The sequence below is a fragment of the Schistocerca americana genome, chromosome 2 (assembly GCF_021461395.2).
Source record: "Schistocerca americana isolate TAMUIC-IGC-003095 chromosome 2, iqSchAmer2.1, whole genome shotgun sequence".
Taxonomy (NCBI): domain Eukaryota; kingdom Metazoa; phylum Arthropoda; class Insecta; order Orthoptera; family Acrididae; genus Schistocerca; species Schistocerca americana.
Window position 1 is genome coordinate 395,469,312 of NC_060120.1, and position 72,089 is coordinate 395,541,400.

The 72,089-nt window shown below is 40.3% G+C and overlaps 1 protein-coding gene across 2 annotated transcripts; it reads right to left on the reverse strand.

Moving 5' to 3' along the window:
- Positions 1-363: 363 nt before the first annotated feature.
- LOC124596209 (ankyrin repeat domain-containing protein 40-like) lies at positions 364-30,295 on the reverse strand. Of its 2 annotated transcripts, none has more exons than XM_047135263.1 (3): positions 30,013-30,295; positions 29,588-29,928; positions 364-1,055 (listed from the first exon to the last, which is right to left on the reverse strand). In XM_047135263.1, exons 1-3 carry the CDS (start codon positions 30,189-30,191, stop codon positions 700-702), a joined length of 876 nt encoding a protein of 291 aa, XP_046991219.1. In that variant the 5' UTR covers positions 30,192-30,295; the 3' UTR covers positions 364-699. The 2 variants fall into 2 exon arrangements, with proteins under 2 accessions (XP_046991219.1, XP_046991220.1); XM_047135264.1 differs by having other exon boundaries at positions 29,588-29,923; positions 30,013-30,194.
- Between the last annotated feature and the right edge of the window lie 41,794 nt (positions 30,296-72,089).

Below are 72,089 nucleotides of genomic sequence, written 5' to 3' on the forward strand. Positions count from 1 at the left end.
AACCATAAAGCAAACAGCAGTTAACTTGAAGCTATGTACTGCAGAAGGGGAAGGTCTGGGACTGTAAGATGATAAGAGCCATTTAACATAAAGTTGTTTCCTTTTTAATTATGACTAATTGTATAACAGAGAATCTGTGTTTGTTGTACATTTGCTGATATCTCCAAAATGAGTTATTCCATAATTGCCCATTTCCATCTGCACCTCCACAGATACTGAAATCACGAACACTAACATTTGTCAATCATCGGAGTTTGCTCAGGAAACAAACACTACTTACCATCATTTTATGACTGCTGATTCTCCAGTCAGTTTAAATCTGCGTGAAGATTGGTGCACTGAGGCAGAATTTGGATAGAGATGTTTATGTAAGAATAAATGTAATTCAAGCTTTCTACATCTATTTCTTACAACATTTAAAACCACTGATATTTAGTAAATATTACAAATCACAATATATTCGTGTTACTGTCACTATTATTTTTCTCCTCATCTTCTTATTCACCTTACTTTACAGACACAAAATGAACTGTTGGAGACTACATGATGAAAACACATACACAATAAAACCAGAAGTGCTACATGTTAGGCCCACAAATATATTTGGCAAGCAGATTAAGGAAATATTTCAATCAAATGAATTTCTAGCCCTTACAATCTGTTAAGAAACCCAGTACAGAATAAAATATTAAATAAGGTTCAATAGAGAATGGTCTGATTCTTATGAAGAGAAATGGATTGGTAACCATTTATGTTTGTGCCGAGTGCTGCTGGCACATTAATAAAACCATTGCTACCTGGAACTAGCTTTCTTCCTGGTGGTGGTGCAACTACAACTTCTATTTCTTGAAAGTCTTTCAATCTCCGTATGTCTTTATCCTTACGGAGAACTGTGTCTGGAAGCTTACGTAACCTCAACACTTGGGTAGCATTCACACCCAATTCATCACAGCACACACGTAAAAGTTTGTTGTATGTTAGCTCACTGTGTGGCAGCTCAATTTCTATGAAATCCAGTTCACCACTATTTGCAACACGGGCTTTGAGCACCAATTCTGGAAAAATAAATATGTAAATGCTTGTAATCATTAATTAAACAAGATTTTCATGTTTGAGGCACCACTTTATGTAAGCATACTGCATCCAATCACCTTCAAAATGCACCTGTAACTTATTTTTGCAACTTTCATCAATTTTCACTTTTTAATCTGTATATCTAGCAAAATCAGATCTTCTGTAAAAAAATAAAAATTTCTAAAATTACCTACAGATTTTACATTTATTGAAAGTTATAGAGACTGTACCTCCGGCACTGTTTTACAGGGGAGTTTAAATAAGATTGTCAATATGTTTACAGCTGCAACTGAATGAAAAAATAGTAAAATGCAAATCATGGTCACAGCTTTCTTACAACTTTTGCATTTTAACTTATGGCCTCAATATTTAGAATACAAAACATCTTTTCTGGAAGTGTTTTTTCTCTCTCTCTCTCTCTCTCTCTCTCTCTCTCTCTCTCTCTCTCTCTCTCTCTCTCTCTCTCTCTCTCTCTTGGTGGCTTACCACTACCTTTCAACACTGAATGGACCCATAGTACGAGGACTGCTTCTAAATTTTGTGTCCTTGTGGGAGCAGGAGTAGGAGCACATCGATTAGCCAATTTCAACATGTGGTCATTTTTTAGGACTTCTTTATGTAACACACTTGCATGTGTATGGGAAATTCAACATATCTTCTTTATTTCTTAATATTTCTACACCAAATTTTGATCACCTTCAAAGTATTCTCCATTGACCACAACACACTCCTTCAAATGATCCTTCTCTTTTTCAAAACAGTTTTTAAATTTACTTATCGGGATGTTCTTCATGCCTTCCAGAGATTTTTGTTTTACCTCCTCCACAGTGGCAAAACACTTTCCTTTCATGTCCCTTTTGAGTCAGGGTAACACAAAGAAATCACATGGGGCTAGATCTGATAAGTAGGAGGTGGGAGGGAGGGCTGTGGTGGGGGTGGACGATCAGTGTCATACTGTTTTTGCTCAAAAACTGCTTCACGCAGAGGGCAGTTTGGGCCAGCGCGCTGTCATGATGGAAGAACCAATCGCCTATGCGCCAAAGATCTGCCCTTTTCTTCTGGATACTATCCCTCAATCTTTTCAAAGCCTCCACGTAGAACTCCTGGTTGACAGTTTGACCTGGGGAAACAAACTCCATGTGCACAACACCTCTGCAAACAAAGAAACAAATGAGCATTGACTTGATGTTGACTTCACTTGGTGAGCTTTTTTGGTACGAGGAGAGCCACTTGTCTTCCACTGGCTTGCTTGCTGCTTTGTTTTGGGGCCGTACCCATAGCACCATGATTCATCACCAGTAATCACCTTGGAAAAAAAATTCATGGTCCTCTTTGAGCCGATTTTGAAGCTCAAAACATGCCTGAAGTTGACACTCCCTTTACTCATCTGTGAGAAGGTGAGGGACAAATCTGGCTGCAACCCTTCTCATGTGAACATCTTCAAATAAAATCTTCTGAATTGAACTCCATGATATTTCAGACATCTCACAGAGTTCATCAATGGTTAGGCATCGGTCTTCTCGAACGAGGGCATTGATTTTGGCAACGTTTTCATCACTTCTTGATGTTGAGTGGAGTCCTGAATGGGGTTGGTCTTCAACTGACATTTCTGCCTTTTTAAAATGTGAAAACCACTCAAAGACTCTGGTCTTACTTAGGGCAGCATCTCCATAAGCAGTCTTAAGCATTATTACGACAGTTTCCGCAGCAGATTTCCCCAACAGGAAACCAAGTTTCACAGCCACACGTTGCTCTTGACAATCTGCCATCATGTTTTTGCCGAAATGGAAAAAGTTGTTTTACTAAAAAAACTCTTATGGGTGAACCAACACACTCACAGCCACCCACCTTCGCACACTGACTCGGGTGGTGTAACCATAATGTATACATGGTTGAACAATAGGTTCCCCCACCCCCTCCCCCTCCCCACGCAGCCCAGTTCCCGTTACTTTTGCATCCCCCTTGTACATATTTTCTCCAATCTTCTATGTAACATCCTTACATGTTTACACATTTTCTCTACTTTTTCACAATGACGTACACTCTGTCATATGCCAAGATAGTAAAAAGTTTTCCATTCTAGCAACCAACATGCTATCACTGGAGAAATAATATCCTTGTGTGGTTCTCTTCACTTCCAAAAAGAAGAAGAAAGTCCTGGGTGCTAGATTTGGTGAATAAGAAGGCATATGTGGTACAATTTCTTAGCCTAAGTGTGAAAGTACCTTGAGTGGAGTGAATGGATGCTTTGTAAGGCAGACCAAATGCAATCATTACTGATTTCTTCTGCTTCATTTCAGGATCCATGAAACTTCCTGACAGATTAAAACTGTGTGCCGGACCGAGACTCGAACTCGGGACCTTTGCCTTTCACGGGCAAGTGCTCTACCATTCTCATTCGGGTTCAATGATCGGTCAGAATATTTTGCTGACACCAGAGTACAAGTCAATGAGTTATGAAACTTGCACTGTTTTTCTGCAAGGTCACTACTGTACCACTGCCAAGCAGCTGGTGTGTATGAAGACACTGAAAAACAATTGTGTATTGAAGAAACTGAGGGGAAAAAAAGACAAAAGTTGGGAACGAGAACCAATTCCCAGTTGATATCATGGTATCCTGCTGTTAATGCCAGTCACTTTTTGAGTCCTAGTATTGCTGCAGCTGTCAAAAGGCTGCCCTTTTTTTCCCGTATGTGTTTAGTTTCATAGTGTTTCATGACTATTTATAATAGACTGTGATAACTGTCCCTTTCTTACATATTTAATAAGGATGACACCTTGAATCCCAAATGACAGACAGCATAACCTTCCCATAAAAGATGGGTGGGGGGTGTTTGTATTTTCATAGTTTGTTCCAACACTTTCCCCACTGTGATAAGATGTCTGGAAAACTCTTCTTCCTTGTTCTTACACATTTTCAACATTTTTTTGCTGATGTCATGTTGCTCCCTTTGAATAGACATGGTAAATTAGGGACCCACTGGAGCAACATGTTTCTCATCTTTAGTTCAACATGCAGGACCCTACACTAATATGAACTACTCCGTCAACTATCTGGATGGTAATATACCTGTCAGAAAACAGCAAAGTTTCCATGTTTTGTGATGGTTCTTCGTTCCTCAATCATAGATGATCTGCTACTTTTCAGTGTGTTTTCCAAACATGTGAAAAGTTTTCCTCTTCATCACAGTCTCATAAGCTGGAACATTATCCACACACATTATCACTATTTCATTATGAATTTACGCCACCAGTTTCCCTTCAACCTTCCAAATGCAAATGATGAGTCTTTTCACATGCCTTGCTTCTTTGTTCCAGCAATGTCGCAAAGAAGTGCAACTCAGATAGAGTTGCGCAAACAAAAGAAAAACACACTGTGCTTCCCATGCATATTCAGATACTCACACCTATTCCCCAACATAGGTATGAATTTTGTTAACACCTCTTGTATATATGGCTTTGAAATCAAAGATTTAAATATAGATTTGACACTAAGTGTGGTTTCCAATATTATGAATTATTCACATTTTACTGTGATCTCAACTAATTCAATCACAGTATTACTAAGCCAATGTTTACAGTGTATGTGAAAATTTGTTATCTGCAGAAATTTGTTCCATCTCGCATATTTAAACATTCAAGGGTGATTTAAAAAGTTCTCTGAATCACCATGAGACGTCAGCACTAGCGCAACGACTTGTTCACGTGATATTTGTTGGACTGTTGCCTGTAAACACGTGCCACATCAGTGCTCTTTGAAGAGAGCTGTGGCGGTGACGTGGCTCTGTTGTTCCTGCTTGGTGATTTGCAAAGACACGAAAAAAAAAAAATTAGTATTAGGGCAGTGATTAAGTACTTCATAAAGAAAGGTACGAAAACAAAGGACATTCATGCCGATTTCCAGAATATACTGGGGGACTCTGCTCCTTCATATTCAACTGTTCCCAAGTGGACAAATTAATTTAAATTTCGTTGGGAGAGCTAAGATGATGATCCGCACAGCGGTCAGCTGAGATCTGTCACTACTCCAGAAATCATTGCAAAAGTGCACAAAATGGTCATGGAGTATCACTGATTGAAAATGCATGAAACTGCTCACGCTTATCAGATGTCATCTGAAAGGTATTTCACATTTTAACTGAAGAATTAGAAATGCAAAAATTATTTGCAAGATGGGTGCCGCGGCTGGATCAAAAACGCATGAGAATGGACATATGGGAACAATGTTTGGCTTGCTTTTGGAGAAATGAACACAATTTTTTGTGCTGGTTTGTGACCACAGATGAAACTTGGGTTCACTACTATACCCTATAGACAAAACAACAGTCAAAGCAATGGAAACATGCTGATAGAATCTAAGTTGTTAAAAAAAGGGCATTCGGTCAGGAAACGGCAAACTGTAAAAGGTTGATGATAATGAGAACAAAGTGGTGGGGCAACACCACTTAACAAATGGCCGGCAGTGCCCAATACGCAACCTAGCTAAAATGATTTTCTTGTGGCGAGAAGGCCGAGAGGAGGTCGGCCAAGCTGCTGGGAGAGGTTTAATTCCCTGAAGCTTGTTTCCATGAAAGGCTTGTTTCCAGTGGTAATGCCAAAGTGACACCACCTGCTGACGGATGGCAACATAGGGGTCATTGTAAGGAATGGAAAGACTAGCATCCTTGGAAGTAGCCTTGTTTCCTGTCACACTGACATAACCAGTGACCACATAAACATCCCAGCAGCTCCATCAAGAGTGACTGAGTGAAAGCTTTCCTGGACCTGTTGCACTAGGGATGGATGGTGCACAGTGCACACAGGCTCTGAGAGGCACTGACAGAGTCAGAGCAAATGACATAACTGAAAATCCTGTGCCACCAGAGTTACTGTGTGGCCTGATACAGAGCGAAGAGTTCCGCTGTAAATATTGAGCAGTGTTCCGGAAGCCGATACTGAAATCATCAGGGCCAATAACAAAGGCACACCCGACACCACAGTCTGTCAGAGCCATCAATGTACACAAAAGTATTATCACAAAGTTACGTGTGAAGGTTGAAAACTTGCGGCAATAGAGCAATTGATTGATTGATTAATTGAGAGGGTTTATGGGGCAAATGGCGAGGTTCTCAGTCCTGCAATTCCGAAGTTCCTCACAGAAGAAAGAGGGTCCGCTAATAACGGACGGATCCAGTCAGGGGAGTCAAACTATAAAATAATGAAGTTAAAACACACACATTAAATGTATAAAAGGTGAGGCCAAATCTAAAAACTGGAAAAACAGAGTGGCCTTTACATGGGAGAATGGTCATGGGGCCCCAGACTGAGAAGACATTAAGAGAGGTCCCAACCACAACCACCCTGTACCTGCTCCAGGAGGAAAGCAAAACTTTATATCTGGAAATAAAAACCACTTTCATGGAGGAAACTGAGGACTAGTTCAACCATCCGTGAATTGTCTGCTAATATTAAAATGAAGGAATCTGGGAGACTATTCTTGGCACAACGGGTCAAAAGAAGCGGACATTTTTTTTTTTTTTTTTTTTTTTTTTTTTTTGTGGTTTTAGGGCGCACAACTTCAATGGTCATTAGCGCCCTGACTACTCTAAGAATGCACCGCGAGGCACAAGTTGACCACAACAACTAAAGGGAAAACACGATAAAAGACAGACGGACAGGCATAGGATTAAAAAACAGCATCATCAAATGTCCTTAGCGAGGTGTGTCAAATTGATAAAACGAAGAACACGAGCAGCTGCTCGTGGGTCATCCGCTAAAATGGCATCGAAAGTATCTGGCAGGTTAAGATCGAGGCGCAGTGTGTTAAGATCTGGACAGGACATTAAAATGTGTCTAACCGTCAGCAAGTGCCCACATGGGCAGAACGGCGCCGGCGCAGCCGTCAGCAGATGGCGATGGCTGAACCGGCAGTGTCCAATTCTTAACCGGGCTAAAACGACCTCCTCCCGCCGAGAAGGGCGTGAGGAGGACGTCCAAGCCACGGGAAGAGGTTTTAAGGCCCGAAGCTTGTTGTCGGTAAGTGCAGCCCAATCGGCATGCCACAGAGATAAGATGCGCCGACAAATCACCCTGCTAAAATCGGACGAAGGGACGCAACAAGAAGCTGTTCGAGGCTGGAGGACCGCAGCCTTGGCCGCGGCATCTGCAGCTTCGTTCCCAGGGATACCGACATGGCCCGGAACCCACATAAAGCTAACTGGAGAACCGACGTCCACCAGCTGCTGAAGAGAGCGTTGGATCCGGTGTACGAAAGGGTGAACCGGGTACGGATCACTGAGGCTCTGGATGGCGCTCAGGGAATCTGAGCAGATGACATAAGCAGAATGTCGGTGGCGGCAGATGTAAAGAACAGCCTGGTAGAGGGCAAAGAGCTCAGCTGTGAAGACCGAACAATGGCCGTGGAGCCGGTATTTGAAACTTTGTGCCTCGACAATAAAGGAACACCCGACCCCGTCATTGGTCTTAGAGCCATCTGTATAAATGAAAGTCATGTCGATGAACTTCGAACTTAGTTCCAAAAAACGGGAGTGGTAGACCGAACTGGGAGTGACCTCTTTTGGGAGCGAGCTGAGGTCAAGGTGAACGCGGACCTGAGCCTGGAGCCAAGGTGGCGTGCGGCTCTCGCCCACTCGAAAGGTTGCAGGGAGGGAAAAAGTAAGGTGTTGAAGGAGGCGACGAAAGCGAACGCCAGGGGGTAGCAGGGCAGAGACATACAACCCGTATTGACGGTCAAGAGAGTCGTCAAAAAAGGAACGATAAGACGGATGGTCGGGCATTGACAGTAGCCGACAGGCATACCGACAAAGCAGTATATCGCGCCGGTAGGTGAGTGGCAATTCGCCAGCGTCAGCATGAAGACTCTCTACGGGACTGGTATAAAATGCTCCGATCGCAAGTCGTAAACCCCGATGTTGTATGGAGTTGAGGCGGCGTAAGATGGATGGCCGTGCAGAGGAGTATACGAAGCTCCCATAATCCAGCTTGGAGCGGACGATCGACCGATATAGACGAAGTAGGACGGTTCGATCCGCTCCCCACGACAGACCACTGAGAACACGGAGGACATTTAAAGAACGGGTACAACGGGCGGCCAAATATGACACATGTGGAGACCAGCTAAGTTTCCTGTCAAATGTAAGGCCTAAAAATTTGGTTGTCTCCACGATTGGGAGAGCAACGGGACCGAGTCTTAAGGACGGTGGGAGAAACTCTTTGTATCGCCAGAAGTTAATACAGACCGTCTTCTCGGCAGAAAAACGGAAGCCATTGGCGACACTCCAGGAGTAAAGACGGTCAAGAGAACGCTGAAGACAGCGCTCCAGGACACGTGTACACTGCGCGCTGCAATAGATGGTAAAATCGTCCACGAAAAGGGAGCCTGATACATCAGCTGGGAGGCAATCCATTATTGGATTGATCGCGATGGCGAAGAGAGCGACGCTCAAAACTGAGCCCTGTGGCACCCCATTCTCCTGGCGAAAGGTGTCGGACAGGACAGAACCCACACGTACCCTGAACTGTCGATCCATTAAAAAGGAACGAATAAAAAGAGGGAGGCGACCGCGAAGGCCCCATGTATGCATGGTGCGGAGGATGCCCGCCTTCCAACAGGTGTCGTAAGCCTTCTCCAAATCAAAGAACACAGCCGCGGTCGGGCGCTTCCGCAAGAAGTTATTCATAATGAAGGTCGACAAGGTAACCAGATGGTCAACAGCAGAGCGGCGCCTACGAAATCCACATTGTACATTGGTAAGTAGGCGTCGAGACTCGAGCAGCCAAACCAATCGAGAGTTAACCATTCGCTCCATCACTTTACAGACACAGCTGGTAAGCGAGATAGGTCGATAACTGGAAGGCAAGTGCTTGTCCTTCCCCGGCTTAGGAATCGGGACAACAATAGACTCGCGCCAGCATGCGGGAACATGTCCCTCAATCCAGATGCGATTGTATGTACGAAGAAGAAAACCTTTACCCGCAGGAGAAAGGTTCTTCAGCATCTGAATATGAATAGAATCTGGCCCTGGAGCAGAGGACCGTGATCGGCCAAGTGCGTTTTCGAGTTCCCGCATGGTGAATGGGGCATTATAACTTTCACAATTCGAGGAGCGGAAGTTAAGTGGCCTAGCCTCCTCTGCCTGTTTGCGGGGGAGGAAGGCAGGGTGGTAATGAGCGGAGCTCGAAACCTCTGCGAAAAAGCGGCCGAAGGCATTGGAGACAGCCTCAGGGGCCACAAGGACGTCATTCGCGACCTTCAAGCCAGAAACTGGTGAGTGGACCTTAGTGCCAGATAGCCGGCGCAGGCTACCCCAGACAACAGAAGAAGGAGTAAAACTGTTGAAGGTGCTTGTGAAAGCAGCCCAGCTGGCTTTCTTGCTTTCTTTGATAATACGACGACACTGAGCACGTAATCGTTTATAATTGATACAATTCGCCACTGTAGGGTGGCGTTTAAAAGTGCGTAAAGCACGTCGACGAGCACGTAAAGCGTCTCTACATGCTGCGGTCCACCAGGGGACCGGTACGCGACGTGGAGAAGAAGGAGGGTGAGGGATGGAATATTCAGCAGCAGCGAGAATGACTTCCGTGAGGTGTGCGACCTGACGATCGCAGCTTGTAAAGGTTTGATCCTGAAAGGTCGCCCTGGAAGAGAAGAGCCCCCAGTCTGCCTTGGAGATGGTCCAATTAGAGAAGCACGGAGAGGGGGTATGCTGCAGGAGATGGATAACACACGGGAAGTGGTCGCTCGAATATGTATCAGAAAGTGCATACCACTCAAACCGGCGTGCAAGTTGGGGAGTACATATAGAGAGGTCTAAATGGGAATAGGTGTGAGATGTGTCCGAAAGAAAAGTAGGGGCGCCAGTATTGAGGCAGACAAGATCGAGCTGGTTGAAAAGGTCTGCTAACAAGGAGCCCCTCGGGCAGGATGCTGGAGAGCCCCAAAGGGGATGGTGGGCATTAAAGTCTCCAGTTAACATAAATGGTGCAGGTAGCTGAGCAATAAGTTGCATCACGTCTGCCCTGGCAACGGCAGATGACGATGGAGTGTAAACGGTACAAAAGGAAAACGTAAAAGTGGGGAGAGTAATGCGGATGGCAACTGCCTGTAGGCCGGTGTGCAACGTGATGGGATCGTAGTAAATATCATCCCGGACCAGCAACATAACCCCTCCATGAGCTGGGATACCTACCACAGGGGGTAGGTCAAAACGCACAGAGGTGTAGTGTGCCAAGGCAATTTGATCGCATGGGCGTAGCTTCGTTTCCTGGAGGGCTACGACAAGCGGACGGTGCAAGCGGAGAAGCAACTTCAAGTCCTCTCGGTTGGAGCGAATGCTGCGAATATTCCAGTGAATAAGTGCCATCGTAAGAAAAGAAAGATGAGAGAAGTGGTCACCTCGAAGGCCGCTTAGGGCCTGGCTTCGAGCGAGCACTGCCGCCGCTATCAGTAGGGGGACAGTCATCGTCCATTGGGTCTATAGGGTCATCGGCCATCTCGGGAGGATGGCCGGGAGGGGGAGCTTCCTCCGCCAGTGAACGGCCAGATGTACGGCGACCAGCGGTGCGGCCAGGCGAAACGGATGACGGCCTGGGGCGGCAGCCGCTGGGTGGCGCAAGAGAAGAAATGCGCCGTGGCGGGGAAGGAGAACTGTGCTTCCTATGAGCCTTCTTGGAACGTCGTTTGGTGGAAGTACCGGTCGAAGGCTGTGAGGTCGAGGTACGGAGGAAGTCTGCACGGGATGGTTCCTTCTTGAAGGCCCGTGCATCGGACTTCGGTGTCTTCGTCTTAGCAGAAGCTGAAGAAGGTGCTCGTGTCTGTGGGGTGATGGGAGGAAGAGGAGACGTCGACCGCGCGATCTTAGCACTAGCCGAACGGACGATCGTGGTGCTGAAGGTCAGATCGCATGTCTGGGTTGCTACCTCCCGGGTAGTCCGAGGAGAGGCGAGGACAGTACTGTATTTCCCCGCTGGGAGCAGCGTGGGCTTCCTACTAGCCAATAGCTTGCGAGCAGCCGAGGTGGACACTTTCTCTTTGACCCGAATTTCCTGGATACAGCGTTCTTCCTTATAGACAGGACAGTCGCGGGAGGATGCGGCATGGTCACCCTGACAGTTCACACAACGAGGAGACGGAGGTGGACAGTCACCCTCATGGGCGTCCCTGCCACAGGTGACACATTTAGCCGCATTGGAACAAGACTGTCGAGTGTGATTGAAACGCTGACACTGGTAGCAGCGCGTAGGTGTCGGGATATAGGGGCGAACAGAAATAACCTCGTAGCCCGCCTTGATGCGCGATGGCAGCTTAACACTATCGAAGGTCAAGAAAATTGTCCGGGTCGGTACAAGGTCATTGTTGACCTTTTTCATGACCCTATGGACAGCCGTCACGCCCTGCTCAGCGAGGAATGATTGAAGCTCCTCGTCAGTCAATCCGTCGAGGGAGCCAGTATAGACCACACCACGAGACGAATTCAAAGTTCGGTGGGCCTCCACCCGGACAGGGAACGTGTACAGGAGGGTGGCCCGAAGCAGTTTTTGTGCCTGAAAGGCATTCTCAGTTTCTAGTAATAAGGTGCCGTTACGCAACCTGGTACAGGATTTGACAGATCCGGCTATGGCATCTACGCCCTTCTGAATAACGAAAGGGTTGACAGAGGAAAAATCCTTTCCGTCCTCAGTTCGAGAAACTACGAGGAACTGTGGGGCAGGCGGTAGTACTTTTGTCACTGTTGGCTGGTCACGTTTCCGTTTTTGGGTCGAAGTCGAAAGAGATGGAGTAGAATCCATTGCGGAGGAATCCCCCATGATTGCCAGCGTCTCCGATGGCGCGCTCCTTCCTTGTGGGGACCCTCTCAGAGGGCACTCCCGCCTTAGGTGAATGTTTACACCTCAGGTCACACCTCCCGAGAAACAGACGGAGGGACCAATCGGCATGGTCAGAAGGTATCAGCTCAGGCAATCACCCCTCCCCGGGCCTGGCCTTTACCAGGGGGTACGCGCGTGCCTTACATGTCTACCCAGGGCGGGGACTTACGCGTTACCCCGTCACCGGCTACGCGTGCGAACGCGTGGGTCGGCCTTCAGGCACGCACAGGGAGGAAGGAAGAAGAGGAAAAAGAAGAGAGAGAGGGAGAAAGAGGACAGACTGTCTCAAACGCCGAGGCGGAGACCAGAGAAGGCAAGGAGAAGAAGGCAATGAGAAAGCAAGGGGAAGAAGGCAATGAAAAGGCAAGGAGAAAAAGGCAATGAGAAGGCAAGGAGAAAAAGGCAATGAGAAGGCAAGGAGAAAAAGGCAATGAGAAGGCAAGGAGAAGGCAAGGGAAAGAGTAAGGAAGACAGTGAGGTGGAGAAGAGCAAAGAAAGGAACCAACAAAAGGAAGGAAGAAACGAGAAGTGAAAAAACCAAAAGGACCACGATGATAGGTCGTGGAACCGTCCGTCCCCGGACGCAGGCGCGAACTACCCCCGTGAGGGGGATGGACTCCTGTTAGTCGCCTCTTACGACAGGCAGGAATACCGCGGGCCTATTCTAATCCCCGGACCCGCAGGGGGGAAGAAGCGGACATTCCACCAATATGTGGGATACCGTCAGTCTGGCTCCACAACCACATTATGTGGGTGGTGCATTAGGTATGACAATGGGCCTGGTATGACCAATACGTAAACGGCATAAAACAGTGGACTCATTCTGAGAGGAGTGGAGGGAAGAGTGTTAAACTGCAGCAGACTCCTTGATTGTGTGGAATTTATTACTGTGAGCAGCAGCACACCAGATGTCATTCCACTTTTGGGCAAAGAGAAATTTGACAGTTATCCGCATACCCACAACTGGAATCATGAAAGTGAATGGGAGGTAAGTATCTGCTTCTCTAGCCAAACAGTCAGCCAGGATGTCATCATGACTTGGGACCCAGAGAAAGACAACTGAGCATGTGGCATGGCCAAGGGCGGAGAGAAGGTCATGGGTAGAAGAGACCAAAGGATGACGAGAGTAGCATTGGTCAATAGCCTGCAGGGTGCTAATTTGAGTTGGTACAAATTTAAACACTGTGGAGGTAGGCCTGAGAAACAAAACGGAGGGTTCTGTGAATGGCAAGATCTGCTGTGCACACACTACATGATCCCAGCAATAAATTGTGTTCTAAGCCAATAGGAGAGGTAAGAGTGTATCCCACCTTATCTATTGTCTTAGAACCATCAGTGTAGAAGATGGTGGCACCCTGGAACTCTGCAAGGATGGCATGCAAAAGAGACCGGGAAATCATGGGCACGAAAGAGACCTTAGGACCCTGGAATAGGTCGGTCCTAATCCGTGGTCAAGGCACCATAAAAGGGGGGAGTGTGGGAGGAAATACATGGGACGCATTCCAGTGAGTGGAGATTCCGACAGACAGGACTGAAGTGCATTCCAATCGGAAATCCCACCCGTGGGTGGTTGTCACGAGGGAGACATCCCTCGTTTGTGAAGAGGACAGGGTACACGGGATGATCAGGAAATTGGCAAATAGCAATTGTGTAAGAAACAAAAGATGGCTTCATTGTATTTGTAGAGGGGGAATCCCCATTTGTGCGAGGAGACTCAACAGGCCTAGAGCGAAAGGCACCAATAGCCACACACACCCGACAATGGTGAACAGGATCAAGTATTTGCAGAATTGAAGCTCAGCTCTTGAGCCCGTAAACCTACCATAATCTGTCTGGACGAGGCCAGAGCACAGTCAAGATGGAGAAGAGTTGTATGGCCTGCATCCCAATATGTGTGGACCAAAAGGTGGAGAGCGTTAAGATTCCACATGCATGTAGTCTTTAGGTGGTGAATATGGGGCAGGCGCATCAGCTTTTCATCAAAGATAAGGCCCAAGACAAGGGACTGTGCTACAATATTGAGGAGTTGATCGCCTAAATGAAGTTCTGGATCAGGGTGTACTGTGGGTCTACGACAAAACTGCATAAACCGCGTTTTAGAGGGAGAAAACTGGAAGCCATGGGAGTGGCCCACACAGAGGCCCATCGGATGGCACCTTGGAGCTGGTGCTCAGCACATGCTACCGACTGGGAGCTGCAACAGATGCAAAAATCATTGACACACAACGCTGGGGTAACCACAGGCCCAACAGAGGTAAAAAAAGCCATTGATTCTATGACGAAGAGTGTGACACTTAACACAGAACCCTGTGGGATATCTTTTTCCTGAAGAGAAGAGCCAGTAAGATAAAAATTCATGGATAAAAATCTGAAGGGGGCTACAGAAGCCTCAGTTATGGAGCGGAACTGAAATGTGATGGCACCAAGCCATTTCGTATGCCTTGTGTAGGTCAAAGAATATCGTAACAAGGTGCCAGCGGTTAGTAGAAGCCTGTCGGATTGCTGTTTCCACTCTGAGTAAATGGTCAGTTGGAGATCGTCCTTCCCAGAAGGGATGGAAGGTCCAAGGCGTCTGAAGCTAACCATCGTCTTGAGCAGTTTACAAAGTACATCCTTCAGGCTAATCGGGTGGTAGCTGTAGAGGTATGTTGGGTTCTTCCCGAACTTATAGACGGGAATAACTATACTGTCTCGCCATCGCAATGGGAAAGCACCAGTGAACCAAATGCGGTTGAAGACCCTGAGGAGATGTTGCCTCTGGGCAATGTCCAAGGGTCGGAGAATCTGGTTGTGGATGGAATCCAAGGCCAGGCGCTGTGTCACATGACGAGGTAAGAATCTGCAAGAATTCCCATACAGTGAAGAATTTATTATAAGGGTCAGTGTAGTGTAGGTTGAAACAAAGGCTGGCTCTGTTCAACTCGGCATTTCTGCCAGAGAAAGGGTAGCAGGATAGAAAGAGGAAGCCGAGGCCATCGCATGCTCTGCAAGGACCAATGGACCCGTGCACAGAGCATCTTGGAGCTTAAGTCCCTAGCCCAGAAGGCTACAGAGCTTGGACCAAATCTGCGATGAAAAGGCATACGTCCCCAGGGAGGAAACTTAGCGCTCCCAGCATTCCTTTTTACTCAGCTTAATACGGTAACGAACCTTAGCATGGAGATGCTTAAAAGCAAGGACATTAATCTGTGAAGTGTGTTGTTTAAATTACTGCAGCAACAGTCGGCAGTCCTGGACAGCAACTGCTACGTCCTTGGTCCACCCACGGTACCGGTCGACGATGACGGGGACCTGAGGATAGCAGGACAGCAGTGCCGGCAGCATGGAGAATAGTGGCAGAGACATCTTGCATGACCGCATCAATGCAATTCGAGAGGGAGGTGTCGAAGTGCACAGCAGATATATATAAAGGCCAATTGGCTCTGTGGAATGCCCAACATGGGGGTCCTGTCTGCCTGAGTCAGCAGGGGAACAATAGAATCACCAGAAAGCAGTCACCGTCACAAAGATAATCATGGGATGACCAATGTAGAAAAGTTACGAGAGCAGGAGAGGAGATCATGAGATCGATAGTAGTAAAGGTGCCATGAGCGGCACGTAAGTGGGTAACGGAACCATCATTGAGAATACACAAATCAAAGTCTGTACAAAATGGTCAATTAGGAGGACCCACCCTGTTGATGTGGCACTCCCCCCACAGTGGGTGGTGGGCACTCAAGTCTCCAAGGAGGAGGAACAGGGGAAGGAGCTGCCGTATTAAGGTAGACAGTTAAACATATGGTAGTGGCCTACCTGGAGGGAGGTAGACATAGCAAACGGTGATTGCCAGGGTCATTTGCACTCTAACCACTATTGCTTCCAGGTTGGTACAAAGGGGGATGCAGTTACTAATGACATCAGGGTGAACCAAAGTGCAGATCCCGGCAGATGCTACCCCAGAGCTGGTGCGGTTCCGATAGAATGCCCGATAACCACGAATATTGCAGAGTGGTCATCATGGAATTGTGTTTCTTGAAGAGGAAGACAGAATGCAGAATAGGAGGAAACAAAATATTGTACTTCCGCCAGGTGATGATAGTAATTGTTGCAGTTCCACAGGATGATCATGTGGTGAGAGTTCAGGTTAGACACAAAGAAGCCGAGAGCAGGTCATGTCACTCGGTCAGTGGTCATCACCAAGGATGGGGTGACATCCATAAATAAGACATCAGACTCAGGTTGTGAGGGGGGAGAAGGCATCTGCAAGAACTGGAACCGAAAGAGAGCATGCAACCTTGTGGCGTACAGATGGTGCATCTTGTGGCTGAGTTGTATTAGAAGGCTTCTGGTCTGACAGATGCTGTGGAGAGCAGTCCCGGTGGGGAGTCCCATCACTGGCAGGGGCTGAAGAAGGGGGGGGGGGGGGGGGGACACTTCTTCAGCTGGGGAGGTCACGGGAACTGCAGGGAAAGGGGAGGGGAGGATGGGACAGGGCTGGTGTCAGGAAGAGGTAGGAGGAGGAAAAGATGTAACAAAGGCAGAAGTTGAAGAAAGTGACACTGAAAGCAGTCTCTCTCATTTTTGGCAAGTCCCAGCATAATACAGACGATTCTGGGACTTGTACTCTTGAATCTTCTTTTCTCTCTTGTAAGCAGGGCAATCCAACAAGTGAGAGGAGTGGTGGTCGTGACAATTGACGCACACAGGTGGCGGAACACTGAGGCTTCCCTCATGGAGTGGGTGTCCAGCCACCACACAGAGGGTCTGTTGTACAGCAGGAAGACCTACGCTCAAAACGCAAGCAACGAAAGAACTCATGGGTCGTGAGGGAGGGAAGAGGAATCCATGTCGTAAACACTAGGGAGGGTGTAGTTCCCCAAATGGCTCACACTAAAACAGAAAATTTAGAAGTGGAGGTTAAACATCAAGCAGGGACCTAAACACCAAAAAGGATGAAAGAGAACAGGCACAAGGAACAGAATAGCAAGCAAAACAGGGAACCTGGTGGATAGCCAGATTGATATATATCAGAACACCGAGAAAGGGGAAGAGGGGGCAACAGTGAAGGAGCGAGGATAGGGAGAGATGGTCAGGGTGAAGGAAAGGCAGCCAGAGAAGGAAGAATGGACTGCAACAGCTCAGGGCCCCCTTGTCCGCCACGCACGAACTCATGACAGAACCACAGGTCTCCTGGGGGTGGCGATAGAGTGAGTCTGGAGTAGTGTCCTTCAGAAGGAAATGAAGTCCAAGGGGAACACGGACCGCCACACAAAGCCAAGGTGGAAGGTGGTGAAGGGTTCACACTCATCGGGAAAGTGGCAGGTAATGTGAAGTTACACTGCCGCAACAATAGCCGAGAGCGAACTCCAGGAGGTAATAGAGAGGAGGGATGCACCCCATACTTGCAGTCAAAGGAGTCTTTGAAGAAGGAGGCATTGGATGGGTGGCCAGGCATTGCAGACAAATGGCATGGTACCCACATAGCAGAATATCACGTCGGTTTGACAGCGATAGTTCAGCAGCTTCTGCATAGAGACTCTCAACCAGTAAAAGGCACCAGTGGTCAAATGGATGCCACAATGGTGGGTTGTATTTAAATGGCATAAGATGGATAGATGTGCAGCTGCATAAACGAAACTCCCATGGTCTAGTTTTGAACGGACAAGTGTTCAGTACAAACACTCTCCAGGAAGTACCGCTGAGGATCTGTAGGACATTGAGGGACCGGGTACAATGGGCACCTAGGTAAGACACGAGAGAAGACCAAGAAAGTTTCCTATCAAGCATAAGCCCCAGGAATTTCATAGTTTCAGTGAATGGAAGGGCAACAGGTACAAGATGAAAAAATGGTGGAAGAAACCCATTGTACCATCTAAATTCATACAAACAGTTTTGTCTGTGTAAAAGTGAAAGCTACTGTCGATGCTCCACGAGTAAATACAATCAGGACTTTGCTGAAGATGTCACTCAAGGAGGCAAGTCCACAGAGAATTTGCAATAGACCACAAAATCGTCAACAAAAAGGGAGTCGGTGATGCCTTATGAGAGACAGACCATAATAGGGTTAATGGCGTAGCAAAGAGGACGACACTTAGGACAGAACTCTGAGGCACACCATTTTCCTGGATAAAGGTGTCCAACAAGGCAGAACCCACATGTACCTTGAAAACCCGATCTTTTAAAAATTCCTGAAGGAAATGGGGCAGGTGGTCTCAAAAGCCCCACATGTAGAAACTGCAGAGGATACCAGCCCTCCGGTAGGTATTGTGGGCTTTCTCCAAATCAAAAAAACACAACCAGTCTAGTATTTCTGCAGGAAACCATTAATGACATTGCTGGACAAAGTGATGACATGGTCAACTGCAGTACAGTGCACTCAAAATCCACACAGTTAATTGGGAGACTCAAGCCACCATACCAGCCAGGCACAAATCATACGTTTCATCACCTTGCAAACACAGCTGGTGAGAGAAATGGGGCGGTAGCTAGAAGAAAGATATTTGTTCTTACCGGGCTTAGGTATAGGATTGACCGTGGCTTCATGCCAGCATCTGGGAAATGTGTCCTCTGTCTAGAAGCGACCACACATATGAAGGAGAGAGCTAGAGAAAGGTGCTGCAACATCTGAATGTGAACATTGTCCAGCCCTGGGGCAGAGTATTGAGATGAAGTGAGAGCACAATCTAGCATCCTCATAGTGAAAGCGGCATTTAGCACTCGCGATTCTAAGAGGAGAAGGGTATTGGCCGAGCTTCCTCCACTCGAAATCTACGCAAAATAATGGACCAAGGCGATGGAGATGGCAACAGCATCCACTATGACATTCCCTGCTGTAGTCGGGTCAGAAACTATGGAATGGACCTTGGTCCCAGACACCATCAGAGGTTGGCCCACAAAACGGAAGAGGGAGTGGAACTGTTAAAAGAACTAGTAAAGAAAGGCCATCTATCGTTTTCACTACCCCGAAGACTGCAACGACACTGTGCACACAACCGTTTATAATGAATGCAGTTCACCATTGTAGGAAGACAGTTAAACGTGTGGAGAGCGTGTGTGTGTGCGCGAGCTGTGTCGCAGGATGCCTCAGTCTGCCAAGTGAAAGGGACAGAGTGCAGTAAAGATGAAGTGCGAGGAATGGAACATTCTGTGGCATTAATAACAACATTTGTAAGGTATCACAACTCGGGAAATGTTCGTCAAAGGTCACCAGGAGGAGTAAAGCCTCTAGTTGGCCTTATAAAACTTGTATTTGGGTTTGCATGTAAGTAGTGTACAAGTCAGCAAATGGATAGCACATGGGAAATCGCCAGTTGAGTACATTTCAGAGAGAAGAGACCATGCAAGACAATGGGCAAGCTGGACAATGCAGAATGAGAGGTACGAATGGAAATAGGTGTGTGTGGAGTCTAAAAGGAACATGGTTGCTCCAGTGTTAAAGCAGATAAGGTGATGTTGGCTGAGAAAGTCAGCCAAGAGGGCACCACTCTGATAAGTTCTGGAAGAGCCCCAAAGGGGATGGTGCAAAGTAAAATCACTAAGCAGCACAAAGGGGTGAGGGAGTTGACCAATAAGTTGGAAGACGTCTGCCATGGTAACACTGAATGATGGAGGGATGTAGATGGTACAAAGAGAAAGGGTGAAGCAAGGAAGGAAAACGTGTGGACTGCAACAGCTTACAGCCGGGGTTCAGTTAGACAGTTTGACTACGAATGCCATCCTTGATGAGCAGCACGATTTGCCCACGAGATGGGATGGCATCCTTGAGGGGAAGGTCAAAGCAGACAGGAAAGAAATGTGAGAGGTCAGAGCAGTCATGAGGACTCAATTTTATTTCCCAGGGGCAGAGAACAAGCGGACACTGTGATTCCAAGAGCAGCTATAATTCCTCCTTGTTGGCTCTAAGGCCACAAACCTTCCCTTGGAGGAGAGTCATAACAGAGAAAGGGGTCAAAGGAAAAATGGAGCATCACCTCAGCAGTTGCCCAGTGCCAGCCTTCGAAGACACTCTGCTACAGGGCACAGAGGCAACACAGAGGTCAGCCAGGTGAGGGTATGATGCAGCGACACAGTTGAAGATGATATCCGTGTCGGCAAAGGAGATCACTTGCCTCTGTTTGATCTCTTGGAGCCTTTGCAGTTGGCAGATGGAGATTCAGATGTTTGTTGGCTGGAGGGGCGTAAAAAGTCTTTGCGGGAGTATTCTTTCCATCCTGCCTGAACTGCTGGTTGTTTAGCAAGTGGTTTCACTGTGTAAGGCGAACATTTGGTGGCTTGTTGCACAACTGGAGGAGGAGGAGATGGGATGCTACTGTGACACTGGGTGATTTTACAACCACAGTGCTGAATATGAGTTTGCAAACCTGCTTGGCCATGTCGTTCATGGAGCCAGGTTTAGTGAGAATGGTGCTGTAAGTGACAGATGGTGAACCACAGGGCTGCCAACTACTTACAAGTGACAGGGTAAGGCATTTTTTCCTTCACCCAGATCTCCTCGATGGCCCACTCATTGAGACACATGCAACAATCTCAGGAGGAGGCTGCATAGTTGCCATTGCATTTCATACAGCAGGGAGGAGGTGGGCAATCACCCTCGTGAGCATCCCAACCGCAAGTAACGCATTTGAGTGTGTTTTGGCAGGACATTCAGGTGTGGTTGTAATGATGACACTGGTTGCAAGGCATCAGGTTCGGAATGTACAGTCAGACTGTGATGGCTTCATAGCCTGCCTTGATCTATGATGGAAGCAATACTCTATCAAATGTGAGAAAAAAAAAAAGAGTGCTTGTGGGCACTAAATATGCATCAACCTTCTTCATCACATTATGGACTGCAGTGATGTGCTGATCAGAGAGGTAAGTTTGGATTTCTGCCTGTGTCAGACCATTGAGCAGCCTAGTGCAAATAACACCATGCTAAGAATTTAGCATTTGATGGGCCTTGACACAAACAGGGTACCCGTGGAGGAAAGAAGTGGCAAGCAGTTTTTGTGCCTCAGAATCACAATCAGTCTGCAAAAACTAAGTGCCACTGCGTAAATGACAGCAGGACTTCACAGCCACAAATTGCATCAACATCTTTCTGAATAATAAATGGATTAACTGTAGCAAAGGACAGACCGTCTTCGGTATGTGACACCACGAGGAAGAAGGTGCAGCTAAGAGGGTCTTTCAATTGTCAGCCTCATTCCGTTTACGTTTAGTAGACATAGAATGAGAAGATGATTGGCTCACTGCGAGAAAATCCCTACGATTGTCAGTCTCTCTAATGGTTGCTCCCTGCAACTGGGACCCCCCCCCCCCCTCTCCTCCTCAGAGGGCCAATCTCAGGTGATTGCTCCTGACGGAGCGACCAATTGGCAATTTTGGAAGGTAACAGCTCAGACATCATCTCTCCCTGGACCTGGCCTGTATCAGGGAGTTCGTAAAATCCCCACCTGTCAACCCGAGGCTGGGAATTACGTGGTATCCATCACCTGTTACACATCAAACATTTGGGCCGGCCTTCAGGAGCACACAGGACACAGGGAGGAAGAAGAAAAAGCGGAACCTCGAACACCGAAGTGGAGGAAGGATGAGGGGGGGGGGGGGGGGGGGGGGGGAGAGGGGGGAAACAAACAGTGCAGGAACTGTTCTGGTGTCAGAGCACTGAAATTCAGGACATATTCCCAAAAGTATCTCAGACATGTTCCCCAAGGGAGGGGAAAAAGAACAGCAGGACAGACAAACATGGAGGACGGAGCGCTGCAAAGGCTGGGGCCCTGTGGTAGCCAAGCTTGACATACCAAACAGAGGTGAGCTGCCCTGGATGGGAGTTAAGACGCGATGCGGAAAGCACGCTCACCATTTTGAAGAAACATTTTCCAGATTGGTTAGTTGATTTGGAGGAGGGGACCAAACAGCGAGGTCATCAGTCCCATCAGATGGGGGAAGAAATTCGGCCGTGCCCTTTCAAAGGAACAATCCCAGCATTTTCCTGGAGCGATTTAGGGAAATCACGGAAAACCTAAATCAAGATGGCCAGATGCGGGTTTGAACCGTCATTCTCTCAAATGCAAGTCCAGTGTGCTAACCATAGCACAACATCGCTCAATCTTTTTCCAGGAGAGAGGTGCCCCACCAAACCTGCAAGCAGTCAATGAGGCCAAAACGCCCTATCAACAAATTAATTCTGATTACTGTCCATAGTCAGGCCTGCGTCTTTAGCTGAGTGGTCAGCAAGGCAGACTGCCATACAGGTGAGTCAGGTTCGATTCCTGGTACTGCCAGGGGTTTTTGCATGTTGGGAGGACCGGTAAAGGATGTACTCAGTGTCATGACGCCAACTGAGGAGCTACTGGACCAAAAAGTAGTGGTTCCTAGGTCACGAAACCCAACAATGACCAGGAGAGCAGTGTACTGAGTCTGTATCCCTCCTTACCACATCTCATGTCGCTACTGCCAGAGGATGACTTGGCAGTCGTTCACACCCGATTGACCCATCAGAGCCAGAATACAGAACCAATGTTCATAGTGAATGTGTTTGAAATCGGTTTCATTATAAAATTTACAACAGTGGTTGTCTGTTCACTGTAAGGAGGTTCTTTTTTTTCCGCCACCACAACAGATGAAATTTTGCAACTCTGGGAATTCTTGCACTGACACTGCAGTATATCTAGATGCTTGTGAGCTCTGTGGTCAGCAACAGGGATTTGTTTCTTACGCTAAACACAAGGCACAACAAGTTCGTAAAAAATATGTGCAACATATTTAGTCAGATGAAGGTAGTTAGAGACAAGTACAGATTTTCATACTCAAATTTTCCTTGCAAATCCTTTAGTCTCTGCAGGAATACAATAAACCCACTTAATTTTATTACATGGTTATCATTCACTGAAACGAGTGGAATAGCATTAGATGTAAAGACGACATAGGCCAGTTCACTTCTTCCAGCCATTTGTGTGTTTTAAATCACTTCCCCAAATCAATTTAGGCAAATACTGAGAATTTTCGTATCATCAGGTCATAGCCAATCTGATACTCTTTAGGGTCATTCCACATCAAATCACCCAATAAAAAATAAATTTTACACCCACCTCCTTAGATTTTCATGAAATTTGGCTCAAATGGTTCTAATACTATCCTGACAACACCTGCAAAATTTTTTTGCTGTATCTCTTATAGTTTTTTTTTTATAAATTTTTTAAGTTTTTATGTTTTGCATTTTCCGAACCTTCCGAAATGGTAAATTTAATTTGTATTCAAAACTTTAAAATTGCTTATCTTAGAAACTCTTCTAGATAACATCATGAATTTTTGTAGCAAGTTTATTTATTATAAATATTTGAAGATAAAAATGGTACTATTAAAATATATTAATATTTTCCATCAAAAAAAAAATATATATGTATTTTTTTTCTTTTCTTTTTTTTTAACGGATGTTTTGTTTTATAAGAATTGCAATATCTAGAGTCTCAGACCTGATAGAATGCTCAAATTTGTATTAATTTACTCTTAAACATATAGGCTACTTGATAAAACAAAAATAATGATGGCTTTTTAACATGTTTATTAATTATAGTAGATTACATTAGAATTATGTACAAACATAGTGTACTTACGACACATATGTATAACCCAACTGATTGCTTGAAACATTGAATTTTTTGAGTAATTTTGTCTTTTTAATAAACATTAATGCTGATTCAACTTGTTTTTCCACTTCATCCAAGAGCTTTCAGTTCTTTTGATACAGTCTTTATTGAAGTAATACATTCTTCCAGTGCCGCTTGATTGAGGTGCGTCTACTACACAGACTATGTGCTCCAAAGGCACTATGCAAGAATCTTCTCTTTCAGGCCAATAAAATGATGCAGCTGGTCCTGAAGGATGTAGAAATAGAATTTCTGCATCTTCTTCATCATTGAATATTGTTTTTACCAGTCCAAAGTACCAGTTACTATCATAATTTACAGCCACATAGCTATTTATGGATGGTTCAACATGAATCCAATCAGAAGATGAATGGAAAGAAAAGAGTAAGGAGGGTTTTACACCATCTGCAGTCCTAATTTCAAGGTTTTTTGTTGGAAGTGGTTTGAAGTTATGAAAACTTGTTGTTCCGGGAATGGTTCGGGTTGCTGAAAAACGGTTTTCTAGTTTTAACCGTAGCAAATCAGCTTCTTTTTTGTCAATAAAGTGAAAATGAACACACATCGATTACTGTCATTATTTGTTCTTTGTCTGAAAGCTGTAGACTAGCTTTCCTTAAAATTCTTTTAATAGTTCTTCCTAGGCCATCACAAATTGACTTCCCATGACTTGTTGCAAAAAAAGTGTATTGGGCCTTCAAATTAAAGTCTCTCAAGTGTTCAGTCAAATTTTTAAAACTGTTTCTATTTTTGTACTGCCCAGCACAACCATCTGTAAAGTAGTGAACTGAGTCAATGTCAGTGTGATGTGATGACAGCCACTTTGTAATTTGTTTTTGTACAAAGTTAACAAAACCAGTATCACGTTCTTGGTCATCACTAATAAAACATTGGTTGGAAACAAAAACATTGTTTTCCTCATTTCTTAGAAAAACTCCAACTATTCCAGTGGTAACTTTGGATCTCATTTTGTATAACAAAGGAATAATTTTCACTGAAACCCATCACAATAATTGCTGTTTTGGGTGGTGGGTCTTCTTTCAATCTTTTAAAGGCTGCTGATTGGGATTTTGCTATAAACGAGTGCGGGGTGAGCTTTTCCAATGACCTAACCAATAAAGAAATGTAGTCTTCAACACTGATAGACTGTTTGATCATTTCTGCCCTGTCTGTGTTAACCCACTGACTGATTACAATTTCTTCTTCTAAATCATAATCTTCACTTAGTTTTTCAGATAAGTACTCAGTTAGTGCAGTATTTGCAGTACAGCTGTCGCAATGACGTAGCATGCAGTTTTGGTCTTCCGTGTTGCACACAAGCATCTTAATTAGGTCTTTATAAGATTCTTCAATTTTCACAGCATCCAGTAATAGTTTAACATTCTGGTGGATACTGCATACACATACAGTGTGTGTGCGCCTGCAGCACCAGCAAGGATACACCACTTAGGTCTCAAGAAACAAAATTTTGAAAATCCTACTTCTACCTCGGGATTCTCCCATTAGAAAGAATAATAGAGTTCTCTCAAGTTACACAAAATGAGTCTTTTTTGCATGTACACATTTTTTTGAACACTTACTTTGTCTTTTGTTCCAGGTAGCACTCTGGAACTTTCATCCTTTTCATAAAAATCTGTTACAAGTCTTACTGTATTTTCAGAAAGAGTTTTACCTTTTTTTGGACCAGGAGTTTCCAAACTACCCTTTTCAGATTTTAGCTTTCTAGCTTGTCGCACCATGTACTCACTTACATTAAATTCTTTCATCACTTTATTTTGACTCCGAGAATCTGGAGCCAAGGTCAGAATCTGGATTTTTCTAGACCTCCCAACAGATGAAATCTTCTCTTTCATAAGAGAAATCATTACATCAAAATCCTTTGCTTTCTCAACCACACTTGTATCTTCTTCGACATCAGAACTTGGTGCATCATATTCTAATGCTTTTGAAACCGCCTTTTTTGCAGTCTTTTCAATACTGCTAACCTTCCTTTTAAAATAAGACCCTTTACTTTGTTCTGACAAGCCATGAAGCTCTATCGGTGTTAAACCTAAATTATCAAGAGCAATGTTTGTTTGTACGAGGGATTCATTTCTGAATTCCTGTGATTCTAATTCAACCATGACTTCATCTGTTTCACTTTCATTGACTTCAACTCTTAATTTTTCCTCACAAAAGTTACGGCATGTTGAGCAAAACTTTTGTCCAGGTTTTATGCTAATATTTTTTGTCAGTAATTGTTTAGAAAGATCCAAGCCTACACTTCTCAATGATTTTTTGATGGGCTTTTTGTGTTTTTTTAGTGGGTCTACACATGTTGTTTGATACTTTTCAAAAACGTTTAAAAAGTAGTAGCTGTGGTATGAACATATATTCTTAAATTCACACAGATTAATTCCAGATCGTAAGTGGATCAAATCTTTTTCTTCCTCGCTCAATTCAGATACCGGCTGTAACTTTTTTGAAGGTGTGTAGGTTGTTTGGAAACAGTCAGATTTTTTAAATAACCCTACACTACAGGTTTGAATATCTGACATACTGATTTCACTTTTGGTTTGATTACTGTTCTTGTTACTTTTATAGGATATTGGAAAAGAATCTCTGTAAACTAAGTAACAGTGCTTACTGAAAGTTCAAATAAACTTAATAAAATACTACCCAAGCACTATTTAACACTGTAATAATTTTTTACTTCAAAACACAGGAGTAACAAAACAAAATCCAAGCGTACATTGTTACTTGAAGAAGACAAAAACTTATTTTCGGTGTCTAAGTCACTTGGTACTTTTTATTTTTAAAATATAATTAATATTATTTTAAAAATTAGGTAACTATTAAACAGGTTAAAAAGCCAACATAATTTTTCTTTTATCTAATAGCCTATACAATTAAGGGCATTTTAAAACAAATTTGACTTTCTATCAGGTCTGAGACTCTAGATATTGCAGTTTTTGTAAAACTGAACATCCGTTAGCTAAAAAAAAACTTGTAAATTTTTATTCATTTGAAAAGTTTTAATATATCTTTATGATAATTTTTTTAACATTTAGATATAATACACAAACTTATTCCAAAATTTCATACTAATATCTTGAGTATTCTTTAATATACAAATTTTTTTAGTTGTGAGGACACGTTTAAGTTAAGATTTCCGACTGCTGAAACAACGCCAAATCTAAAAACTTTAAAAATTTATTAAAAAAAAAACTATCAGAGAAAGAGCAAAAAAATTTTACAAGTGCTTTCAGGATGATAAAAAAAGTAATTGTACCAAGTTTCATCAAAATCTGACATGGTTGGTGTCAAGGCCTGGGTGACTTGACATGGAATGACCCTTTACTGCCTGGGTTCCTAAAATTTTTAAAGTGAAAATCCTAATAATATAAGCTCATAATTATTATTTTATACCTCATGTTTCATTGTTCCATATCTTTTCTTTTAATGAATTGTGGGCATGTTAAAACACTTTTCCTATTTCCATTTAAGGAAATACGGAAGCGTCCAATCCCACCCGTCTGCTTTGACCCATGACGTCACAAATATGGCGGAAACAAAAACACACACTTTCCACAAGAAGCCTAATGACACTAACGGGACAAGCGCGGGAAATGGGGTGTTTTGGGTGGGGGGCAAACTAAATACAAACAAATTTAGACGCCTTGCGTAGCTACAACGTGTAAGTGAAGACAGCCATGCATGAATACCCACCCACCTCCCCAGGGGTCATAACCCCTGCAACCCATAGAAGATAAAGATGCTTCAGTAGCTGATTAGTGTTTTTTGTATTTTAAAAAAAAAAAAGATCTCACGGGATAGAACGAACAGATCAGAAAGATAAATATAATAAACTAAAACAGAAATTCGAGGAAACAGATAATTAAAATAAGTAATAAGTATTTTAAAAAAAAAAAAAAAAAAAAAAAAAAAAAAAAAAAAAAAAAAAAAAAAAAAAAGGGCTCACGAGATAGAACGAACAGATCAGAAAAGTAAATAAAGTAAGATAAAACAGAACTGGAGACAGCCACACTCAAACCAAACTCCGCGCTGTCATGACGTCACACACGACAACACCCTTACGTCACGGGTCAAAGCCGACGCGTTGGATCGGACGCTTCTGTCAACCCCCATTTAATAATGTTTTACAGCATTATCCTACACTGAGACAAGCTGCCACTGAGGAATAAATGTATGTTAAATGGGGCAGTGTAACAGGGATGATGTGTCAGAGCCCATTCTAGAACCTCCTGCAGAGAGTTGGGTTTAGAATGTCCTGAACAAGCGCTTCCAAGTATGAGGTCTCCTTAGTACTGAATCAGCTAATGCTGGTATGAGATTGTTGTCAGAATACAACAATAAAATTCATGTGTAATACTGGAACGAGAAATAATTTACACTGTCCATCACTCCTCTATAGTGTGGCAAAGAAAGGCGTGAGGCATTCAGCCATAGAAATCTTTGACCATCAACCCATTGTCAAAAAATTTAATATATAATAAAATTAACTTCAAACAATAAGTAGGATCATATCTGCTTGACAAACTGCTATGCCACACAAAGAATTCCTGAAAGTGTGCATGTGGATGTGCGTGTGGAGAGAGAGAGAGGGGGGGGGGGGGGGAGAGAGAGAGAGAGAGAGAGAGAGAGAGAGAGAGAGAGAGAGAGAGAGAGAATCACTGTGTGTTAAAAAAATAATTTACAATATTTACAATCACCTTCAGGAATCATGTAAGTAATCAGCATGGTGAATATTTTCCACTGTTGTACTTAAATTGTAGCATTGTCTCATTCCATATCATAATGAGAGATCCGAATTATGATCCATGAAACAGCTAAATAACTCTGCCATGTGGTTTGATGGCTCAGTACACTGTTGTCTAACTACAAATCCAAAGGGTCGGAGCTCATTCTTCAATCAATTCTAGAGTATTTTTCCTGTCCACTAACCACTCTTTCATCTCTGGCTCATTAATGTGAAAATCGCAAGTTGCACTGGGTTGGAGATCACGTTAAACTATAGGTCCCCTGTAACTGGCTGGGTACGTCAGTTCACAGGCCAAAGCCAAGAGTATACTACCTCCAAAAGAAGCTGACTTAGTAAAGAACTGTAGCTTCAAACCAACCTTCAGGTTAAGAGTCACATAACAGAAACATATAAAAGGAATACATTTTGTGGACTTACATTTGTTCGCAGTAACAAATATCAGTGCGCAAAAATCTTTCATTTCAGTTTGTATGTTTTCAGTTGCATGCACATTATAAATTCTTTTTGTAATTATAACTTGTCCATACAGCAAACTACTTAAGGATTCTAATGGAGTAGCTATAGGAGCAGACAACGTGCTGCTCCGTTGGATGATTGAAACAGGAACATGCCTTACAAAATGTTGCAGAACATTGTGGACTAACACAGCAAGAAACCTCAGATTCTATTGTATCAACATCCAACAACAACCTTTATTTGCATATGCTATTGACAACTGCAACACTGTAAAATGATATGCAGCCATCTGAAGATAAGCATAATGGCCAAATACCTGTCATGGCAACAAAGTAAAGCTTGTTAAATGTATTTATGGCTTGTTTTAGCCCCCCCCCCCTGTTCTGGAATTCTCTTCATGTAGTCTATTATGTCTCACAATTGCAAATTTATCTTAATGTCAGTGTCATTGACAAACATAACTATGCAGAGATATATCTTTCATGTCTGAAATGTGAACTTCAAACTTAATCATTTAGCTGTCAAAATGGAAACAGATATAAATTGTTTTTGTCATGATACCATTACTGACAAACATGTTGACAACTGCTGCAAAATCTAACATGTGTTTAAACAACAGTAGGGCCTAACTTAATACCAAAAATAGTCAGTCACCCAAATGATTTCTTTCACAACTATGTCGTTCATAAGCATAACTCCTAACAATAATATAATTTGCGTTTACATCTTAATGCATTTCTAGCAACCTTTGGCAAAAACAGAACCCAAATTGAAAGGCGAAAAAATGTGTCCTTAATATTATGGCAGATGTAAATCTTACCATCACAGATTGCACCACTATGCTGGGCAGACTTTGAAACAGCTGCATGCACTGGCACACTCGAATTTGAAAGCCCGGAGTCTGCAGCAGGAGGCTTCCTTGAATTCATGGTGATAAGCGTTGGGTTCTTCAGATAATTGGGTACTATTGGTAGCTGTTGGGTGGAATCTTGGGCATCAGTATTAGACGGCGTTTCCAATAGTTTACGAATTTCTGCGCTACTACATAAAGCTGCAGGTAGTTCGCCCTTGTTTGTCAAAATGTTCTTGTCAGCTCCATTTGCGAGCAACAGAAGTACTATATCTTTGTGACCTCTTTTGGCAGCCCAATGCAATGCTGTCCTAACCAAGAAACAGATAAGGAAATATCAAATACTGTTACGTCAACATTGACAGTTGTAACCTCACTGGGAAATAACATCTTACCAGCCGTTGATTTTATGTCGTGCGTTAACATCTAGGGTGCCATTACTCAGAAGCAGATCTACTGTTTCTATGTCACCTATACAGGATGCTTCCCTCAATGACTCTTCTCGCAAAGAATCATGCTGCACATTTTTCACTAGTTCAGTGTTATGATTTTCCGCTGTATGACTAGCATTCATCACATACACACAGCGACTCAAGTCACACAACACCCACTGTTGCAGCAGCTGCACTAAACTTCTCCCCCGATTTTTCTTTCACAGATCTTGCCAACCTCTACCTACTACAGCATCCTCAGAGAAAAAAGATCGCCGACAGGTTTTGTCGATAGGATTTGCTAAAGGCGAGAATTCATTATAATTCGTACAAATTAATGATCATATTTTAACAGTAACATACGATATCTCACAAATAAACTGTGACATTTATTAGCAGACCACGCATTGTCACATCTGCGTGATTGTGGGCTCATTAGCTTTATTTCGAGCGGCAGAAACCAGACGTTTGTGTCATTACCCTACGGTTTAACAAGGTAAACCATTTGCTATGTAAGATTTTTATTGTATAAAAACGTGGAAACGATGATCAAACTTAATTATTAAATCTTAGTAATTGTCAAAAAACTCGCGCGAACAAGGCCTGAATATCACATACAGTGGCTTACGTCTGTCATTTACAATCGACTCTCGATAGTTTTACACTCGATAATTGGAAACTCTCAATAATTTGAAATTTTGTTACTGCTCCCTTGAAAAAATCTCGAAAAATCGAAAAATATCAATGTATTTTGATCCTCTCGGCAATTTGATGCTATAGTGGTGAAGGCGCCTCACCAAAACTTTCTAATTTGAAGGCAGGACTTTCCCATCCTCTATAGTTTGAAGTCCGCTTCTGCAATTTCCACTGAAGTCCTCCTCCTTCTGTGACTTCCCGTGCAGGCTCGGACCATCTGTCGTTTGTTTCTCCGACCTATATACTATTCACTCACACTGTGTTCTAGTCAATCCGTGTTTCCTGAAACTGTGAAATGCTATGAACGTTAGAAAGAAGAAGGCAATTTAAAAAAATCTTGTTGTTGAAGCTGTGGAGAGTGGAATTAAAAAAGAAAAAATGTTCCAAAACAGATCGCTATTTTACCATCTACCTTGTCGATTATTTAAAAAATAATAATCATGTAACTATAAGTGTATCAGGGACTGAAAGAGAAATGCCATAGCAGCGTGAATTTCCCTGTGTTGAACAGTACTTACTCAAGTGGATAAATCGGTGTAGGCCTAGAGGACAGAACGTTCCCATGGGTGGTTTCATGTTGAACGAAAAAAGTTAAGTGTCTTGTTCAGTTTCTCAGGAGTGAAAGCTTAGTGTAAGTGAAGGGTAGCTCTCAAATTTTAAGACAAAATCTGTGGAGATTGTGTCAGCGTGGACAGTTCCCTTAGTATTGCATGGACTGGTGAAGTAAAACTACTTCTGAATGGCTACGATCCACCCAACATATTCAACACAGGTGAAATTACTCATTTCGTTTTGTAAATGTCTTCCTGATCGCATCCTGGCATTCAAAGACGAAAAGCGTTACGGAGGAAAATTGAGCAAAGACGGAATAACTGTCCTTATAGCTTGTAACATCTGCGGGTCTCAAGCACTGAAACCACTGATAGTAGTGAAATCTGCGAAGCCACATTGTTTCAAGGGGAGAAAATGGCTTCCCACAACTTATCACTGAAACAAAAGATCATTGATGACGACAGAACATATACAGACAGACATGTGTAATGTATGTCTGTGTGACCTAACTGTTTCATGAACGGTTATGAAAAAGAAGAAACGCAAAATTTTACTCTTTTTGCACAACTGGGAAAACTGATTTTTGTCCCACCCAAAACATCAAAATTGCAATCATTGTACCAGGCATAATACAATATTTTAACACACCCTACCGTAGACAAATCACTTCACTGGTGCTGGATAGCACTGAAAAATGCGAGAAGGTAAACGCGACAGTTTTGACCATTATAACCATGATTGATAAGGGCTGGAAAAATGTCAACCCTGTTACTCTTGCATAGTTCCTTCAGAACGTGCTCATTTGTTTTGAAAAGAGAAAACGCGGGAAAAACAGCCATCAGAGGCGCGAGAATTAAGGAATTTAGTCCCGCCAGACTCATGGTGGCAGCTTCCACCCAGCTGCGATTCTTTGAGGATTCTGCTCATGTTGATGATGACATCGGTATCCATGGTGTTCTAACCTATGCTGAACTGTTGGCTTGTCACGATGGAGACGAGGAAGATAACGAAGAACGATGGTCACATTTACCAACGCAAAGTTACCTGTCCATACTCTACGCTCCTAAGCCGTCAGAACGGAAATGAGTGATGATTTCTTCTCAACTCTCATTATCACCGAAATTTTCTGGACAATGCTAGATGAGTCGCTCTCTCAAAAGAAAACCACTAACAATTTTTCAAAATGAGGTGTAACATTTTGATTTGTTTGTTTCTCATATACTGTATGCATGTACCATTTGTATATATGCTTGTGTTATTTTGGACATCATTAACCCTTTCAGACCCTGTGGCTACAATTGTATACATTAACTTTTACTGTGTCTTAACTGCAATGGAAGTATTTTTCTCAATTACAACTGGAGGCAAAGATTTGTGAATTTTCAACCTTTTCATTTTGCATAAGTGCTGCCAACTGTTGTGCATCACTATGAAAATATTAAGTAGTAAATGTAGCAGTGCGCAGAGTACATGGATGTGGCTGGTTCTCTGTATTCCACTGTGTAAATGAATATCGTTAATGCTATTTCGCATGACAATTATTGAATGATAATTTTACTGTTTATTAAAATAGAGAATTTTTCGTAATTAGTTATTTTAGTCCATAAAATGAAGCCAAGTGCACAAAGTATGTTTTGAAAGCTCGTGCATATTTTTGTATAAATCTTACATCTGAAATCATTAACACTTGAACAGGTGGGCTGGGGTATAGAGTACCCCACGTTCAGTTTTCTGCTAGTGGCAACACTGCTTTTTGTCAGTGATTACTGGCACACTAACTATTCCACTATTGTTATGTCAGCTACCGACCATTGTATGCGGGTTGGCTGATACGTAATGCCTCCATACTCGTAACTCTTCAACAGGTATGCGGCAGGTACTACCTTGTTCCGTAGCCTCTTCTCTGCAGCTGCAGTTGGCGGGCAGCCTTAGCACTGAACAGTTGTGTTGTTACAGTGTAAAGTGTGGAACCCTACGCAGACGGTCGGTCAATGCGATTTAAGCAATGTGCAGTCATGGAATTCTTGACAGGAGAAGGTGTCACCCCAAAGGAGATTCATCAGAGAAAGAAAGCAGTTTGTGGGGATTGTGTTGATATGAGTACTGTGCGTCGTTTGGCGAGTAAGTGTAAAGATGTTGAGGTGGGAACATCTGACCTGCGTGACAAAGAGTTGGACGTCCTGTGACAGCAACCACTGAGTTTCACAAGCAAAACGCTGACAGATTGATTCAGAACGATCATCGTATCACTCAGAGAGAAACTGCAAACACAATCAGCATTTCACAAGAACGTATAGGTCCAGTTATTGCTTTGCTTGGCTATCAGAAGATCTGTGCACGATGGGTATCTCAGATGCTGACTCCTGAAATGAAAGCGCACAGACTTGAAATTAGCCAGGAACTCCTCTTGCGTTACTAGAATGAAGACTCACAATACTCACATCAACACAATCACCAGAAACTGCTTTCATTCTCTGATGAATCTCCGTTGGGGTGACACCTTCTACTGTCAAGAATTCAAAGACTGGACATTGCTTAAATCGCACTGACCAACCGTCTGCGCAGGATCCATACTTTACACTGTAACAACACAACTGTTCAATGCCAAGACTTCCTGCCCACTGGAGCTGTAGAGCAGAGGCTACAGAACAAGCCAGTACCTACCACATATCAATGCTGCCAACTGTTGAAGACTTACGAGTATGGAGGTATTACTTTTCAGGCAACCTTCGTAGTAAGTTTCACTTTGTCGCTCTCTGTGTGCCTGTGGTTCCGTGAATCTGTTGGAAGAATGCTGCTGGTGTACAAAGTACCCCATACACCTGGCCTTGTAGTAAATACATATTTGGTATGTACATGCAATCGTGCACAGATATTTATACCAGATCAGTAGTCTGAAAACACTAAATAGCTTGTTACTTTTTCAGGGAAATGACACCAGAAGAAATACACAAAATTCTGCAGGAGTTGAAAAATATGTCAGATGGATCAGATCATGAACTGTGCAGCAGTAGCGATGAGGAATCGCTCGAGGAGGTAGATGTAATTCAAGAAAGTGAGCTTGGCAGTGATTCTGAACAAGACATACTGTCTTTTACTGAAGGTGACAATAGTGATTTGAGTGAAAATGGAAATGTTGAATTTTTTATTGGAAGAGGTAATGTTACAAAGTGGAGAAAAACTGAATATTTCAACCAGAGTAAACTTAGAAATAAGAATATAGCGAAAGTGCTTCCTGGTCCTAGAAAGCAGTGCAGATGACCTGAATAATGGAATTTTTGTTTTCATAAAATAATAGACAACAGTATGATAGATAATGTCACTCATATATATATATATATATATATATATATATATATATATATATATATATATATATATATAAAGTCAATCATCACAGAACTCTCGTTATAGAGATACAAACGAGATGACACGAACCAAAATTCTTGCTTTATTCAGATGTTTATATCTGATTGGAATAAAGAAAAGACATCTCACTAATGCACTCGAACTACGGAACTCAGATAGGACTGGAACTCAGATGGGACAGGAATGCAAGGTCTAAGAGCATATCTAAGTCACAAGAAATTTTTGTTTTTACTCCAATGTGTGCGATGACAAGAACAAATGAGCTGAAGGAAGAAAAACGGAAAAACTAGCTGCCATTTGGCCTTCCTTGCAGCTCTTTGCTCTCAATTGCAGAAATTTGTAGAACCTCGGGCCCTACGTGACTATGATGAAAAAATTGGCAGCTTTCGGTGGGTGCTGCAGTTTCATACGATATATTCCCAATAAACCCAGAAAATTCGGAATCAAGATTTTTGCTATGACTGGCTCAAAAACATTTTCTATAAGTAACTTGGAAGATACTGTGGAAAACAAAAGAATGGTCCATATCAGACCTCAAACAAGCCAAGCGACATAGTGTAGCACTTGATTTCTGCCAACGAAGGTAGCAATAAGAATGTCACATTTGATAACTGATACATCAATTACCCTTTGGCGACATCTCTCCTAAAGAAGCAGCTCATTTGGATTGACACACTGAAGAAGGACAAAAGAGAAATACCTGTTGAATTTCAGACAAACAAAAATCGAAAAGTTCGGTCTTCAATTTTTGGTTTTCAAAAAGATGTCACTTTCACATCAAATGTACCAAAGAAATACAAATCAGTGATATTGCTATCAAGGGTGCATGAACTACCAAAACTTCACAATAAATCAAACAAGCCTGAAATAATAATATACTACAACACGACAAATGAAGGAGTTGCTCCATGGATCAAGTATGTAATGCATACAATGACTTGAACATAATGAGGTAATGGTCAATATGTGTCTTTAATCATGACTGTCACATGAATCAGTGCACAGATTTTGAATTCCTCAGATCCAAAAACACGCACATCATGCAAGAAGAATTTTTTTGAATAATGTAGCAGTGCACTGATGAAGCCCCCATCTGACTGAAAGATGCAAAAGAATGTGTCTGTCTGGTTACATTTCGGCATTCTTGATTAAATATCGTGAACACTTGGAGAAGAAAGATGTATGTCCATCTATGCCTCAAGAATCAGTAAACCAGAAACATGGGAGGTGTGTAGTTTGTGGATGAGCAAAAGTGTGACAAACATCTATGTGATACGTGCGAAAAGTCTGTTTCTAAGAAACATTTGACAGTTGATTTCATTTGCAACAGCTGTAATGATTAATTCCTTTTTTTCAGCTCAAGCTTATGTTCATGAGGCTTACATTGTAGGGGACATGTACAAAACTGAAAAATAAAGTATATAAATCTCAAGCAAAGCACTTTGTATAAACTTTTCATGAAATGTTTAAATATTACTATTAAAAAGTTCATATGATCAATCAGGTTCACAAACAACATAGAATTAAAATGATTAGTAACAATATTTACAAAGCAATTATCAGTTTCCCAAAGTTTGGGACTGTGTTATGTAAATTATATACTAGGGCACAAAATACCCCACATGCCAGCATGACTAATGAAAATCTGGCATACCTGTTCGAGGGTTCAAAAATCCTCCTGAAGAAAATCAGGTCTGAAAGGGTTACATACATACATACATACATATGTATGTATGTATGTATGGACTGCTACATACTTTCCACTTAACTCTCGTTTATATGAATTATTTACTTGGTCCTACTCAATTATTTGAACTCTCGGTAATTTCACCATTTTCCTTAGTTCCTTGAGCTTAAAATTATCGAGAGTTGACTACATTACTAAGTCTAAGTCGTTCACAAGCCATAGCTGGACAGAATGCACCATGACTGCAATAATGCTACCATAATGAAATGAATACAATATCGCAATTAAAACTATGATACTGTACTGAAATTGATATTATACAACATATTAAGGTTAAGAACTAGATTACAATATACTTTAGAGCAATAATACAGCTACAAAATCAATACTGGGATTTAGTACAGTTGAATATCAGAGTTCCTATTGTTGTCATGGTACTGAGTTGCATCTCAGAACTGTTCTATCATCAAAAAGTATTTTCAACGTTAATTTACACTAAAATCTAAATGGCTCCATTGTTAAAGGCTGAATAGCCTTAGGTATTGTTTTAAATAATTTCAGGCACACCACTGAGAAGCTGTGTTCTCTATTAATCGTCGTCATGACATGTCTATTCTGTCTTTATTGCAGCTCCTGTGTTGATGAACTTTATTTCTCTTTCTGTAGGTCCTATGATTTAGCTTCATGTGAACAAGGCAGTTGAATATACTATGAAGCGCCAAAGAAACTGGTATAGGCATGCCAATTCAAATACAGAGATATGTAAAGAGGCAGAATACGGCACTGTAGTTGGCAATGCCTATGTAAGATAATAAGTGTAGGGTGCGGTTGTTAGATTGGTTACTGTTGCTACAATGCAAGGTTATCAGGATTTAAGTGAGTTTGAATGTGGTGTTATAGTTGGAGCACGATTGATGGGACACAGCATCTCTGAGATAGCAATGAAGTGGGGATTTTCCCATACGCCCATTTCACGAGTGTATTGTGAATATCAGGAGTCACTGCAGTTGGAGAAAGACCCTGCAAGAATGGGATGAACGACGACTGAAGAGAATCGTTCAACATGACAGAAGTTCAACCCTTCCACAGATTGCTTCAGATTTGAATGCTGGATCATCAACAAGTGTCAGCATGTGAACCATTCAACGAAACATCATTGATATGGGCTATTGGAGCGACATAGCGAGCGAGGTAATCAGTGCAAACTATTAACCATTAGCTCCTATTGCCTCCTGGAATCTCCACAAGAGCCCTATTCAAATTTGTTAGAGTGGTGCTACTACAGGCAGGATTGATACCAGATACTAAACAGGTAATTGTGATATATGATTCTGTCACATGAATTGCTTACAGTGGCTCAAATAGTGTGTAATGTACAGGTAGAGACCTGGCCTCTGATACCTTCGTCCGATTTGGTCTAGTCTTAGCGAATCCCAGGTGACCACATGTTGGAACGTCATGGAAATACTTCAGAATTTCTGGCTGCAGATGAGCTGGGAAAACTTGTAACCATTTCCGCCCAACTGGATCATAGTTTATGTAATTCAGAGTTCCTTTCATTAACTGGAATCCTCCTTTGATCAGTTTCTCATTTGTCAAGCCTTCTATGAAGTTCAACAATGCTGGATCTTCATTCCGTTCAGCAGCAATGTCATTTAACACAGCGATACTGTGACGAGTAACACTGACATATCGTCCATGCTGCTGAGTTAGCAAGTTAGCATTGGCCCTTCTGGACGAAATAACGATCTTATAGCATCTAAAGTCATGTTACACATCTGGCATCAGGTTAACTCTTGGACGATTTACATTCAAAAGCACCCACACTCCCTCTCCCCTGAGCAACCACCAGAAATTGATCAAGGTCACCCAGGGGAAATCCCACACCAACATCTTCTCTTGCTCCACCTCTCCTCCCCTCTATCTGAACCAATGAGATTGAAGTACCCCTCCAGGTCTTCATCTTCTACAACTGGGACACTGGAATGGGTGGAGTTCAGTCAGGAGATAGGCAGCATAGTGGGAGGATCAGGCTGTGTCCATTTGTTAATAACAAATTATGTTACATCACATCACTTGAGTTCTAAGAGATTGCTATTTCTTAGTTGCAATGTAATATTACATAATTTGTGGCACCAGCAGAGATCATACATATGCAGATTTGCAAGCACTCTTACTCTTCCATAATTTTGTGTATTTATCCATGTTACCCTTATTTTTTATTTGCCTCAGTTTTACATATTTTTCACCTGTTTTCGTGTTTACATACATATTTTTCCAGATTTCCTGTATTTTATCGATTTACGCAAGATTAACTGCATTGTCACCGACGTTGTGCCAACATCGTGATTCTCTCAGCCAAGCACAATGCAGCATATGTCAGAATATTTTATCATTGTTACTGAATCACCTCCTTCCCATCTTCATCTTTTATAACTGGGGTACCTGAGTGGGCACCATGGGGAGGGGTTGTAGGCTGTGTCTATTTGTTAATAACAAAACTCATGAAATCATAACACTCGAGGCAAATTTGTTAATAACAACTTAATATTATGTCATTTGAGACACCAGTGGAAGTCACACACATTTTTCATAATATTAAGTATTTTACAAAATTTTTTGTGTTTTATCCAGAAACACAAGAAGTGCCGTAAACTTTCCAACATCATGACACTGTGAGCCAATCAAAACGCAGCATGTGTCAGAAGTATTTATCGTTCCTATTGAATCTACCCCTACACCTTCTTCACCTCTTTTTAACTGTGACACTTGAGTGGGCACCATAGGGGCAGGTTTTAGGCTGAGTCTATTTGTTAGTGATAACAAATTAAGTCGCTTGAAGTGTGCTTGTTAATAATAATTTAATATTTCACCATTCAAAACATCAGTAGACACCACACCCTGGCAGATATGTAAGTTCTTTCATTTTTCACAGATTTTACACATTGTACTCAATTACACAAGTTCTGACCCAGTGCTTTCGACAGTGCATCGCAGTAATGTCCCAATTCGCTAAGCCACCACTGCGTTAACAGCAGGTGTGTGACGTCATACTGTATGTGTTGGTAACAAACACATTGATAGATATAATGTCCTCACGTCATATAAATAATGTCTTAGCTAATTCTATAAGCACCATAGATTCATAAGCAACGATACGGTATGTATAAGAAATATCATTTAGTGATAGATAAACCCCTGATAAAACACCACTACACTACTAGACTGCATGACATCAGAGAAAACTCTGATGCTTCCAACCAAAGATACTGTGTATGTGTAGCACAGCTCTACAAAAATTACAGCGCTAGAGATAGAGCTAACCAGTAACCGCAACCACAGTGAAAAGTGTGTTGCCTACAGGGGAGCCCAATCCTCAAACTCCGAAATGTGAGTTATAGCCACGAATGCTGCTCCCCAACCTACAAATGACCGAAAGTTACGTTATGGTAGGTGTAATCCTTTCCAAATTCATGGCTGACACAAAGTATGCTGCACTGTATCAGTTCAGGGTTAGGAATCTACCACAAACGATAATTATTGCAAACAGATCCCAAAACATTGGTGGAAATATCAAAGACAGTTACAAATATTGACCGAGATTACAAAGAATTCTCCCCCAGCATTCGCCAGATGATGCAAGTCCAATGAGCCAGCTGAGGTGCCAGTAGGGTATGAAACTCTTCGAGCAGCCACTGAATCAATGACCCGTGGACAAGGGTGCTCCGCGTCTGCCCAACACTAAGCCAAACCATCTCCCAGATATGGTAGAGAAAGTTGCATAATTACACGTACAATCACCACCATTGTGCTGGCTACTGCAAAAGATACTCAGTCATTCAGGGAGTCGGCATTCCACCACAGAAAATCAGTCAATTGGGTAACACCTTTGCAGATAAATGTTGCAAACTTTTTAAGCGTCAAGCACTCCCCTGCTCCTCACATTTCCTCTCTGGACCACCTGGAAACGAGCTCGCCCTCTTCCCTCACCAACATGCATTTAAAACTTGCTTATGCTTAGGCGACCTCATTTTCAGCCGAACTGCACTACCAGATACAATGCAGACACATTATTATAATTAAAATATACAAACAAAACAAACCCATTAGTATTATTAGTACATGTGACGTTACTATAAGTCTCGTATATCAACTCAAAGAAGATCTGAATATGGTCATCACTACTAACATTATTTTGACAGATTAATGGAATTCCAAAGACACACGTTCCATGGGTAGCACACTACAGTATTTAAAAAAATTAATGCTACAAGAAGAAATCTGTGCTTTAATGTTGAGTGACATCATATATATATATTTGTGTGTATGTGTGTGTATATATTCGTGTGTGTGTATGTTGTAATAGTGGAAATGCAAGTAATTACTACCAACAACTTACCACAACACATTTTTTATGCAGCTTTTCATTAGGGCTCTGACAACCCCTGCCGAAGACATTCACACTGATGACAAACCATGAATCAGGTAATATCAGAGTCACGTTCAGGGCTTAAAGTTTCTTTCACTGGAAGGTTGTAGAAATGTTATTACTAAATCTTTTATCGTTCTCTTCTAAGGTGGTAAATGCAACTAGTCATTTGGGAAAATGTCCACAATCCTTCCACATGATGTTTACCTTCTCTAGGATTCTACTGTGCAATTCGCTTAGAAATTAAATCTGAAAGATAGGATGCACAATAGCTATATTCTACATGTGATAACTCAACATGATATGGGAGTAGAAATATTGTGTAGGTTCTAGCTCACCTGGCTCTGTCCTGGCTCATGCCAGGTTACCTACAACCAACACAATACTTCTGCTGAACTCCCAATTCTAGGTCAAAATCACGCATTTTCATTCAAAAACGCCTATTTTAGTATAAATTACTTAGAAAAATTAATAAAAATGAATATTTTTTGTATCACATTCAGCTATTATAAAATAATTATTTTTCTCAAAAAAGGTCAATGCAAGAAAATAATTTTGATATTTTTTTATAAAAGGTGAGCATAAGAAATCAAAGGAATGTAAAAAAGAAAAGCAATAAATAAATTCATTATTAAAAAAATGCAAAATCTTTGGCGCCATCTGAAGGAAACCCCCAGAGGGAATTTTTCAATTTCACTATTTTCTCATCTTCTCATCCTCCGGGTTTTTTGTCCAAGTCTATTTCAGTGACTTCCTAAGAGCTGCTCTTCTTCTACATCTGTCACGCATTGTCTTTAATTGAGGGGGCAGAGCTCCTTCTGCAGCATCTTGCTGTTTGATGATCCTATTGCTTGAGTGGCCAGTCCACTCCAGGCCTGGGGCTGCTGGGAGCACAGGCAGTAGTGTGCAGTTTGCATAAATACTAGGTATTCGACAGACAGAACTGGTTCTAATTTAGTCATTTTCGTATATTTATTTAGGTGTAAATTAATTACTTTAAAAAATTTCATATTTTATTTGGAGAAATAGCTTGTAAATAATGTGTAACGATAATTACAATATCCAAATTAACATTATAAAAAGTTCATATTTAAAATCAAGAATTTTCCCCTATTAATTTAAATGGAACAAACATCAGTGTCATCTGTTGACAGAAGTAGCAATCTAGTGGATTTCTAGTGTAGTCTAGTAGATGTCTCTACCATATGTACAGCTTGATAAATGTAAAATGCATCTAGTGTACAGCTTGATACATGTAAAATGCATCTAGTGTACCATTTGATATATGGAAAATGCATCTAGTGTATAGTCATGGGGGACTCAAGTTTTTCATCAAATATGTCCGAATCACCATCATGGTAGATGAGAGAACGAATTTCACTGAAATAAGTTAATAAACAAGAAAGTCGATTTTTATGACTCAGTACCTTAGGACTTGTGACTTCCTCAGACAAGTATTAACCGATTTTAAAAATTCAAAATTATCTACAGAAAAAGAGATATTTGAGAAAAATACAATGAATGAAATGGGATGTCATTTTCTAATTGACATAATAAATTTTTCAGTTTTTATTTTCTCTATCTTTCTGAAAATACTTGAGAATGAAAGGTAATCATGAAGTTTTCACTTCTATAACTTTTTCTAACTTTTTATTCATTTATATAATCAAAAAATTTATGTAACTAAAAATTTTCAGTAAGTATTCCATGATGTGCATCATAAGTTAAATTTATCTGAACATACATAACTATTTAAGCAAGTGTGTCATTTGGAGGTTCATTGTTGGAAGTCGCATGAAGTTGAATAATCGTTTTCTGTGAAACTACAATATTCTTTCTATGCCATATTAATCACACAAATGGGATAATTCGCTATGAAATAATGTGGCCCAATATCTACATCTCATAATTGTAGTGTAACTCATTTAAAATGGAGAAATCCATCGTATACTTTGAGAAAATTATTTGCTAGATTAATATTACACATCTTGTGTGCGGAAATTTCGTTCCTTCCATTTTTCAGATATATATTCTGGAGTTTAACGTGATCAAATAATAAAGAGTCAGGTAACCTATTATTTTTACGATTTCTCTGAAATGTGACAGATACAAAATATGGCATATCAAATTTCACTGAATTATAGTTATTTGAGTCATCTAGTTCGAAATTATTCGTAAAACTTAATTTGGCAACTTCTACAGTTTGAAATTCATAAAAATATATGGAACTTATGGATTTTTAAGAATATTTTCTCGTTGTTCTAACTTGTAATTTGGTATATATTTAACAATAGGAACACGAATTTCCATCTTTCTATGACAATTGTACTTTCCTTTGGAAGTGCACCTTTTATATCAACCACAGCGCCTTTGTAGTTGGGCCAACTCAGAATTGAAGCTCCAGAATTGAACTATATGTAAAAATTACAGTTAAATCTCCTTCCCACGTTATTTTTTTTAATCTTTAGGAAATTCACCAAGTATTGATAATGGATAAAATACTTCATTTTTCTTATCTTTTATTTTTCCATTCTTAAGAATAAGTTCTTTTAATGTTATTTTATCAGCAAGAGATGAAATCAACTATAACACAGCTGTTGAGGAAATAAAAGGATGTTCGATTCTAGATAAAATATTATTTCCCTTCTTTATGTTCACAAAATGAAGCAGTTTTATTACAGGATTATTGACTAATTTTTTTATTAGATTTTCTGCCATAAGTTCGATAATCTGATTCTGATCCATCACAATTAGTTATAACAATTCTAAAGTTCATGTATAATTTAGCCTGATTTGGATTAAGCCAACCATCACCAACATTTACTTCTATTTCTGTATCCTTGTTGGGTGCATTGAAAGTATTATTATTTTCTCATTCATAGAGAATGAATAAACATAACTGTCGATTTTGCTCATGATTTATTAAGGATAAAATTTATTAAGACTTTCTTGAAACAACTATTACACTAGCACCAGTAAAGTCAATCAAATTGTCATTTTCATTGGTTCTAGTAATTTCTAAATCTTGAGTAGGATCAAAAATAGAAATATCTACCGGATAATGAGCATCATGAATTATTGGTCTTCCAAATTCAGTATTTGGTTTAAATGGAGAAATAATACGTTTCTCTATGAAAATGATCAGTTACTTTACCAAACATTCCAGCTGCACAGGTTGATCGTGTGGTCCAAAGCGCCTAGCAATGGTTCACATTGCTCACCTTGTCAGAGGTTTGAGTTCTCCCTCTGTTATAGGTGTGTGTGTTGTCCTTAGTGTAAGAGAGAAAAAGGATAAAAGAGTTTATTAAAATAATGGAGATGGACCCTAAAGATATTCATAAACAAGTAAAAGATATTGATGTTAAAAAACCAGATATAACTGAAAGAATGTTAAACTATATCAACAATGTGAAGATACAAGTTTTGGATTAAGTCCTGAGGAGCAAGATGTATATGTTGGTAATTTACCATTACATTCAGTGATGGCAAAATAACTGTTGGTCATAAACAACAAGAAGCTACAAATGGATTAATGAATCTTGTAACTAAAAACCATATTACTATCGATGGTACGGGTAAAAAATTTGATTTATCTAATTAAGCAGATATACTATACTATTCAGGAGGATTATATTGTAATGCCAACCAAATAAAATAAAGTCGGGTAGAGGTAAAAAATATAAAGGTTTGATAAAAAAATTGTTGATGACTATTTCCCAGACTTAAGAAGAGAACATATAGTTGATTCAGATTCTTCACAAATTCAGATTATTCAGATGCAAAAACATGTGAAACTTTAGGAAATAAATATACTGAAAAACTAATTGAATATATTTGATTGAATGATGTTTGAGTTTTAACCGATAGCTACCAGTAATTTATGGAGAAGAATTAGCTGGAAATAAAAATTACCATAATAAGAAAGTTGGAATAACAAAAACGTTAATGAATAAGTTTATTGGCTTCGCATCAAGAATCGTAAAGGAATTCTATATTTAATTCGAATTTAAAATTATCATCCTCAAAAATTTTATAAAAGTGAAAAACATGGAAAAATGAACAGTAAACACATTAATTAATAAGTTACCATTTGAAATGCATCTTCCTGGTTATAATTGTTGTGATCCTGGAACTAAATTAGTTGAAAGATTATCTAGAGGTGATTCAGGAATTAATCCACTAGATGATGCATGTAAAAATCACGATATTGCCTGCAGAGATAATAAACATTTAGAAAAACCTACGAATCTGATAAGGAACTTCAATTAGCTGCGAAAGAATGCATGTCTTTTCCTGACGCTTCAACTGATGAAGCAATGGAAAATGAAAATTAGGAATAGATTTAGAAAACACCACTCTTTAAAACTGTTTCTTCTCTTTTAAATTTTTACTCTACATAAATGAATAACTTTAGTATTTATTATACAAGGCTACTAAGTGGCAAAACTAAACCAAAATCTGCCTGCCCAGCCAGGCATGTGGTCTAATGCACTGCTTTCCAAACAGGAAGGCAAGCAAGTCCCCAGCATGAATCCGCCTGGCGGATTAGTGTCGAAGTCCAGTGAGCTGGCCAGCCTGTGGATAATTTTTAAGGCAGTTTACCATCTGCCTCAGGGAATGTGGACTGATTCCCCTTATTCTGCCTCAATTACACTATGTTGGCGATTGCTGTGCAAACACTGTCTCCACATATGCGTACACCATAATTACTGCACCACGAAAACATTTTGGGTTAACTCGTCTGATATGAGACGTTCTGGGGAGGTCCACTGGTGGCCAAACCACACAATAACCCTGAGTTCAGTGTGGGGCGGCGGCCAGGTAGGTGGATTGCTGTGGCCTGTTGTGGGGTATTGAACCAATGAGGGCTCCAATGGGACAAAGCCTCTCTGTCGTCTCTAGGTCCCCAGTTCAATACACAGAATACAATACACAAACTGAAACCAATTAAAATTAAAATAAATAATGAACAGTTACACAGTACTGATCCGTTTTTTACTGGTACACAAAAAACAAAGAGAGATTAAAGAGCTGGTGGAATTTACTTATTGGATTAGGTATTCCAGTTGTGAAAAAATTATAGAATATTTAACAATAAATTAAGAAGTTTCTGGATTAAGAAAACATAAAGGTTGATTTTTACCGTTACTATTAGCTTCATTAACATATCTAGCAATTATTTGTAGACTTTCTGATGGTTCTGCAGCAATGAGGAATTAAAAAAACAAAAAAGACGTAATTTAGCAATGGAAAAGAGAGAAAGTGGGTCTAGAAAAAAATTCGAACAAATAATCCACAATATAATAATCATTCATCTAATAGAAAAACACTGATAAGGAATTAAACATTGCAGAGGTGCTTTTACAATTGAAGAAGTACCTAACAAACCCAAAGAATTAGAATGTGAAATAGTAAATTTTTAATACAAATGATCATCCTGGTACTCACTGGATTTGATATTATAAGAATAAAAGTATAAAATTTGTTTTTCAGTCATTTGGAGGAAATATACCTGAACAACCAGTTAAATATTTGCGAGAAATACAAAACTTATATGAAGTGATGTGTTGTCATTTCTGTCTGTTTCTTTGAAAAATGTTATCAGGTAATTATACATTTTATGATTTTTGAATCTAATAAATGCACTTTATTGGAAATAAGATTAATTTAGAGAACGTGAAAAATGAATTAGAGGCAAAAATTGATGTAAAAAAAGAAAGTTTAACTAAACAGTATCATACAGGAATAGGTGCCATTTTTAGAGCAACTAAAGGATATATTGATTTTAATGGTAGAAGAATAGTTGATATAGAACATCCAGTATATGGTTACGATGCAGCTACAAAACAGTACTTAGAAAATGAATTAATCAATCTTGTTACAAATCCTGGGTACACAAGTATACTAACACAATTCAGTAATTATGTCACAACTAATGTACTTATTGTAAAAAATTAATCAACTTAATAAAAGTGAATTAACTTAATACTTAACAAAAAAGGAACCCATTAAAGCTTTTTCAGATTATTTCCTAAAAGCAGATTTAACTCCTTATTTAAACAAGTTAAGTAATCTTAAAGATGTAGTACATGATAAACAAATAATTGAATTTACTATTTTGACTGGAGGTGAAGAAAGATGTATAATTTTTATTACAGGATTATTTTTTAAAAATTGTTATTATTGGTTGACATATAACTACAGAAATCATTATTTTGAAATTACATTAAGCATTCATGCTAATCTTTATGAAATAACTCCTACTAATCAGTCAATAACACTACTTCAAGTTGTCTAACTATAAGATTAAAAGAGTCTGTTAATAATGTTCCAGTTGATGTGAAGTTAATTATATTTAGTGAAATAATATAAATGTCATTAAATCTTTCATATCTATAACTGGAGAATCACATTTATTGTTTGACATGTATAAATTTACTTAAATAGCGAATCCTCATAGATCAAAAACTAAAATTGGAAGACAATGTATCGAAGGTCTTTTTACATTATGTAAACCTAAGAAGGATAAAATTGTTAAATACATTTTATAAATGTACCAGATGAAAATCTGAACAACATTCTCAAGACGCCCTTAAATGGCTGCAGCAGGTGCTAGAGTGAAAAATTCATTCACCCTTCAAGAAATTATTAATGAATTACATAAACCAATTAAAATAATTTTAAAAGATATAATGTTATTTCTCTCGGTATGGATGATTTATACCAATAATATCTAGTAGAAGCGGATTCAGGTAATTTGAAATGATTTTCAAAAATCAATAAGGGCTACTATAATTTATTAACTGTTACAATGTTTTTCAAAATTCCTTGGGCTATTCCAGTTAAAGATGAAACAGGTAAGAATATAGTTGATACTTTCAAAAAATATTTAGGGATAGAAATGTTAAAAATTTACAAACAGATAATTGTAAAAAATGTTATAATAAACGTTTTCAAGAACTTATGTAAAAATATAATGTAAATCATTATTCAACTTTTACTGAATTTTCTGCAGCTTGTGGTCTAGTGGCCAGCATTGCTGTTTCTGGATCACAGTATCTCATGTTCGATTCCCAGCCAGGTTGGGAATTTTCTCTGCCCAGGAATGTGTGTTTGTGTTGTTAGCCTCTATTTCATTGTCATCATCATCATCAACATGAAGGGCATACACAAACCCTTAAATTAACCATGCCACAGCCGATCATAACCATGCTGACAGTGCGATAATATTGGACAAAGTCACAAGAAAAAGACCAAGATTCAACTTTTACTAAATTAAAAGTATCTGTTGTTGAAAGATTTAACAGAACACTTACAGAAAACATGTGTAAAAGATTTGACTTACAATGTGGATGGAACTAGTTTCGAAATTGGCTGATGAATATAATAACACAAAACATGCAGCTATAAAAATGAAACCATTAGAGGTTAATGATAAAGAACTATAAAACAACTTCTACTGTATCTAATGAAAAAGTGAAATTTAAAAAAGGAGGTAAAGTTGGACTCCATAAATGTAAAGGAAATTTTGAAATACATATTCAGCCAATTGATAAACAGAAACATTTGAAACTGAAGGTATTATTCATTCTAATCCATTGTCATATAACGTAAGAGATTTTATTGGAGGAGAAGTAATAGGAAATTTTTATTTGTATGAATTACAGAAAACTCAATATCCTGAGGTATATCTTGTAGAAAATGTTTTGAGGAACAAACGAAATGAAATATATGTTAAATGGATAAAATTTGAAGATTCACATAACACTTGGCTAAATAATAGCAATGTTATTTTATAACTTAGACCCAGCTGGGAGGCTGGGTTAAAATTGTATTAATTCTGTTTGATGAAGAGAAATATAGTTGATATTTTAATACATCCGAATTGGACGAGTTTAAATTCTTTTAAATCCAGATATATTGGAAAAGCAATACGAGACTGTAAAATCGACGAGGGGAGCATTACGCCCCCCCCCCCCCATTAAATTTTCGTATATTACACAATGATTTCCATTACCTTTTAACACCAAAAAGGAAATGAGGTTTAAATCTTCTAGTATTACAAGATCAACTTCATGTAGTACCTAATTTTATAAAATCTCTTAAATTTTTTATATGTATAAAATGAGAGCCTTACTGATAATTTAAATCTATTTGCTATTAATTATAATATTCATTGTGCTAATGGTTTTATTAAAGAAGACAGAGTATATTTTCATATTCAAATAATGGTTAACAAAACGATTTAATGTCAGAGTCTTTGAGGATTTTAAATTTGACTTCATGGAATGAGCAGGTTTGGAATCATTTTGTGTATTAAACATACATAAAAAAATTTACGATAATTATATTAAATTTAATTATGTTGAAAGTAATAGGAAATTTTCTTTTCTTAGAAATAATTAATTTGTATGTTTGAAGGGTACAACTGTTGGTTACAACTTTGTTCTTTGTATTTTTTTCGTTTCCCCTAATATTTCGAAATTGACACTATGAAAATTTATTAACATATTTTTATCATCTTCATCAATTACCTAAATTTAAAAATATCTTCATTTGAAAACAAAAATATTATAAGTGGGGATAGAATTATTGTAATTCAGTCTAATGAAGATTTATTACACCATTAATCAATTGTTCTTGTGTATAGTCATACATTATATTAAAATAATTCATATGGCAGACAATCTTCAACTTTTCTCTCATTCTTTGGTACAAATCCATTGAGTTAGGATTGTCCTCAAGCACAATATTTCTTCAGAGTTTGGATGTCTATCTATAATGCGATAAGTGTCTTTGCAAATTTCTTCTTTGTGTCCTAATGACATAATAATCACATTCACAATCATCATCGCATAATTTTAAAAGAACAAACACTAGTCTCAATCCTGCATTATTAGTTGGTACAACAATATGTGCCTGTATTACGCTAATTATTTCATCTTTCTCATTATTTTGTTCTCTTTACCGAATACCATAGTGGAAAATGTTTAAAATTTTCGCAGGACTAATTGGATTCCTTCATAAAAATACAAAAAATTTACTTAATTTTTTCCAATTTTTTCAGTTCCTTTCGTCACAGACTCTGAAATTCCATATTAAATAATGTTTAAAATATCATTTGCAATCAAATAGTTTTTTATGTATAAGAGTTTTATTACATCTTCCGTGAGTCTGAAAATTTACATTATCATAAAAGGCAAAACTAATGGCCACTAAAAGACTACGTTATTCCAGGTTGGTAAATCTTTATGCGCATGAAAATCTACATAATAATAAGGGCTTCAACATTTGACCAGTTGGAAATCTTCATAAATTAAATATAAAATATATTTCCCATTATATTATCAGAGTACCTCACTGAGAGCACAGAAATTCCATAACAAATAAACTTTATGATAGAATAATCTATATTTTCACAGGTAGCTAAATTATTAGATACATGAATATTCATGTTATTCCAAGTCAGTAAACGTTTACATACTCGGAAATCTTCATTACTACAGCATCAAATATCACTTCTTTGACATTTACAGGGTGTCTACAAATACACACTTCAATTTCATAATGAATAAAACACAAATTGTCATTAGTAATCTATATCATCTTGATTTATTTGTTTAAAATTTTAAGGTTTCAGATCTTTGGCGCCTAAAATACATTTGAAATTGTTTTAGTTCACATGGAGAAATATTTCACCCCAGGAATAGTTAAAATATAATTGGTAATCAGCATATTTCATACAACATTACAGAGGACCATAATTTATCATTAGAAATGACTAATGATTCAGACTTTTTTACAAATATAATATATAATTTATTATGTAATAAATGGGGAGTCTAAATAATCTAAAAGTCCAAAAATTCAATATTAGAGAAAAACTGAGGAAATTTAATGACAATGACAATAATTTTAACAATGAATCACATAACAAGAACAAGTAATTTAAAGTTAAAGCCAAAGTCTTAGGAACTAAAGAAAGTTATAATATTAGAAATCAATGACTCGTTGAACTTATTTATGACAACATTAAGAATGAAGAAGAATTTATACTGTAAAAGAATAAAGGTCAAATCAAAAGAATTAGAAATTGACGGATTTTATAAAAACTCAAAAAAAGCAAAACATATCACAATAATTAATTCTGATCTTAACATTTTTGTTTCGAGGAGCTATGTAATTTATATTAAAAAGCTGAAGGACAGTACACAAAGTTATTGATTATATTTAAAATAGCAATGAATATTAAACAGAATGAACATTAATAATAGAACAGCATGAATTATCTGACAATTTTATTAGAGAATTTCAAGATAAAGTACATTGGACTTTTATGGGACATAATGAATTATCTGACGATTTTATGAGAGAAACTCGAGATTAATTTGATTTGGATTTTTTATCATTCACACTAATATTATCTGAAAATTTTACTAGAGAATTTCGGTGCTATGTCTTACAATAATTTAACTAATAACTTCATTAGAGAATTTCAAGTCAAATTAGCCTTTGAAATTATATCGAATAAATTAAAATTATCTGTATAATTTAAAAGAGAATGTCAAGATAAATTAAATTGGAAGAACATAACAGAAAATCTACAATTATGACAAGCATTCATAACAGAATATAAATAATTGGTCACATACATCTATTGATAAAAAATTATCCATAGGTTTTATAAGAGAAAGTCGAGATAAAGTTGATTGGGATAAAATATCAACTAATAAAATGTCATCTGAGGATATTATAATAGAATTTCAAATTAAAGGTGATTGACAATATATTTCAGAATATCAAGAATTATCTGGATCATTTAAACATCAACTTATAGAATAATCTGAAGGCAATGTATGTTCTATATGAGTAAGTAATGAAAATCATCCATTCGTAAAAACAGAATGTATTCATATTTTTCATAAAGAGTGTATTAATGAATGGTTAGAAGAAAAAATTATTTGTCCCTTGTCTTCTTTTGTTGAATAAATATATAACTTAATTAATAATTAGATCTTAAGAGTTCTTCACATCTAGGATGTCTATCTTCAGTTTTATACAACTGTTTTTTAAATTTCTAGTTATTGTTCTTACAACAATAAACGAATTCCTCATGTGTATGGAAAAAATATTTCTCAATAATATTATAAAAAATCTTTTAGAATGTATTCAGAGCAAAGAGCATCCGAATATATTATTATCAATGAATAAAGATAAAAAACAAGTAACTGATACTTCTACAAAGTAATGTAAGGATTGTCAAGAAGTTATAGAATTAAGTTGATTTTATATAAATTCTTCATGTAAACATAGACATAATAACCTATTTAAAAATGTATTTTTGGACAAATGAAAAATTGGAATGTAAAATCATCTTTTACTTAATATTTAATTATCTAGTAAATAAGAGAAAATTGAGATCTTATTGTTTACATATCAAATAAATTTAATATTCTATATATAGGATGGACGAAATTGAGAAATTTATGATTGTTCAAATTCGTGATTAGTGTAAAAGATACGATTTAAGAGGATATCGCAAATTAAATGAATTTGAACTAATTAGATTTGATAATTGATACCAAGTCATAAGTTTAAATTTGCTAGGAGGAAGATTTTCTAACATAATCTCTGAAAAACAAAGAACTAGAACTAACGACAAAAAAATTTTTTTTACTCTAGTTTATTTGATAAACCAAGAGACAGAAGAACAGATAGACATTATGCAGTTGACACTATATTTGCAAACGGATTACAAACTATAAATTTTTGAGAATAATATAAACTCAAGTGAATCTAGTTAATTCTTGACTACACTTAAGCTAAAAATTACGAAAATTGTATAATTTCAAAATAAAAATTCAATAACTTTAAGACTTTTTGTTAGTACTAAATCGAGCCCGATAGAAATGTTATGGGATTTCAGCTCCAGATACTGACCTACAGGATCACAAATGAGAGAGAGAAAATTAAAAATTTAAGATTGATAAAAAAAATATTTTATCAAGAATGGGTGATTTTCTCCCAAACATATCAGGTTGGGCATTAAATACAATTATTTGTTCACAACTAATAATTAATAGCTATGCTCCTTTGAGAGAATCATCTTTATTGAATTTTCAGATAAAATAAAAAGTAAAAAAACGTTTATTAATGTTAGAAATACAGAATAAAATTGTTTTCTGTGGACTATAAATTCTTCATTATATCCAGTAGGCAAAGATGCAGGAGAATTACAAAATATAAAAATACTGGTCTTATTCTCATTCAGAATCTTGAAAACTTTGACTATCCTATAGAAGTTGATCATACTCCAAAACCTGATAGTAAAATTAATATATCTATTAATGTTTATTCATTTGATGGAAAATATCAAGTTTTTGCATTAAAAATTACGATATGTAAGTAAGTCTCCTTTATCTCAATGAATAATTCGGTTTTCAGTGAAACAATGGAGAATTTGAGGAAACATCATGAAATTTTGGTTAGAACCAAATAGGATGTGCGCTATGATGTAAGAAAATGCATCGCCAATCCAAATTTTAAATGAATCACAATATTCAATGATTACTTTGTTGCTGTGGAGAGGGCGAAGCTTGCAGAAGAGTTTACGAAATCTATCTATATGAGGGGTTGCATACTAGACCTATCCCATCCCATGTGTATTTCTTTCATTCTGAGTTAACGAAAGCCTATTTCTCTGATCCTAATTTATTGTACATGGATACAGATAGCTTTGTCTGTTGAGTGAAGAACTATGGTGTGTATGAAGTAATGAGGTACCATGGTAATGAATTCGGCACATTCATATACAAGGCCAACAATCCTTACAGTATTGGTCCACAGGACAAGGAGGTTACCAGCCTTATGAAAGAAGAAGCAAACGTATTGCTGATTGTGTAGTTTGTAGGTCTCTGAGCAAAAATGTACACATCCCGCACACTGGAAGGTGCCAGCCAGGTGTGGATTAAAGTTGTGAGTAGTGTGGCATTGAAAGTCCTCCCTGTCGAAGACTATTTGCAGTGTCTGTACATTTCGTGGTGCTCCACTGCAGCCACAGCACATGGTGAAGGAAACTTGTATTTGATAGGAAGGGCATGGGTTTTCACTGTACTGCAATGTAAAGTCGGTCTGTCGTCTCAACGATAAAATGGTCATTTTTGATGATGGGGCTGAAACTCTCCTGTACTCACACTGTTCACTTGTTGAGAGAGAATAGGTGATGGACTCTGAGTGAAAGGGAGAGAATAAGACCAGATCTAAATGCTGCAGAATGGTATGTGTGCATCTACATGTGTGTGTGTGTGAGGGTGTGTGTGTGTGTGTGTGTGTGTGTGTGTGTGTGTGTGTGTGTGTGTGTGTCATATACATTTGTAAATAGAATAGTTTTTAAGTTTCACTTGTCACTAGCCATACAAATCAGGTTAGTTTGTAAGTGTACATAGTTCACAGTCCATCAGAATTATTCTTGTTCATCCATGTAACCTTTGCTATTGGGATTGCTGCAGTTCAAAAACAAAAGTTTCTCCATATTAGCTTTTAGCGTAGATTTACATATATATCTGAAAACTGTAAATATTTCAAACAGTGAATTTCTATCTATTTGTGTGAAAAAAAGTACTATGTGAAAAAGACTCAAAATTGTTATCTCAAGAAGCAAATTGTAATCTCAATAATTGAACTGTATCTCAAGAACTAACTCTATCTGTAGAACTGAATAAAAGAAAAAATTCGTTACCATACGTCTTTGTTGTTGTTTTCTACAAAAAAACCTATGCCAATTGTATATACATATAAAGAATGTACAGGACACTAATGACATTAGTTTTACACATGAAGATGAAGTTTAACATAGATGATAACAAAATATATAGAACAGTTTTTGGGATGACGCCTTTCATGCAGCACGAATTGGTTCAAAGGAGCAGGAGGTACATGACCATATTCACTTCCAAAGACTCATAGCAAATATGTCTAAAATTATATCACCAGTACTTGAAGAAAATTAATAACATAGTATCCGTGCAAACTGTGTATTACTGAAGTGGGAACAGGGTGAAGAGAGTCATATGTAGCCTGTAAGATAAAAAAATCATTTATTTTTCATCCAACTTAGAAGTAATTTGACATTTTCATAAGCCACTATTTTCACAAATCTTCCTGACTCGATGGAGAGCAGGGCACCCCACCCATAGAATTCCAGGTCTTGAATAGCAACAAACTTGATGATTCTACATATCCTCCTCTGCGTTTTAGTACACATCACATCCTTGAAAGTCCTTGGTTATCTAATGCTTGCAGAGAATGTCTCTATTATTCCAGCATCTTCTCTGTATCCTATAAATGCAACACTTTTAACTATGAACTGTCTGCACTCTTCACCACAGAAACCTTGAGCGTCTTCAATGACATTCATACATTGAAATACGATATGGAACTGCTCTGGGTATGGAGCAGCATTTGTTCATTTTACAGCTCACTGCACAACACCAGTGAGCGGGCAGTAGTTAATCACACAGTCGTGTATAGCTAGACGATATGCTCCAGTCTGTTCTTGGAAATTTACCGAAGATTCAAATTCAGTGTGTATCTCTATAGGTGCAGATACTTATGTCACAAAATATTTTGGCTACACTCTCAGTATATAATATGGATTACTTTATTCTTAATACTGTGGAATTATTCACCCCCAACAAACGTGAGTTGCAAGTATTGTGTATCTGGAGTCATAAAAACATTTCGATAGAAAGAAGCAAGGAACATTGATTGTATATTGACGTTAGTGTAGATGAAGAAATGAGATCTTTCCCGTTAGTGGATAATAAGGGGCTTTGTAAAAATCATGGATAACATAATATTTATCTGCATGAGTTAGAGTACCTCATAAAACTATTACTTGGCGTATGTATAATTTTTAAACCTATTTATCATACATTTAACTTTTTTTGTTGTTCTCTCCAGCAGTATCAGCTATGGGAAATTTACTGCTTTCGACTCACATAACATCGACTGTTTGGTAGCTGTGTCTTTGCTACTAATTAAAGCGTTTGGGGGATAACTGTATAGATAAATCCAGCAGCCTAAAGAGTCTAATAAAAATTATTTTTTTACGTTGTTTATCCATAGAGTTTCCGCTGGCTTCTTTGCGGTCTCGCCAGTGGCACGCCAGTAACCTTCTTTGACTCTTTGATTACAGACGCTGTCCCTAGTGTGTTGACGTCACTCAAATCACATTTCTTTATCGAGTGCACAGCTGAGTAGTCTATGAACAGTTCGATGGAGATACGCACGCGGTGTTGGGGAGGTATTTCTTGATCGTTACCGCTAGCGACACACACGGTTGGTGATTCCTCTTTCTACTAGTTTGTGTAGGTCGTTTTCCCCGCTGTTACCATTAACCGATGTCCGCACTTTGAGGCTGTGGATTACGGGACTAGGTGGTCCATTTACGCCGAGAGCAATCGTCTTACTACAATTCTCAGCTGCCTGGAGCCTTGTGGGAGTTGCTGGAATTGGGAAGAAATGGTGGTGATTCTACTACTATTAGGTATGTGCAGCCCATTTTTCCAACATTTACTATGCTTGTGTTGTTCACAGTTTAAGTAACATTGGTGGTATGTTAATAGTAGTAATTGGCCTTATAGAATATGCTTATCGGCAGGCAGTACTTGCAGATCTCTAAGGTCCATTTTTAAAGGTATAGCAGGAGAAGTATCACGACCTCTGCGAGTCGATGACATTGTATATAGGAAGAGTTTGTTTTATCGCCACAAACTATTATATTGCAGGGTATATTTGTATAAATATCGTGTTGTGGTTGGTTATTTCTTGTAAATACTTGGCTTCCCACACACATACATGCTATGTCACTCATCATTAACTCTTTGTAGCGTTAATTTTTTAAAACTACTGTAGTGTGTTAGCTGTCCCATGTGTGCCTTTGGAATCCTATGTATCAGTTGAAATTACGTTAACAGTGAAGCCCACCTTCAGTTCTTCTTGGAGTTTAATATACGAGACTTACAGTAGTGTCACATATACTAATAATACTACTGCATTTGTCTTGTGTAGATGTTGTAATTATAATTACGTTTCTGCATTCTACTTGGGAGTGCAGCTCAGCTGAAAATGAGACTGCCTATATATAAAGAAGTATTAAATGCATAATGGTTGGGGGGATAGGGGGACCCTGATTCCTGTTGGTCCAGAAAGGAAATGTGGACTCTTAAACAGTTAGCAACATTTATCTGCAGAGTTATTACCGAGTTGCGACTGATTTTCTGTTTCGGAGTGCTGCCTCCCTGAATGACTGAAAGTCTTTTGCAGTAGCCAGGATGTCGATGATGTTTGTACCTGTAAATATACAACTTTATTTACCATGTCTGGATAAATGGTCTGGCTTAGTGTCAGGCAGACATGTGGAGCTCCCCCGTTTATGGTCATGGATTCGGTGGTGGCCGTGGTTGCTAGAGGAGTTTCATACCCCACTGGCATCTCACTTGGCTCGTTTGACTCTTTAATACTTCCATCCATTTATTGCGATCTTTTTGCCATAATTACCATTGGTGGTAGATGCCTCGCTCAGAACTGACGGAGTGGCAGTGTATTTTGTGCCAGCCACGAGGCCAGAGAGGATTAAACCTGTAATAATGCAACTTTCGGCCATCGGTGGTTTTGGGAACAGCATTCGAGGCTATACCTCACGCGTCGGAATGTGAGGTATTTCCTATACATACAGTACTTCTTATACATACAGTATCTTTGGTTAGTAATCTGTAGAGCTTACAGAACTTGCTGTGATCTCATTCCCACCGATGTGTTCATTTCTGACACATACGCTATGAGGTCCCATACATACTAGTTATGGAGTGGTGGCTTTGAAATGGTATATGCATCAGGAGCATACTGCATTGTGATTGTCTGAGAGCTTCATGATGTGAACAATGGCAAGAAAATGGGGTGCACAATGTTTGAGTTTTCTGAGCAAATTGGGGTAGACTGTAGGGAGAGACAAGTAATATCCAACATATACAAGACACAAGAGGGAATGATAAGAGTGGAAGAGCAAGTGGTCAGATTAAAAAGGCTGTAGGACAGGGATGTTATCTTTCGCCCCAAATGTTCAATCTATACATCAAAGAAACAATGAGGTGAAATAAAAGAAAGGTTCAGGAGTTGAAATATAATTCAGGGTGAAAGGATATCAGTAATACGATTCGCTGATGACATTGCTTTCCTCAGCGAAAGTGAAGAAGAAGTACAGGATCTGCTGAATGGAATGAACAGTTTCATGAGTACAGAACATGGACTGGGAGTAAATCAAAGTAAAACGAAAGTAATGAGACATAGCAGAAATGAGAACAGCGAGAAACTTAACATCAAGATTGATGGTCATAAGGTAGATGAAGTTAAGGAGTTTTGGTACCTAGGCAACAAAATAACCAATGACAGATGGAGCAAGGAGGATGTCAAAAGCAGATTAGCATTGGCAAAAAGCGTGTTCCTGGTCAGGAGAAATCTACAAGTATCAAATGTAGCGTTTGATTTGATGAAGAAATTTCTGAGAACATACGTTTGGGGTACAGAATTGTATAATAGTGAAACATAGACTGTTGGGAAACGGAAAAAGAAGAGAAGCAAAGCATTTGAGATGTGGTGCTGCAGACCAGTGTTGAAAATTAAGTGGACAGATAAGATAAGAAATGAGGAGGTTCTGCACAGAACCGGAGAGGAAAGGAAAATGTGGAAAATGCTAACAAGAAAAAGGGAGAGGATGATGGGGCATCTGTTAAGACGTTAGGGAACAACTTCCATGGTACTCAAGGGAGATGTAGAGGGTAAAAACAGTAGAGAAAGACAGAGACTGAAATACATCCAGCAGATAACTAAGGATGAAGGTTGCAAGCGCTAGTCTGAGATGAAGAGGTTGGCACAGGAGAAGAATTTGTGGTGGGCTGCATCAAACCACTCAGATGACTGGTGTCTCAAAAGAAGAACATCATCTGTGCTGTAATGGTGCTGTGGAGGACAACCAGAGCATCACTACTGATTGTCGGTCTGTATGGCATGTGACATTCAGGTTGGTATCCCACATCTCCCTAGGGCTTCTCCAGACACGTATTTGCTGGTTTTTGGGGCTCACTTCAAAGCGGAAGTCATAATTGAAGACAGTTCTACTCTAGACAATGAGATTCCAGGCTGGATATGCCCAACATCACTGAAAACGGGGTAATTGGTGTACAAAGGTCAATGGTAGACGGCATAAGAGGCGCGGTGACCGCAGCAACCTTCCTGTGAGCCGCCTATTACTGGTCCTTGTGGTCACTGAAACATTAGTTGCACGTCGGATCAATGATGATGATGAATCCAGAGCTCTGAGTGCCTCTCTGACCATAGCTCGGTCCTCACGTTTTGATGTCTGTCTAGGCCGACCATTTCCTTCTTGATGCTGTATGCGGACTTGGCTCGCTGATTCCTAACAACATTGCTGAATAGTGATATTGCTCCTATTCAAATGTCGAGAAATTTGACGATTACTGTAACCAGCTTCTCTAAACCCAACTGCATGTCCTCTCTCAAATGCTATCATCTGTATATATTGTTCACACACTCATCTGCGAGACATTGTCATTGTCCAACTGAGTAATGGAAAGAATTTATGCCCCAGTATCGATATGTCCCCTTTTTACTATCCTCTCCAGTTGTGTGGTGAAACTGCACTGTAGCATCACACATTCATCCATCAGCCACCAAAGTTCACAATTTTGTATTTTCTGTCGATATTTGTATGAATATTCATTTGTAACCAATTTGCATAGCTCCAACATGGTGCGTTTTTTATGACTTAGTGTGTAATATTAAATTGTTACTGCCAAATAGTCATAGCCTGGAACTCAAGTGATTTGACTCAACGCAATTTGTTACTAACGAACAGACACAGCCTCACTCTCTCCCTATGCTGCCCAGCTCCTCAGTGAACTCCAGTTATAAAAGTTGAAAATGTGGATGAGATTCTTCAATCTCATGGGTCAAGGGGGAGGCGAGAGGATGGGAAATGGGAGAGGGAGGAGAGGAGGGGTTGGACTCATTTGTCAGAAGGACATGCATAGAGTCGCCACAACTGGCTACGGCTGGCGAGTGTGTACGTAAACAATTGACTGCTGATCATTCAATACTGGCGAAGCACTCGGTATTTTCCTGTAAAGAGCAGTTGTAATTTATAAGTGAAAATGCCCTGAGGTTCAAATGGCTCTGAGCACTATGGGACTTAACTGATGTGGTCATCAGTCCCCTAGAACTACTTACGCCTAACTAACCTAAGGACATCAGACACATCCATGCCCGAGGCAGGATTCGAACCTGCGACTGTAGCGGTCGCGTGGTTCCAGACTGTAGCGCCTAGAACCGCTCGGCCACTCTCGCCGGCTGCCCTGAGGTAAATAATATCCCATCAGCGTATTTCTGCTTGTCTGTGTTCTTCACAACACAGGCACTACATATCGTATTTATAGGGTGGTAAGAGGCAGCGACTTTCAATTAAAGTATCCTCCCTTGTACTGGAATTACATGATACGTGAACGAGTACAGTTTGCGACGCAGAAACGACGACATTTGGAAGTCTGGATCTGGCCATAAGTCGTGCATGGATATCCAGATTGGTTAAGAAAGCCGGGATCGCGTTCCAGACCTGCATAAATTTTCATTCTAGTCATTCCCTTACTCAACTTATGGTTTTTCGTTCGCGCAACTGCGAATACATTTAATGTTAACATATTAATGTCCCTCTATGGCTGAATGGTAGCGTTTATGATTTTCAAGCGGTATACCTTGTTTGATTGGTGATGACAATACAAATTTACACACGAAATCTCGTCGCTGAATTGGTACCAGGCGAAAACTTTTGCACCAAGCTCTAAGCAACACAAGATTTATTGTTTACTTATCTATAAGCTTTACAATAAAACCTTTGTTATTATATAATCGGGCTGGATCATAATTAATAATGAAAACTGAGCCGCGCGGGATTAGCCAAGTGGTCTAAGGCGCTGTAGTCATGGACTGTACGGCTGGTCCCGGCAGAGGTTTGAGTCCTCCCTCGGGCATGGGTGTGTGTGTTTGTCCTTAGGATAATTTAGGTTAAGTAGTGTGTAAGCTTAGGGACTGATGACCTTAGCAGTTAAGTCCCATAAGATTTCCCACACATTTGAACATTTGAACAATGAAAACTGACACTGAAGCGACAAAGTTCCAATGAATGTGTGCAAGATAATTGCGAGCGCGTGGCTTCGAGCTAGCGCATGAAATATTGTCCTAGACAGTACAAAACTATTTGAAATGTAAGTCTCCCACTAGTTAGGCTTAAATTTCAGCGAAGATCTACTTTACCTTCCGCTGGTTGGAGCATGTGTTACAGGCGTTACGGGGCACCGGTAACTTTTGCTTCTGATGTAAGAAGGCACCTAATGCGCCAAGGTAAGGTTTATAGGTCGAGCACACCCTGTAACTTGCCCTCTAAGATCACCTAACCATAATCTTCCGGATTTTTCTATTTTCCTGCCCGCATCTCGTGGTCGTGCGGTAGCGTTCTCGCTTCCCACGCCCGGGTTCCCGGGTTCGATTCCCGGCGGGGTCAGGGATTTTCTCTGCCTCGTGATGGCTGGGTGTTGTGTGCTGTCCTTAGGTTAGTTAGGTTTAAGTAGTTCTAAGTTCTAGGGGACTGATGACCATAGATGTTAAGTCCCATAGTGCTCAGAGCCATTTCTATTTTCCGGTATCTTGAGAGAGTGATATATTTGAAGCAGAATATTTTATAGTTTTGTTAAGATTTATGAGATGACCTGGGATGTTTGAAACAATTCCAGTGTAGATGTGAGTGCAGTATCTGAATGGCGCAAAAAGTGGCAGTTGACTCTAAATAATGAAAAATGTCAAGTCATCCAGATGAGTAATAAAAGGAGTCTGCTAAATTTCGGTTACCTGATGAATCACACAAACCTAAAGGCTGTGAATTCAATCAATAATAAAATAAGCTAAGATCAGAATCAGTAACTGTTCAGTTCTTGAAGGGATACTTGTAACTGTATGGAGGTTATAATTCAGTCTACAGTATTTCTGTTTGGGGAAATAACGTCCTTACAAGAAATCATTTGGTAAAAGTAGTAGTGAAGTAGCAATTCCATTGACATCTGTGTGAACACTTACCAGTCGTTGCTTACAACTACGTTTTTATCATTTGCAGTTGTTACAAGCTTTAAAGCCTAAACCCTACAGACTGGGGTTTATGTGCCACCTTTGCGAACGAAATGTTGCTGCATAACAATGAATAGTACAATTACGAATTACACACATTGGACGATCATGTAGCTAACGTAGTGAGGAAAACAAAGCAAGATTGTGATATTGGCAGAGCTACTAAAGAGACCAGTTATACTGCGATTTCCCGCCCTCTTCTGGAGTATTACTTTGAGGTGTGGGATCCTCATCAGATAGGATTGACAGAGGAAATCGAAAAAGTTCAAGCAAAGACAGGTCGTTCTGTATTATCGCAAAACAGGAAAGAGAGTGTCACGGATATGATATGCAAACTGGTGTGGCAAACATTAAAAATAAGGTGTTTTTTGTTGCTGTGTCATCATCTCATGAAATTTCAGTTACCAACTTTCTCCTCAGAGTGTGAAAATATTTTGTTGGCGTCCACCTACATAGGCAAAAATGATCATCATAAGAGATATTGGAGCTCACACAGAAAGATTTAAATGTTCGATTTTCCTTAGAGAAATAGCTTAGAAATGGTTCGATAAACCCTCTACCAGGCACTTAACTCTGGACTGAAAAGTAATCATGGAGACGCATATGTAGATGCAGTATTGCCTAAATGTGAAGACAATGCATGGAACATCTCTTTTAACATATATGAGTGCACAGTAAATGGTAACATGTAACGTGCTGAAATAAAATTGTATTTCTTATTAAGCTATGAAGGCCTTGTGTGAAACCTGAGCCCAGTTAGCTGGGGAATTAAACCAAAATTTACATTTTTAATAATGGGTTTTTCAATATGAATATATGGTTTTTAATTGTTTGTTGCATTTATTGTATTCAGCTTAAATTTATAAATGTATCAAATGAAAGAGCAACTCGAATAGTTTTTTTGTGTATCTGTGCGTAAAGGGAATAGTATGGAATGACCAACATTGATTGAAGAAAGTGTTGAGCAAGTGAGTGTCTTTCACACATAGCCTCAAGAAATCATTTTAGTTGTGAATTAGGAAATGCATTGACATCTGTGTGGAGACTTTTAAGGAGACTCTTACAGCTACGTCCCCATCGTTTGGAACTGTTACATTCTCTGAAGCCCATGGGCAACAGTTTATGTGCCTACTTTGCAAATGAAATGTTGTTGCATAACGCTGAAGATTTTCTGGATCGTGTCATCTTCAGTGATGAATCGACTTTTCACCTAAGTGGAAATGTGAACACACATATTGTGCACACCAGGGTATCAGGAAATCCCCACGAGATGGTCCAGCTGCAATGAGACTTCCGTAAAGTGAATGTTTTTTGTGCCATATCGCTGTGCGAAGTTTATTGGCCTCTCTGTTTCGGTGAAGTAACTGTAACTGGTGCTTCTTATCTTGATACACTAGAACTATGGCTCTTTCCTCAATAGGAAGAAGCTGAACCACAGAACTTTATTTGGCAGCAAGATGGTGTGCCACCTCACTGGAATAACCCAATATGTGTTTCGTTTAACAATGCTGGATTAGCCGCAAGCGACCACATCACAGAGCTTGTTTTGCATGACCACACACAATCTGACGCCATGCGATTTTTACCTTTGGGAGTTCATAAATGATCATGTGTATGTGCCTCTGTTACCACATCTGCCTGTGGATCACAGGGTCCTGGGTTCGATTCCCAGCTAGGTTGGGGATTTTCTCCACCTGAGGACTGTGTGTTTGTTTTGTCCTCATGATTTCATCATCATTCGTGAAAGTGGTGAGATTGGATTGTGTAAAGGTTGGGAATTTGTACGAGCGCTGATAACTGCACAATTGAGCGCCCCACAAACCAGACATCATCATCATCATCATCCGCCACCACATGGTCTAGCAGATTTTAGAAATAGCATTGTTGCAATAATTACTCCAGACAACTGATCAAGGTTCGGGAAGAACTCACCCATCGACTCGAAGTGTGACAAATGGTGCTCACATTTAACACTTGTAACCAAACTGTTCGAGTAGCTCTTTTATTTGATGTGTTATTTATAACTGTAAGTTGAATGTAATGAATGCTACAAAGCCTTAAAACCCATACATTCATTTTGAAACACCCTGTACATAGATACTAACTAAGACGGTATTTGATAATGAAGTTGGTTGTGTTTGTAACCACACACTCACACTTATCTTACAAAACAATCGTTTGTGGACGCTGGTTTTCTGGTATGTTTTTGCTTCTGTCATAATATATTTTCACCGTTATCTGTTTTTTCTACTAACTATAATAAACACTAAATAAAAATTTTGCACATGAGCACTACTTGGGCCCCTCTCAGCTTGGCGCTCCAAGCAGCTACTTGTGTTGCCCAAGCCTTAAACCAGCCCTAAAGGTTGTACTACAGTCTCACTGCTGCATGCCACCCTAACTCCAGGATGGCTATGATAAGCAAACCCACAGCCCAATAGCTTTCGACACAGGCGCATTGAACCTGAAGGTGCAACTTGATCACTGAAACAATATGAATGCTTCTAGGTAGAATAGGTTCTCTCAAGTGCACATGTTGAGGATGAGACATGCATCTCCAGTTATAACAACAAACCAAGGGATTCTGCTACACCTATCACACCTTTTTTTATACTCTCACAGATCCATGAAGTCTGCACATGATGATCCCAGTTCCGCTATTTTTGGTGTTACACGTCTGTTGGAAGGAGAGACAGAGAGTCCTTCTTGAGTATTATTCTTACATACAACATAGAAGGGCACACTAGTCAGACGATATACACTCCTGGAAATGGAAAAAAGAACACATTGACACCGGTGTGTCAGACCCACCATACTTGCTCCAGACACTGCAAGAGGGCTGTACAAGCAATGATCACACGCACGGCACAGCGGACACACCAGGAACCGCGGTGTTGGCCGTCGAATGGCGCTAGCTGCGCAGCATTTGTGCACCGCCGCCGTCAGTGTCAGCCAGTTTGCCATGGCATACGGAGCTCCATCGCAGTCTTTAACACTGGTAGCATGCCGCGACAGCGTGGACGTGAACCGTATGTGCAGTTGACGGACTTTGAGCGAGGGCGTATAGTGGGCATGCGGGAGGCCGGGTGGACGTACCGCCGAATTGCTCAACACGTGGGGCGTGAGGTCTCCACAGTACATCGATGTTGTCGCCAGTGGTCGGCGGAAGGTGCACGTGCCCGTCGACCTGGGACCGGACCGCAGCGACGCACGGATGCACGCCAAGACCGTAGGATCCTACGCAGTGCCGTAGGGGACCGCACCGCCACTTCCCAGCAAATTAGGGACACTGTTGCTCCTGGGGTATCGGCGAGGACCATTCGCAACCGTCTCCATGAAGCTGGGCTACGGTCCCGCACACCGTTAGGCCGTCTTCCGCTCGCGCCCCAACATCGTGCAGCCCGCCTCCAGTGGTGTCGGGACAGGCGTGAATGGAGGGACGAATGGAGACGTATCGTCTTCAGCGATGAGAGTCGCTTCTGCCTTGGTGCCAATGATGGTCGTATGCGTGTTTGGCGCCGTGCAGGTGAGCGCCACAATCAGGACTGCATACGACCAAGGCACACAGGGCCAACACCCGGCATCATGGTGTGGGGAGCGATCTCCTACACTGGCCGTACACCACTGGTGATCGTCGAGGGGACACTGAATAGTGCACGGTACATCCAAACCGTCATCGAACCCATCGTTCTACCATTCCTAGACCGGCAAGGGAACTTGCTGTTCCAACAGGACAATGCACGTCCGCATGTATCCCGTGCCACCCAACGTGCTCTAGAAGGTGTAAGTCAACTACCCTGGCCAGCAAGATCTCCGGATCTGTCCCCCATTGAGCATGTTTGGGACTGGATGAAGCATCGTCTCACGCGGTCTGCACGTCCAGCACGAACGCTGGTCCAACTGAGGCGCCAGGTGGAAATGGCATGGCAAGCCGTTCCACAGGACTACATCCAGCATCTCTACGATCGTCTCCATGGGAGAACAGCAGCCTGCATTGCTGCGAAAGGTGGATATACACTGTACTAGTGCCGACATTGTGCATGCTCTGTTGCCTGTGTCTATGTGCCTGTGGTTCTGTCAGTGTGATCATGTGATGTATCTGACCCCAGGAATGTGTCAATAAAGCTTCCCCTTCCTGGGACAATGAATTCACGGTGTTCTTATTTCAATTTCCAGGAGTGTAGTATAATACAGTACTCTCATGCACCCAGTCACTTACAACCATATATTCTACAGATGCGTAGTATTTCCTCTAGTTTCTGTATGCCTTGATCGCGCTATCAACTGCAATGATTATTACAAAACATCATCCCATATCGACTGTGTCTATTTCATCCCTCCTATTCTCTGGTATGCTGTTGATAACCACATAATGACTGAATGACACCACTTATTTGAGATGGAGTGAGTTTGGTGGAACATTAGTCATCTGCTGCTTGGCACTATGGTACGTGGAATTACATGTAGAAGTCATCATCTGCACACAGTTGTTTGAAGATGTTCCTCGATGCTGCAAACTCGTCCTATTTCCTTATGCTGCGATGCCCTCCACAGCTTTTGCTCACCAGTAAGATAACAGTTCCTATTTTGATTTCTACTATCGCCTGCCAAGGTGGCTGAGCGGTTCTAGGCGCTACAGTCTGGAACCGCGCGACCGCTACGGTCGCAGGTTCGAATCCTGCCTCGGGCATAGATGTGTGTGATGTCCTTAGGTTAGTTAGGTTTAAGTAGTTCTAAGTTCTAGGGGACTGATGACTTCAGAAGTTAAGTCCCATAGTGCTCAGAGCCATTTGAACCATTTCTACTACCCCATGCATGTTGGAACACCACCTTCTGCCGATGGCCAACACCAGAACAGTGATAGTGCACACGAGTGAAAAATGAGGAAACAATACTCTAAGTCTCTTTGAAATGGAATACTGAGACATCTGCTACCCTGTCACTGCAGAAGATGAGATTACTGCATGGGTCATCACCATTGGACAGATGTTTGGAAACCCTCCACTGCGCAGCAAACTCTTCCAGTTTCCATTTGTTGCAATCTCTTCCATATTTTTGTCAATAAGAAACGTTGCCTCTGTGTTTTATCTCTACCATTCTGTGTGTTTTGAGTGCAGCATAGTTTACACCATGCGACGTCCAGCTTTCTGTGAGAGTCAATGGATCGAATCGTGTTAATGTCGGTTTAGCACCTGTCACAGTTCTCGACGTCATGGTAGAAAAATAAAGTGCATGGCTGTGTACAAAGTTTTCTTTATCTACTCTGGATGTTACAAAACAGCTCATTGCGGAACCTAGGACTGATAATGTTTTTGCCGACTTGTGAGCAGACTGAGTGAAACGGTTGTTCTGCGATGATCAAATTGCTTACGAAACTACAAAGCAAGTACCTGGTTCTATCGCGAATGATGGTCCGCTTTACACACAGGTCGCTAGAGACGAGCTATGGAGCAAAAAGTCAGATGTCAGCTCGCAGAAGGCATTTATTTTCGATGTATCGGGGGAATGATACAGGGTTCTGTAACCTTGGGAGGTTGTTTACAATGCATGATCTCACGATCTGACTTTTTCATTTCATAAACGCCAATGTGATATAGCATCACACTGATAAAATGGGACCTACAGTAGTGTACAAAACAACATCTTCTTGAATTGTAGACTGTTGTTGCCGAATGAAAAATGATTGCTTTTTTTCTCGACGTGTGAACATACGGCGTGAAAGACTGTATTCTGTAATGTTATTTCATCTGTCTGAAATGTTTGTAATACACACGTGCATGACAATTTATGTACAAACAATTATTTGAATGCCAGAGACGATCTCAAATCACCTACTTTGGACTCGCTTTTTCTTTGCTCCGATGAAAGTTTCGGACTAACGAGGACATTCTGCAGTGATGGGTAGTTTTTTCAGCAAAATGGTGGAAGTTTATTCTAATTTACACAGGGTGGGCTTGTTTAAGAGATGTGAGACAAGCAAGTACATCTGTCAGATGTATCGCTCTAGAGCACAGACCTCTGCAGATTGGTCGTCTGTGATTGGCGGTAGTGCTGTAGTTTTCTTCTTTCATGTCTTTCGACGCCACAAAATAACGGAAGACGGCAGGAGAGAGAGAGCTGTGAACTGAATCCTGCAGTCAAGCGTAAAAAACTTTACCGATTTTGCTCATAAAACTTCAAGAAAATGGACTGCGCCTATTTTTGTGGAAACAGGACATTTATTATCGTCACAATTGTGCTTCTTTTATTATAGATGATTGCTTTTAAGAGGTGCATTCACATTAAATATAACTGTTACAGTGAAGTGTTTTCTCTCTTACAAGGGGAGGCCGCCAATTGTGAAATTCAGATTGGATTCATACTCATGGCCAGAGGTGTAATGTGGCAAAGCACCAAGATGCAATTCTCAGCCGTTGTCGAGAAAATCGACAGATAAAAGAAACCGCTGCACCACGAAGCTGTGGAAAATTATTAGTCGTAGAGAATATTTCACCGCAGCGGTTTCTTTTAACTGACGATTTTCTCGACAACGGCTGAGAAGTGCATCTTGGTGCTTTGCCACGTTACACCTCTGGCCGTGAGCTTTTATTATGCGCAGTATGAATCCAATCTGAATTTCACAATTGGCGGCCTCCCCTTGTTAGAATGACAAGCATTTGAGGGGCGTGCTGCAGGCAGCATGGGAAGTGCGCTGCCACAGCTGCGGTCAGGGTAGCTGTCATTTATCTCGCTTTGTTCTGTGGCCGACTGGCGTCTCGGCCTATTGTGTATGTAAGCGTCGACAGCACTGACCGAACACGTGGACCTCCGACTCTGGCCTGGCACGCCTACTTGTGGGGCCGGAGTGCGTGGCTGCTTGCAGAAGCGGTGACAGTAGACCTTTGGAAAAGCATTCTGGAGCGTTCTCCGGAATTTCGTTGTTGTTCCAGGGGAGAGGACAATCTGTCCGAGAAATACGTTTAACAGATTGCAGGAAGAGTCCTGTTCTGGTGTCTTTTCTCTGTCTCTGACTGATTTCTGTAGACTGGAGACAGTACATCACTGCCACAAGAAGAATCTCCTTGTGGATTGTCAGCTACAAGATAGAACAGGCCTGTATCCCTACCTATGGTGAGGAGAGGGAGGGATAAGAGGTGTTAGAGGGGAGGTAAGACTGACTCTAAGTTGATTATTTTGTGACCGCAAATCAAGGAGAACACACATGCAACTGTCTCTCTCCAGGTGCTATCTACTTGGGTCGGTTTTGTGGTAGTTGTGTTATTACAATCATTTTCCCAATCCCCAGTAAATATGTTGCATTATGACCTGTTGTTTAAGAGTGTTGATATTTGTTTCACGCTATTCCGATGTGTGATGAGAACAGTGAAGCAAATTCCATCAGTTGTGGTAGGCTGTATTGGCCTTCCTGAATTCGAGCACTTGGGCTGCACAGTGATTGTCGAGCAGTGCAGGGGGAGGCGTCTGGCCCGCATCTCGTGGTCGTGCGGTAGCGTTCTCGCTTCCCACGCCCGGGTTCCCGGGTTCGATTCCCGGCGGGGTCAGGGATTTTCTCTGCCTCGTGATGGCAGGGTGTTGTGTGCTGTCCTTAGGTTAGTTAGGTTTAAGTAGTTCTAAGTTCTAGGGGACTTATGACCACAGCAGTTGAGTCCCATAGTGCTCAGAGCCATTTGAACCATTTTTTGGAGGCGTCTGTAGTGAACTCTGACATCAAACAGATATAGACACAATCCTCAGCTGTTTGTTTACTGGTAATACACTTACTAAACTCCTCTCTGTGCGGCACCAACATCTCGTCAATTGAACACATTTTCCGTCAAAAATATAGTACTTTCCACTCCAGCCTTTTGTCCACCAGCTTGTAGGTGAAGGGATCATCCTGTGTTGAGTTTGAGTATCTCTGCCAATAGTTTCGAGTGGTACTGTGAATTATTTCGCAGCAGAATAACAACAGTTGCATGACAGCGTCAATTTTTGAGCTGTATTGCGATTTTGGGCACTCCTTGTGTAGCGCTATGCATATGCAAGTGTAATTCGGACCAATCTTTACTTCAGTTCCCCATCCAAAATAAACAAAGTACCCTAGCCTAATCTTCCTCTCCTGCATCTGGACAGTTTCCCCGTAATGGGGCTGCACTTGGGCTTGCCGCCCAGAAGGATTGGGGTTCAAGACCTGAAACGGTATCCGCTATTTTAAATTTCCCGCTAATTCTCGGGGGGGGGGGGGGTGAATTAGGATTGATGGGGTTTTCGTAACACATACTTGAACTAAGGCGATATAAGTATTCCACAGAGTGTTTTCTTACATCTGTATCCCAATCCAGAACTGTGTTCTCACATGTGCAGTCGAATGGATGTTACCGAATTACGGATGTTTCTCACAAACAATGTCGTTCCATAAGTATTAAGGAGAAGAACAATTGCGTTTGTCAGACTTAAGCCACTCCGTAGCGTGTTTGTAGGAGATTAGACTGATGTCACGTATATCAGCCTTAATAATGTGATGATGGTGTACTCTAGAGACATGGTGTTAGAACGAAATTGCTATATTACGCCTCACATGAGAAAAACTGCCTACCATCAGACCAAGACTTCTGCGTGTAAGAGGAAAGCCACCAGGGCTGTGGTGATGCTACTATATCCACCAATATGACTATTACATCTCTTTTGGCTACCATATGTTTTAGCCTTATCTTAATTAGTCCAATTAATGCCACATTATGATGTCACTATCAAACATAACTGCCAGAGATAAGTCTGACCTTATGACACAGTGCCCAGTCTAAAAAGGCCAAGAAATGAAAAAAAATCAACTTACCCTAAGTTTAAAATGATGGGAAACCCTATAATACAATCAAGGGCGTCCATACTACTGTCTGTAGGGTGGGGGATAGATTGGAGTGTGTGGAGTTTTTCTAACATTTTGTAAGACGTATGGGGACATGAGAGGAGTCACAGAAAAGTTCCATTTCCGACCCTGTTAAAAACCTGTGTAATACATACTTTAAATCATCTACTTGAAAGAAAAACATCTGACTGCACCATACTTTTCCTTTTTGTGAGAGCAAGGGGGGCCACTCCTGCCTCCAAGTATGAGTGCCCTTCATTGTGGCGGACTCATCATCACTTGCCTACTGCCCCGAAGCAATGAAATCACAGTGTTGTTATCTTATCTCAAAAACAGTGTGTCCAAGTCTTTGTCTATTTATTATAAACTCCCAACACAGTCTGAATAATAATGCATAGCAGATACCATCCAATTTCCTGCTTCACACTGCTATGCACACAAATCATACATGTAATGCACGGTTGTGAGCTCTTGGTTGGTGTGAGTTTCCAGTCTGCAAACCACGCACACTGACAATTACAAACTATACCCCTCACACACCTTTGCTAATGGTTATGGATACATTAACTTTCCAAGCACTTACATGGGTTCAGAGCAGACTGCACACCACAATTACTAACCACAGATATGCCGACAGCTACATATTTAACTAGTGATCACTGTAATTCATCTGCATGTACTGAAGTATATTGAGGCACATATAACACTGATTCATAATTTGATTACTCGTGTAACACTTGTAACTGGCGTCATACATTTTCGTCCAGCAAATAGTCCAGATTGCACTGAATAACGGTAACATATTCGAATAACATGGTAATTATGCATTTCCAGACCCATGTTGACATAGCCTTTCTTCTTCTTGTTACAGGTGGAATCCATCCACGAAATTTTGCAATCAGATTTTGAACCAACCTGTATAATGTCTTGAGATAGTGATCTCATTCAATACTAAATGGTCCCTCAAACATGTAATGGTAGATTTACAGTGTCTGGTAAACTTCTTGGAGGGTGCACGCATATTATCAGACTCAATGACAGTGGTTTCTTTCAATGGATTCAAGCAGCCTCACATGAATGAAGTGCATCTGAATAAATAGATGGAAGAATGGATCTAGACTGTGCATGTATTAAGTATCTCTCACAATCCTGTAAGATGGTTGTCTCTTCTCCTACTGACTGAAAAATGGCGAGATATTATCCCGTTGGTTAGA

Bases quoted from the DNA above. Each gene is read 5' to 3' on its own strand.
- LOC124596209 (XM_047135263.1), bottom strand. From the start codon at position 30,191: ATGAATGCTAGTCATACAGCGGAAAATCATAACACTGAACTAGTGAAA. The intron at 29,929-30,012 runs GTAAGATGTTAT...TTTCTTGGTTAG, and splicing joins CGACATAAAATCAACGGCTG to GACAGCATTGCATTGGGCTG. The intron at 1,056-29,587 runs GTAAGATTTACA...TTATTTTTCCAG, and splicing joins TAGTGGTGCAATCTGTGATG to AATTGGTGCTCAAAGCCCGT.